Genomic DNA, 72,089 nt, shown 5'->3' on the forward strand with positions numbered 1-72,089 from the left:
AACTTGAGTTTCCAAGAAATAATGAGACTTGCCTCCTAGCAATTATTGACCGGTATTAGCAGGAAAGTGTAGAACAAAATGAGATTTGTGCTTACACTAATTGTCTTCCCAAATAGCAAAAATGACCATTGGAAGAACATATCTCAAGAAAATTTAGTCAATAACCCCAGGAATATGCAGTGAATATCCTTAGCCTGTCTTCTATGGGTTCTCATTTCTGCCTGCTGTCAGACTAAAACTAAATATGTGGAAAATTAGCAACACTACCATTTCAGGCTGTTTAGGATGAAGAAGAAATGATGCCCTAGAGTAGCTAGGACACAAATCTATTGCCTGTTGATTCTGCAGCAAAAGTGACAGATGAACAAAATGTTTGCAGCTGCAGGTTGGAAACAGGTCCTACATAAGTGTGATTTAGTGTCAAGATTCGTCAACAGACTTAGTCAGTTGGGCCAAACCTGGCAATTACAACAACAACAACAAAACCAAAAATTCTTGTTAATTGTAGGGGACATTTTGAAAACAACAGGTATCCATAGTCTTAATATGGCTTAGCTGGCAATACAGATATGTGGGAAAGAGTTCACAGGACTCCAAATAGCTGCAAGCTATTCAACAGCAGGACCTCAACAAAATGTCCAGAGACAGCACAAGATAGGAAGCATAATAGTACAAAGTAAGATATTTTGCTACTAAGCTGTAAGTTAGAGAGTTACTGTTTCATATTTTATATTAGTGTTAATTAATACTATCTAAATACCATTTCTGGACATAAACCATAAAAAATAGGTAGGAAATATTTTAAACTGTATTCCTAGATCCAGGAAATCCATACTCCTCATTGCTCCCCACACACAGCCTGAAATTAAATGAAATGTGGAAGAAATGGTAATTGTTAGAAACTGAATTTAGAAGGCCTGAAAGGAGATGTGGTTGTTTATAGCTAATGGTCCCTGATTAATGCCAGCTGGTGGCTTGCTGCCCTGGTTCAGAGCTGTGCAGTGCAGCGTACCGTGCGCTGCCGTGACTCACTGCCCACGGGCAGGGCCAGCCTGCTCCGTGCAGGGGAAGAGCTAGCAAGAGCACCAGGGCTCTGACAGGGCAGACAGGGCTGAGAGTGCCCACTGGATACAGCTGGAACACAGGGACAAGGTTTTTGTGTGCAGCCACAGGGAGAGAATAGCACAGGAAGTACACTCTGCTCCTTTTGCTGCCTTCCTGGCTTTATTTACTGTGTGTTCTGGTATATGGATTGTTATTTGGCATGTTCTTAGCCTTCCATGCTTGTTGCTTTTGAGATTTTCCACCTTTAGTTACCACTATCCCATACCCATGGGACACTAGGTTGGCACTGGATTCCCCAAAATGTAGAATTTACTGAACTGCCCTTTTGGATATAACACACTCATGTTTATTCATTCATACACTCAACAGCATAATTAATGACACATTTGAACTTGTTTTGTAAATCATCCTATCTAGATATTTTCTAGAAAGTAATTATTAAAATAATTTATCTGAGAATCCAAGAAAAGTTAATTTTTGATTTTCTTAATTGAAAATACTTCATCCTCTCGCATTATCTTCGTAATTAATAAAGACATGTGCCAGTAAAGAAAAAAATCTCTGATTATATTTTAAGCTTCAATTATTCTTTTACCTCAAGTGTAGTAGCAATAATGATGTACATTGCCAACTTACATGAAAATGCTTGTATTCCATTTACACACCTTTATATTCCAAGGAAAGAAGGGTATACTTTCATATTGCTGCTCCTCACAGAAGTGGGGAAACCTGAATATGGTAGTTGAAAGTTCTGTGTTTGGAAGAGATCACTGACTTTGCCTGTATTGTTATTATCATTCTTTTGGCTGTGTCTGTTCTCTGGTGAATCACCATGTCAATGAAGAGGCTAAATAACTTCGCTATCAGGCTTTTAAAAGTCAATAAAAACTCCTAGGAATTGTCATCTTTCTCTGACTACTTTGGAAGGAAAATATCTTCAGTATCACTACATACAACTGCCTTGTGCACCATAGATGACTAATTGAGACAAAACAATGTATTTTTTCCATGAATATGTTTGTTCTAAAATACCAAGGACCACATACAGAAAATTAATGACATATCTTTTCAGGGAGTCATAGTTTCTGATCATAGTAATGTCTTTTGGTCACCTCCATCTCATTTGCAGGAACCTTCCTTATATTCCCAATGCATTCTGTGACTATGAGAACGGTGGGGGGAAAAAAAAAAGACAATTATTTGTTTCTCAGTTTCTCAGCTCCAGAGGTTAAAAAACCACTAAAAACTGTCATTATTCATTTTTAGGACAGATAGTACTCTCACACTTTCCAAAACCCTGTTTTACTTTCCAAACCCTGTTACAGACACACCTTGTATGAAAAGATCAGTTTCTTATGTTCCCCCTTGAACATTGAACAGGTCTGATTATAGCTAATCACATGAAGTACAAATCATTTGAGGATAATTGTGAACAAAGGCACACTTTTCAGTAGTTCTATACACCAAAGTTTCATAGCTTGCTTTATTTTTCATACTTTGTATAATAGTAGAAATTGAGACTGAATAAAAACAGAAAAGAAAACAAAAATATTTTTAGCATTCCTGAGCAAACTTTGCACGTAGTCATTGAGAAGTATAGTTATTAATTCTTTAAGCATAAGCCAACAAAAGAAGGGACAAAGAACAAGAACAGCTACATGATTCTGCCCCTACAGCACAAGCCAGCAAAGATAATGGGGTATGGCTTTCCTCTCATCCCTTGTCTGAGACAGTGAAGGCTTCACTACCTAACAGGAATTATTGGAAGGCAAGTGCTTCCATTGCTTAGGTAATTGCAATGAAGGTATAAGTAAAAAGCTCTGAGTCGGTTGTTATATCCAGGCCTTCATGAGTCCTTGACACAGAGAGTGGTATTTTGATATATGAGTGTCACATACAGTAGCTGCTCTGAAACAAATTGTTCCAGAGGTTCATCCATACAGAGGAATCTGAAGAGTGATAATGGGAGTAAAATGAGCCTTGCATATTTGAACAAGGCTTACAACACTTCATATTTACTCTTCACATCTAAGGCAGTGTCGTGCTGGAATAGATTCAGTGTCTGGTTCGCTGCTTTTGAGGAATTGTATTTGTAAGAAAATGTCACAATAGCTCTTTGTTTTCTCTACATAACAGAATAGGACTGGAACATGGACAATGAGATAGACTTGGTCAGACTCCTGGGTTCAAAACAGTAACTCAGGGTGAAGATCAATTGGTCCCACTTGCTTATAATCCAGAGAATAAATAGGGTGAAAACAGGAAACAATGAAAGCTGGAGAGTATACATAACCCAGAGTAAACTCCTCTTCAGAGAAACAATTGTGAAAGGCGTGCTGTTGTGCTGGGCTGGTTAATAACCAATTGCCTTGTCATATGCTCTGGGCACAGGAGCTAAGTGAGATCATCATGCTTGGATGCTTCACAAATACTGTGCAGAAAATGTTAATTAACCTGAGAAAATATATATGTCATTTAGGAATGCAGTTAGATACTCTCAAAATAAGCAGTTTCCATATGTTCACCTGTGGCACAAGTTGCTTTAAAAAAATAAAACCAAACATTCCTGCATCACTGATGGAGTTTATTTGTGTCAGTGAAAAATAGCTAAAAAAAAAATTTGTACTCTTGGAGGAGAAAATTAAGCCTTTGCTGGACACAGATCTAAACATTAGACAAACACTGTCTTTTGACTTTGAATTTCAACCCTTCATGTCAAACCTACAAAACAGACAGATCGTGTAGACTAACTAAAGCAATTTTTACACTGCCAACTGACAGTCATGCTTTCCCAGCTTCCAGTTTTATTTTTCAGCTCTCTCAGGTTCAACATAAGAACTTCTCTTTCTCCAATATATCCAAAGACATTTCTGTAAAACCTATTTCAGGTGCTTCTCTCCACCTCTTTGCAATCCAGCTGGCTAGTCTTAAAGAAGCTTCTTAGAGAAGACAGTTTACCTATTTCTACCTCAGAGTTCAAGAGTCTTCCCTCTAGTCCTCCCTTCAGCAAAAATTACTGAAAGTGAAGTCTGTGCCAGCAAGCTTCATTCCACTTTCATGCTTTTCCTTCCTTACTGCCACAGACTTCAAAAGACAAATCCATTAGAGGAGCAACAGCTACTAATCCTCAGCTGGTATCCAGGCAAGCATGGTGCTTTGCCTTAGATCTGTCAGTTGTTCTTAGCCCTTATTCTTCCATTTTTCAGCTGTATCAGAATATCCAGGCACATGGGCCACCTGTAAGGAATAGGAAACATAAAAATTTACAAACAGGAAGAGTGTCAAGGGAATTACATAGAAATAAATCACCAAAAGTCCATATTCCTGGCAGAAACACATTCCAATTATTTTCAAGATAAGGTTAATAGAGCACATCAAAAGAAGGGTTGTCGAATATACGTTTTGTCTAGCATTTGTGAAAGGTGATATTTGTCTACTTCTCTTAATTTCTGACAAACTTATCTATACTCTTATATCCTCACATAGGTGGGAATTTGGGGATCCTTATAGTCACATAGAAGTTGGTGCTGACCTAAGCAGCCTTGATAAGTTGATAAGCAGCCTTGCATTAGGGGATGTGTTGCGAGCATAACAGCACCACTGGGCAGTCCTTTTCTGGAAAAAATTATAGCATCTTCTGCTGTCAGCTGTTGGAACTTGGAACAACACCAAAGCACTTACCAGTGATTCATTCAGGTGCCCTTCCAAATTGTACTAAGTCTAAGGTAATTGGCTTCCATAAGTTAAGGACAAAGGAAATACGTGTCTTAATTCAGATTCCATTTGTTTTAAACCAATTTGGTTCAATTTTATCAAAAGGAGTAGCACTAAGTCTATAAATTTCAGTATGGCCTATTGTTTAAAACTGGGTTATAAATTTCCGGTTTTACTTATGATAAAACCTTTATAGCACAATATAATATAAATGTATTCAAATGTCAGTATTATTCATGCTTATGTTTAAGTCACACTGTTTTAAACAATGGCAAGGTGTGTTTGCAACTGTGAGGCAAATGGAGAATATTAAAACCACCAAAACCATTGTGGAAAGGTGATGTGATGCAAGGAGCATTTTTGAGACAGGCTATTTATTTATTTATGTACCCCTATATTACTTGTGTTTTGAACAGCACTTAATCTATCCATGGCCCATTTAAGTTCCCCACTCCTAAAATTACCTGAAGTCATCAAAGCATTATGTTTGTAATTTCAACAGGTACAGTATCTTCTACAACATATTACTCCAGTAAGCAAACTTTACAATGGACAGATACATTGATTGAAAATTTATCTAGTTCCCTGTTTTGTTGCAAATGGTATTCAAACAGAACTCTAAAATTCCCTTAATGCATTTTGAATGCATGCAACTTTACTAATCTTATCTTGGAAACAGGCTTTAAGTATAATTTGTTGAATTTTGAATTACATCAATGATGAGTAAAGCACAGACATGACAACTAGGGCATGAGCTATAAGTTTCACATCAATTTTTACGTGAATTTTTCTGTTATGTTTGATGATGTAAAACTTTTGTTAACACCTGGCCCATGCAAATGAATTTTAGAGATTTTCCTACATCACAGCTTCTCTTGAAGCTCTTTGAGTTTTATAGATTTTTTTTTGTGAGTTATGTAAAAGGCTGATTGAAAAGAAAAAAAACCAAAAACCCAAAATGAAAGACTTCTTAACACTGTTGTCTCTTGGGAGATTGTCCTAATTTGTTCAGATAATGCTTTCATTTCTGTTTTACAGAGTAATTCAGTGTAATTAGTGCAAATCTCCAGTTAAGACCTGAAATCCCTACTTGTATAACCAAGCATATCAAATGCTTATCTCTTGAGGAAAAATGCTTTATCACATTCTTCCTTCCTGCTAATACCTCAGAAATGCCCTCACTTTCATTAAATTCAGTAGATTCCTTAGCTTTATAAAACTCACATCAAATTCTAATATTTACTTAGAAGCATTGACATGCTTACTATGGAAGTATTTAGTGTCTTCTAAATATGAAACTATAGTTGGGTTGTATTAGAAAATAATACATGAGGGAAAAACATATTTCTATTATAATTACACTTTTCATTAGTTTTATTCAGATGATTTGAATAATCACCTGAATAAAAGATACTTATCTAAGGGTTATATTTTAATTTATATTAGAAAAAAATCCACCTTTTCTACCAAGAGTGATATTTCTGATTTAAATTGGGCTATCAAAGGTAAAGATTCTCCAATATAATATTATTTTTTTAAAAAAATGCTCTGTGTTTCTCAAAGGCAGCTTTACTTACTAAAAAATAAGAAGGGTTCATTTTATGTGTGGAGATAGAAAATACTTGAAAACATTTATGTGAAACAACAGTAAACAAAAGAGGACTCCTTTATAAAATAGAACTGACTTAAAAAGAAATTACTTAATACTGGAAGTGCAATTTTTGATTTTTCAGTAGGAACTGAAGGTAGTGACTTCCTAAAAGGAAGGAAAGTCTCTGTGTGCTTACTCTCAAAATTTATCCAAAGACAACCTGACTTAAAAGTTTCTTCTTATTTTTTAATTAGAAACCTAAGCTTCACATGCCAAGATCTGCTGGAATTTGAGGTGACAAGGAATTGACTACCTGTGCTGAATCTACTTCTTTGAGGACAGAAAGTGAAAACCTCAGCATCACTCCTTGAAATGTGCCAATATGTAGTGCACTGATCCAGTTCCTGTGATTCATCCTTAACAGCCAAGTTCATTACCCTGCACATTATTGGAACTTGTGTGTCAGTGTCTACTTGTTTATTACTTACTTCTTTAGATTAAAAAAACCTATACCTGGAAAAATAATCCATGATGTAAGTGTGCTTGATGGAAAGTTTGATCTATATTGCATGCACTCTAACTGAGACCACACTTCCTTTGATGCCTGTCATACACTCTGGTTTTCGTTATACAACATTTCAAACTTACTACAAAACTAATATCATCCCTCAGTCTTGCACATCACAGGAGACAACACAATGTAGAAGAAAATATGGTAAAATAAGATTTCCTAAAGCAATAAGAAATCATTCATCTAGGTATAACTTTTTTTCACACATGTCAAAAATAATGCAATTTAAATTTTCTTAAAAAAAACTTTAACAGGCTTTCTTTATGACATAAGAATACTGACTACTTTTAGGAGACAGGCAATCAAGAATATAGATGCAATATAGTCAATAACTCACAAGAATACAGAGCTGGGAAATGAAGAATTGTGTAAGATTGTCCTTTCCTTCTCACTACACTGAGGCAAAAGCTAGGCTACCCAGAAAATCCTTAACAGATATTTGTCTATCATATTTCAAAAACAAGAATATATTTCCTCAGATCTGTAAGATACCTCACTCTAGCCTTTCATTAACTAGAATACCAGAAAAGCATCCTTAGCATACCATGTTTTCATAGGACTGGCCTTTTTTTTCTGAATCCTGTTGCTTGAAATTGTTTTCATTCCTCACTCACTTCATAGCCCATCCAAATTGTTTAGGGTTTTTAGTTTTCATGGGGTTTTTTTAAAATTCTTAAGTATTCCTTTCCCAAATAATCTTCCTCTGTATTATCCCTTCCTTTAAAGTTTAAAAAAAATTCTAGGTACACTTTACACCAATCTATGTTGGTTTTATTTTTTATTTCTGACTCAATGGCTGTGTGGATTAAAACATCATGATGATAAAAGAGAAAAAACTGCCCCAGAAAATTTTGCCAAAACCAACTATTTTTCAAAAATCTGGTGGTGGGGAAAGAAGTGTTTTGTTTGGTCCTGCACAACATCTAACTGAGCACACTGTTATTGATGGCTTGGAAGGCTATAATTTCATTACCTTAAATAGTCTGGGCTAGTAAAAACTCAGTGGTCTATTTTTGTTAAGTTTTTAAAAGGTTATAATGAGACAGTTCTATGTAAAGGTTCAGAATACTTATTCCAGTGGTTCCAAAATCTTTACTGGTTTTGGTGACTCCCAGGTCTCTTTATCCAATCTGACACAATTTTCTCTTTGGGCTTCTCTGCAAGGGAAAAGGCCACAAGAGATATGCATGGACTTGACTTACCCCATTACATCTCTAAAAAAAATAGCAAACACAGACTGATAAAATGTTGCTTTTATAGGACCAGCACTATCATACGATTAAATATTATTGAATTAAGTTCTGAAGTTTTATTCAATAATGTCCAAATCTCACTACATAATTATATAAAAGAAAAGTGCTGATTCCTCAGCTCTGTATATTGAGAGTGACCTAAATCTGATGTTCAATAAGATATTAAAAAACTTTTTAATTGCATGCAGATGGCAAAGATGAATAAAGTCAGCATTTCAAATGAAAAGGTTCTGTCCACTGCCTTGGATAGTATTTTCCAGCTGATGAAGACTTCTATACTGAGACTTATAAATGAACAAATGAATAAATTGACAAAATGGAAAGAATGTATTTAATAAACTGAAATTGTTCTGCAGAACTACATATTTATTACAGAAATAAGGGAATATAAGATTACACCTAACATTCACAAAAGAGGCAATCCTTTACTTGATTTGGTCTACATCCAAAACCATAATAAATCCTTTCTCTTTTTTTCTAACTCAATCTTTGTTATTACTACATCTTGGTGAGAGAAGTCCCATATGACAAAATGGGCATTTGTGTTACCTTGACATAAATTGGATGGACTAAATGACTGGATAATAGGCATACAGTTAGCATTGGGGTTAATCTATTTGTGAGGAAAAAAATTTCTTGGTCTTATTTTTAATTTGAATACATTTTTGTAGGTATACTTTCTGATGTGTTCATCTAAATCTACATTTTACTTGCAGCTATAGTCAGTATTAAGTTACATGACATTAGGGGACATTTATTGTATAAAACACATAATAGCTTTTAGGGAATCTTACCACTGTAAGAAAACTGTTTCTTGAACATATGATGTTTCTCAAGTGCTCATTCTTTTGACTGTTAGGATTAACAATAATACTCTTAATTCCTACTGAAGATAAAAGAGTTTTGCTACCTCTTTCTTGGATAAGCTGCTGCATGAATGGCTTTTGTTGTTGTTGTAACAATTTCTTACTCCAAAAGACTCTAAAAATCATGCAATGAAACTGCCTCTTTTTTCTGCTTCCTCACAACAATGCCCTCCTCTAACACCATGCACTCCAGACTATAGGAAGCTAACACAAGAGATGTGTCACCCTAAAGCTCTTTGACTGGCATCTAGCATACATCAGAGTCTTTTTATACCTCTTGCTCTATTCTATTTTCACATTTATTACTAGATTCCATTGAGCAATGAACAGATGTTCTTCCTACTGTTCTGTATGATAGTCTTAAGTCACATTTTTCGAACAGATGTTCTCCTGCATGCACTTCATTTTCTTTAGTTTTTATGAGTTACCATCTGACAGCTAATTCTTGCTTAAATTTAAGGACTACTGTTCACCAGGGAATCCCACCCAGGCCATTGGCCATCATTTCTAGAAATTAGTTAGCTCAGGGTACAACAGCACACCAGAATACAACAGCACACCAGAATACATTGATTGATAACAGCAACAAGAAAAAGAGTTATCTAAGGGGGATAGCAAGGGAAACCATTGAGTTCAAGCCATAGCAAGTCCACATTCAAAATTAATAGCCTGCAACCAGGCCAATTCACACTGGGAGTCAAATATCACATCAGAGTTCAGAAACAAGAATCAGAGCCAGGGAAGAAGCTGAAGTAGAGCAACAAACAGACAGATGCATAGGGGATAGAAAAGACACATAGGTTAGATTAAAAAATGTCAGCTAGATCTGCATCATGCATATAAGTCGAAATCCCATAAATGCAAACTGGTCATAATAGTCCAAAATATTTTTGGGGGAGTTAGCTCATCCATCAAGTAGTAGTCAAGGACAAAAAGAAGCCAAAGGAAAGCAATTGTTAATGGTCTGGTGGATGTTACCAAAAGCCTACAAATTTCCACTAAAGCATTTAACTTTTTCCCAGGAAAATGCTTAGAACTGGTTCACTTAGGAAGAAGCTGCTTTCCAGCTGTTGAAGTTTATGCCCAGTTGGAAATTAAGCACCACACAGTACTCACCCAACCCTCCTCTTCCACCACAACCCAGTGGAATGGGGAGGAGAATCGAAGCAAAACTCATGAGCTGAGACAGAAACAGTTTAATAGGGAAAGCAAAATCTGCGCACAATAGCAAAGCAAAACAATGAAGTTTTGAATGAAATGAAACGATGAAACAATTCCTTGCTTCCCATTGGTTCATCCACCTCCAGGAGAGCAGGATGCCATCATGTGCAGGGGTGACTCAGGAGGACAAACACCATCCCTCCAAATGTCCTCCACCTTCCTCCTTCTTCCCCCCATTTTATGTCCTGACCATGATGTCAGATGGTCTGGAATGTCCCTTTGGTCATCTGGGGTCCCGTCCTGGCTGTCTCCTCCCAGCCTGCTGTGCATCCCCTGCTGCCAGCGTGGCAACACAAACAGCAGGAAAGGCCTTGGCTCTGGTAAGCCCTGCTCAGCAATTACAAAACATCTTGCTAGACCTCACATACACAGCTCCAGATGTATGTATCTTACTTGGTGCTAAGAAAGTAAAAAAAATAAATCAAAGCAGGATAAGGAAACTGTATTATGTGACAAATTAAACACCTAAAGACTGAAAAATCCCCAAACTTTTAACAAATAGGGTAGTGTTTGACCAAGCCTAAGACTTTTTCACAAAGTCTCTTGTTTTGTTTTGTTTTGTTTTCCTGTTTTGTTCTGTTTTTGAGGGGGAGGGGGAACAGAATGAGAGGTTACATGTCTGAATTTATATTTTGAAGAATACCAATTCTTCAGGGGATTCATTTGCTCAATAAACCAACTATTGGTTGAGAGAGAAGTAGAGTTTTCCATGGACAATCTAGGATAACACAATAGTTTTGCAATTTTTCCTTACTCAGGGGTAAGCATACATAAATAAGATATATGAGCTGAAGATCTCCACATGAAAACTATCTGCATTAAAACTGAAGCTAAATTAGAGCCTGCTACTGAACACGGAGTAAGGCTCCTCAAATTACTAAGTCCATTTGGATTTCTACTTCATTTAGCTGACTCAAAATAGAGGTCAGTATCCCTATAGAATTTTGTGACATTTTCACTTTTTCTGTTTTCATATTTCACGTTTTTTATCACATTTTTATTTAGCTATGATTGCTAATGTAAACCAGCATGACTTGCTGCATCATCTACCACTAATATGTATTAGCCAGGCTACAAAAGAAGCAGTGTAATTTAAATCCTGCTCCTTCCCTGACTGACAATTCAAGGCCATTCAAATAACACTGACCTATGTTTTCTTTACTGTAATGTCTGCTTTTATGAATTTTCTTCATCTTTTTACTGTAAGAAGCCTTGTGGTCCAGTATGACAGAGACACTACTTACAGTCTTCATTAACTACCACAGTTCTTACCAAAATACATAATCTTACCATATTTTATTGTTCATTTCTCTACACATATTTTTATATGAAAATGATAGGAGGGAAGTTTTTAGTTTAATGGAAGAAAAAATTGTGTAAAAGCTTGTGATCATATCAAAAAGAACAAGACTTACCAATTTGTTACTATCTCCTGGAAGTAGCAAATGTCTTCTCCTTGTTAGTGTTAGACTGTTGACATTTTTAAATAGCTATATTTTCTGAATACATATTTCTGAAAACAAGACAATCTCTACTTTACATTTTTCCAATGTGTAAAACAGAAAGGCAGTCCCAACCTCAGACCATCAACCACATCAGTGCAAGTGAAAGATGGAAATAGAAGGTAAATGTGTATTCTCTGTGATTCCTATTATCAGATTTTCATAGGTATTCAATCAAAGAGAGCTAGATGGAAGATATCAACAGGTTATTTTCAAGGAAGTCCCAGTCTTACAGGAAATCATGGGCCAAAATATTGTAGAAAAGCGGAGAGTGTTTAAAATGCTGCCAGTGGTCATTGGGAATTGGAAATAGGTGTTGGCCTAACCTCAGCACCCTCAAGACCCACTCACAGCTCCTTTTAAGTACAGACAGAGCACAAACTGCTCATTTTGAGTCCTGTTCTTCATCCTGGAGCAAAGAGAGCAGGAGGCTGCTCTCCATGACACACAGGGCCTCATCCCTTGATGGCACAGGCACTGGGCAGACCACAGCAGCCTGAGCACCCGAGAGATGTCTTTGGTACTAATGTAAGCACAGACTACTTCCACAGAAAAATTCAAAGGTGGTTCACAAATATGTTTATTTTTACAAAAGGGTCTGTGAATCTCTCAGAGTAAAACTACCAGGGAGTCAAACACACAGTTTGCCATGGGACTGTGTCCTAAATGGAGGACTGTTTTGCCTCACTTCTTCACTTATGTCTTCTGGATTCCTGTTGGTATTTTCTGCCTCACTTTTTTCTCTGTATTTAATATTTAGCTTTGCACCTTACTTAATAATATCAACTCCTACCATCCAAACTCTTTCCCAGCTTCTTTATGGACAGCTTGATAAATAACTGTTTTCTTAAGAAATGTTATAATGTTGTTTTTTATATTACTGGACACGATAATTCTGAATACAAAAAAAAAGAAAAAAAGAAAAAAGTATATAAATTTTATTTCTTAAAAAAAGACAAAAAATAGACAACAAAAAGATAAATTTATCTTAGAAAAGAAAAAACCCCAAAACCTGAAATCTACCGTTACAATGCTTTGAGTTTTAAAAGCAGCATAAGTAAGATGGAAAAAACCTCTTATTCAACTCAGAGACCTTGTACTCAGAAACACTATAAATAAATAAAATATAAGGAAGGTTTTGACAAAAGAGTAGAGATGAGAAATATCCTCAATTAAAAACACTCCTTCTGAAAAAGATTGAAAACAGAAGAAAGAAAATCTCTCTTCTTCAACTCAGAGCTCAGAGCCAGAGGAAATAACACAAACAGAAAAAAAGCCTTTCACAGTGAAAACACTAGATTTTCCCTAATTTCAAAAAAATGTAAAAATTTTTAATATAAAATTTGTTTCCTAAGGGATAAATAGATGAAGAATATGGGGACCAGACAGCTCCTAAGAATTAAAAAGAGAAAATTCTTTGAAAAACCCCAAGAAAAATAGGACACCTACTTATGTCAGTCTCAGCTGTAAGATAAAAGAATGTGAATGGTTACAAAGGCTGCCAACGAGTGCCTCAACAGGCAGCTGCTGTGAGATGATAGAATTAGTTAATAAGATCTCGCAGTGCCAAGAGACCAGGAGGTTCTCGCTGTGGCACCAGTTATTTTTTATCACAGCTCGGTGCCACACTGCTATCAGACAGATGCTTTCAAAAAGACTGCACATGACGCTGGAGCTGAAGTTACCTGACTGTCTGTGGCTCTGAGCTCTGAAATGGGCTGCTCAATCTGCAGAAGCCAACATATTAACTGAATGGTCTGGCATACATTTCCTGCCAGTGCTGCTCTCTTCCGATGGAAGAGCCTACAGGCTACTATGGAACGCCGTTTATGCCTCTCATTCCCCAGATGACAATATATTACAGGTTTCTTACATACAGCTGTGCAATAAAAAAAATTTCTTTAACCAGCTGAAGCAATCTCATTCATCTTAAGGCATTTTAAAATCAATAGGGTGCTAATTCTCATTCATAATAATTATGTTAACCATTATATGTAGGGAACAGGGTCACACTCCAGTGGAAAAAAGAAATAATCATGGGTCTTCTTCCACTAAGATGACAATTCAAGAGTGAAATAAGGGACAACAGGTAGATGCAGTCTAGTCAGAAAGCACTAGCAGCAAGGAAATTATATATTTCAGTACAACAGATAGCAGACTCAACACATCCCAGCACAGGATGCTTTTCACAAGCACTGCAGCAGACCTAGACCTAACAAAAGATAATGAGGAATCAATACAGATGCTTGCAGGGAATACCTTCCAGGAATGATGAGTTATTTGCAAAAAAGAATGGAGATGACTCTGAAAAAGTAACACCTGGGGAAAAGTAGACTGATATGATGAAAAAGATTATGTGTAGGATGAAGCTTGTCTCAAAAATGTCTGAAGGGGATTAAAAGCATCTTATCTTCTGTGCAGCACAGCAGAGCACAGAATGCTTGCATTTGTCTTCCCCAGAGTAAAGGATCAAGGCAAAAGAAGCTGTGAACTTTGTCAAGTTTTATGTTTTGGCAAAGGGAAAGAAAAGGCGCTATTTCAGATATGGCGAACAAAATCAGAATGACCTAGCTATGTCAGGACGTAGGACCTGCAAAGGGTTTGAAGCCTAAATACCACTCAATATGCAAAGCTGATCAATTGGTGAGAGAGTAATTTTATTGTCTGTCATCATAAAAAATTATAGGGTTAGGTGTTGAAAATATTTAAAGTTTTACTTAAGGTAGCAGCTGGATAATTTTCAATGGGCAACAGACAGAGGAAGAAAATTGTCACCATGTTGCCATTTATCACTATCAGAATCTTGGGCTGGAATGAGGATCAGTGGAGAAATCTGAAGTCATAGAGGATTTAAGTTAATTCTGTGAAAATCCCATGGAAGCTGAAAAGATAAAAAGTGTTTCCACCTGAAATCCAAACATATTCCTTCTGTCCTGGACACTAGAACACACACTAGAACTGTGGGGAACTTTTTGGAACAGCTCCTAAATAGTGCAGCAGAGACAGCAGAACATGGGAGATTGGTGAGAGGTCTTTTGCCTGTTTGTGGTTCTCTTTGTAACGGAGCTGCCATGCAAATTAAAGTGTATTTTAACTCTGTGAAACTGGAGGAATTAACAGAGGTAATTCCTATTTTAACTGTGTAGCTGTAGTCATGGAGTTCGAATGCTGGCAAGCCACAAATTTGAACCCAGTGACTTGAAGAAAGAGGGATGTCCAGAATGACTGTCTCCCACTGTTGCAACAATTAGAGGAAGAGAAGGACAAACAAAGAAAACAAAACAAATAAATCATAACAACAATATGCCAGAAAAGACATGTCACAGGCAAATAGACATGGGTAAAATACAGGCTAATTCTCTTGTTTCCATATTGCAAATAATTTTCATGATTTGATCCTAGGAGGATCATAGATGATGAGCTATTTCTTGTCAGTTTTTAAAAATTTCCCAATTAAATGACATCTATGAAGATAGAAAACAAAGATATTTGTTTGGCTCATTTTAGTTATCATATAATATAAATCTTACATATGACAGCTTTAATAGATTATTTTTCCTCAGCAAAACACCCTATACTAGACGTTGCCAAATTCCCATTATATTCATTCATTAATAATTCCAAGATATGGGGAACTTCGTAACATTTTTTTTTAATTTGAAGAAAAGCAATATTTTTGGTATGTTTAGAAGTAACTGAGTTATAAATCTGTATAATCAATAAAAATATATCCAGAGAAAATAAGTTTTGCAAGTAACTTACCCTAAGTATTTAAATTTTTTAAAATTTTTAAAGAATTTTAAATTTTTAAAAATTTAAATTTTAAATAATTTAAATTTTTTTAAAAGTTGAATAAATGGTCAAACATAGCAATTTGAACTGTATAAAGACAAAATTGGTGGCATTTTGAGAACTATTTTAGCCTATGGTGTATGAAAACTTACGTTTTATATTAGAAACTCCTGTGGTGTAGTGGTAAAAGAAAAAAGACACGCAAACAAAGCACAGCTGTTTCACTTTAGAGATACAGCTTTTCTTTCTGTTGCAGCAGTGACGTTTTGGCAGCAGCTGCTATTCTGGGATCCCCCTGGTCTTGCTCTCTCTATTACCTTCAATCTCAGTGGGATTCACTTCTTCTAAGTGCTCTTCTTTAATCTCTTCCTTTGATTTTCTAACTTAATTTCTTGAAAGTTCAGCTATATCCCTGTTTGTGAATTGCTTTCTCTTTTATGCTTTTCTGAGAGTACAAATACACGAACACTCTTTTCAGTGTTTTGGTAACTCTGCTCAATCAGAGAAGCAGCAAAAGAGATTCTTTGTCTCTGGAGTTTAATTCCTAGCTAAAAATTGAACATATTTTTGTGTCAGGTAACAGATATAAGCAAGCATACTTCAAATTAGCTAACAGAATGGCATTTTCAAGTTATTTCAAATATCCTATATATATATCATTCAAATGACAAGCCAACATTTTAAACCACAAGACTATATCTGAGCTCATGACTCACAACAGAAAGCTGAAAGAAAATTCTACTGATGATGATCCAGTTTTGAATCTTTGGCAAACCCTGAGATTCAATGACTTAGAAAGTGCTGAATGAACATACAGTTCCATTTATAGTATTTAGTCAAAGTAACTTTTGTGTCACTGTAACTCTAATTATGAATGAAATATTCATTAGGGTTGGGTCTTAAAAATTCTGTGATCCTAATCCAAATGAAAGTAGATACTACAGTGTGGTTAACACAAAGTTTTGGAGACAATACAACTCTTAGTTTGAATGACAAATTGTCAGCCTAACTAGATGAGCATTGAATCATGTCAAGCATAGCAATCTTTATGGTGAAACACCTTAAAAGTAAAGGTCATTGTAGAAGCAGAAAGCCTTTGCAGATTATGACTGGAAATAAAGTTTTCATGCCTAAATTTTGCATGAAATATTTTGCTTGAAATATTTTTGGTTTTGTTAAGGAAACTTATCTATACTACTGAAAGTTTGAAAAAATAACTGCATGGATGCTAAAGATAATTATGGAAGTTTGAACTCTTAGGAACGGGCACTCTGAAAAACAGAAGAATAACCTTCCAAAAAATGCAAAGGCTAAATAATATCAAAAGGTCTATATTTTTGGCATCTAAAACTGATAGCTGAAATGGTGCATTTATGTACTGTACATCCAAGCCTCAAAAATTAAGGGGGAGACGAACATACTTTTAAAATCCTTCCATCCATTTTCCAGCTACAGACTAGATCTCAAATAAGTATTTAATTTGCATTTTAAAAGGTGTCTTGATTGGTTATTAATTAAATATTGGTAGTTCAAAAACATATTGAAATTTAGCAGGAATGCAAGAGATAAGTTAAGAGATAAGTTGCTAAATTATTTATATAAAACTACCACTGAAATTCACATATACTTACACTGTTATTCCATTAATGAACTCTCATTGTTGTTCAAAAGGATATTTAGTTTTTAATTGGTAGTAATAAAGCCAGCAGAAGCTTCTTAGTTCTTAATTAATATAAACTCTTCTGCTCTTGGATCCAAATTGCAGTTCATCTCCTACATCAAGGCAGACTGCAGAAAAAGAAGAAAACACTTTGCTTTGGCTCTGTTTCTCTTGCAGTTTGTCATTTCCCTTATGCTGAGGCCCTGCCCACCTTGATGCCTACCCCAGGACCTTAATATGCTTATCTCGCTCATACTTTCAACAAACGTCTTAGTCAAAATTATGCACTCATACTTCCTGTGAGGAGTAAGCCATATAAAATTGATGAAGATTTTCCCTGTTATAGTAGCTCCATTTTGGTTTACTCCCTCAAGTTCATGTTAATGTGAGTAATGCAGTCAGAAATTACTCATCCATTACAATAGGATGGAAAAAGGAATCTGAACTAAAGTCCAGTAAATTTACAGGCTATTATACTGCTGCTGTGGACATAAAATCCATGTCTTGGGTTAGACACTGATGCTATAAACACCTACCAAGAGCCAAATTTCTTGGGGAAATCAGTCTTTGAAATTAATGTCTGGAGAACATTTTACTAACATTTACAGGCAGAAAATGAGGGGATATTAAATCCAAACATAAAGTTTTGAAGATACAACTTCTTTAGGGGAAAAAAAAAAAACTCTCTAGTGGAACACACTTAAACCCTTTATTCTATCTCTTCTTTTTGGATGATGAAAAATATAGCAAGTAAAGAGAGAGAGAGTCTATATATTGCTTTACTTATTTTCATAATTTTTTTACACTAAGAACACAGTGACCTACTACAAGTACACAGAAAAAAATACCTTCTTTAATGAAATGAAAGATGAAATTATGGAAACAAGCTGCACTACTTTCTTCAGAGGTGCTGTATTTCTAGTGGTTACTTGGCCTAAGATGATGGTTTGTGACAGCTGTATGTTAGATTCTTTCAAATGCAATCCAAATAATTTCCTCCAACTGAGCTGCAATGGCTAGTTCCTCATGCCTCCTGTCCTTTCTCATATACTTACAGCCTTGGGGCTGTGGCCATGCCAGAAAAAGATAAATTATCAGGATTATAGTGGAGACAAAAATGATGTCTGGTATATGCTCTGATGGTTTTAGCTGTTGGACAGTAGACTCCAGTGGATCTTTAACTGCAGGACTACTAAATCAGGAAGTTTCTATAGAGCCAGCAAATGAAATGAGGGAAGGAAAAGTCAGAGTAATTAGTAACTTAAGCTTAAGTTTTCAGAAGCTTATCCTATCAAATATACACATACAACCAGCAGATTATCTCTAATCTCTAGTCTCCATTTGAAGTAGCTGAATGAATTAGATTTATATTTAATTGAGTTTTATTTCATGCCTTCTTTTATTAAGATGTTGATACATTTGAAATGAAAATTTATTTTCTTTCCAGCTGTGCAGAACATGTAAAGATAGTGCTCACAAATTCAGTTTATAAACTGATATAAATTTATGAGGCAGCTGATGAAGCCCAGACAGACCAAATGTCTGTCTGTATTAGTGTGGAGGGTGCAAGGGCCAGACCATGCTGACAAACCCTTGTCAGCAAGGGTTTGGACCTTGAATGAAGAAGGCAGCCCACAGCACAGGTCTCTGCAAACAACTTCATGTTGTTTTGTAGGCTGAGGCCACAAGTGACTCTGGCAAAAGGTCTGGCTTAATTCTTGGGCTTGTCTGATTTAATTGCTGGCAAGACCCACACAGAAACAAACACTGTTCTAGTCCCAAGTCACAGAACTTGTCCTTTATCCCAGTTGAAGAAGTAGGGCAAAGGCAAACCTTCCTAGGCATAGGCTCAATTGCAAGAGTTCAGAAACCAAATGAGCCTGAGCTAGAAACTTCACTTAAAACAAGGTATTAAAGTATTTAAGGCACTATTTATCTTCAAGTTTTATCTCTTTTTAAAGGAAATTCACTATCCTATCCACATCATGAAAGCAAAGAATGAGAAGAAATATCAGGAGAGTTAAAATAAAAAATATATAACTTAATTAATTCACAGCTGTGCAAAACATGATTAAGTAATTGAAATGATAGAATCAAGGAGAGAGGAGATTATTTTAGGCAGTCAGAAGTGTGTAATTATGAGTAATGGGCTAAATCTGAGCAAAAGAAAAACTTTAAAGATAAAGCCCAGAAACAAATTCTCACTAGTCAGCTCGACACATGCACAAAATAGCTTTTGCTGGTGTAACCACAAATATAAGTTGGGTAAATGTATGCTGGGGCATTCAGATATCATAAGCAAGAGAGAGTTATGCCAGCTCAAGAAGAAACTTGAAGCAGGGTACCTGATGCTCAGGTGAGAGAATGTTCAGATTTCACTTCTGTTCTGTTAATATCTGAGGCATCAACTCTTCAGTTTTCCCATTTTCTGACATTTTTTCAACAGATAATCTATCACGTTGGTGCTGGGGGTTTGAGTTTCTGCTGATGAGAAACTGGAGCATGGCCAAAGAGAGCAGGACTCAGGTGTAAGAGGTATCACTTCCTTCTTTCTCCCAATATTCCACAATTCCAGGGGAGCATTCAGTTACTGACACTAAATAAATCCAGGGATCAGCCAGATATAGCAATGTTCTGGCTTTAACATTTCTTCTTTGCAGTGTAGCGATTTAAAACTATTCAAGGATTGCAGTGGTCCAGAGGCACCATTCCTTTTCTTTGGCTTTAACAGGTTACATATGTGACTCTTTTGTCCTATCCATGTCACTAACTGGACATTCAGTTCCCATGGCTGCTTCACTCATAGTCCAAGCCTCCATGAAAAATTCTTCCTGTTAAGGAAAGCATACCACAGTTTTTTCACACTATTCTCCAAAAGGCTGGAGGGAACTCATACAGTTAATGAATTTGTAACAGGAGTACTAGCTAAACTCCTTTATAAGGTCTGATACAGAAACTGCACTCTGAAGGGCTCCTACCAAATCTTCACAAATACCTGATTTATCTGGTTACTTACGAGACAGCAAAGATTTACAGGGGAGAGAAAGCATATAAATGTACAGTGGAAAAGATGCTGTGCTATATTTTGAATGGTCACTGCATTCATAAGTCTCTCTGAATTTCGGACATTTCAAGTGGTTTTAGCATAAGATGCCTTTTAGAACCCACATGTACAAAATGGCAGCAAAACAAAATGTCCAAGGTCTACTCTGGTTGTCCCCCTGCCTTCTCTTCCACACATGTTTAATATCTCTCTTAACCTCTGGACACCTCAGGCCTTAGCTGAAGAAGGGTTTGCCAGAAATTCTTCATTAGATATCCTCACAGTCTTCACAGATTTTTTAATCACTCTCTTTCTTCATTTTTTAAGGAAAAAGCGGCAAAATGGTGCTCTGTGCAAAAGGCTACTTCTCCCCCACACTTCTCCTGCCATCTTCAGAATGCAGTATCTCTTTCAACTGCTAAGAATTTAAAAATATAGTTTGAGCTGATTAAAAAATACTCTTATTCTCTGATAACTAGCCAATAGTTGTTGTGAGAACAAATCATGCAGCCACCAAGCAAGCACACAGTAATTCATAGTTTCAGTTCTGATTATCAGATGAAGTCATTCAAGCTAGCTATTCAAAAGCTTTCACTAGCAATATTGTGCCAAGGGGACTGCTTAAACTGGGATTTACTGTCCATCTTCTACATTTTGGTAATCACATTTCAGCTTAAACCTTGCCATGACCCCAGATTCAAGGGAATGTAATGGTCTGGACACATGATAATCCTGCTGGGTTATGTAAGGAAATGATTAAGGGTTTCACCATGTCCTGTCAGCTCTGAGCACTAATTCCAAAAGCACATTCCGCTTTCTTTGACAGATTTTAGGAGTGTCCATATCCTAAATGGCAGTTGGTTTTCATAATAATCTGAGCCATTACACTCAATACTTTTATATAACACTGCCAATAGTGGTTGTTTAAATATCATTCTTTTAAGTGTTTTATATTATCAATTTGTGGCTTTATTCACAGCTTTAATGTTTGGAATTTCTGCTCCTCCCCCATTTAGGCAAACATTCGGTGTGACATGTTCAACTTTCAATATTTAGTAACTCTATTAGATTCTAAATTCAGAAGCTCTCTTTTATAATATCCAAAGACTTACACAGGTATGAATTTAGAGGTATAATGTCTAAATATTAACTGATATGGCAAACATATATGATTCCAGCACATCTAATCTTTGAATTCCTGTAATAATCAAATCTTAATCTCCTGGAAATAGGTCGCAAAAGCAAACACACTGTTTTAGTTTACAGCCCCTTGAGAGTTTTTGTTCCTCCAGTTATTCTCATTCTTTCAAATGTGCAGAATTTTTCAAATCCCATCTTTAGCTTTCCGCATTTTGACATACTAAACATCTGCATGCAAAAGTGGGAATACCTGCCACTTGGATTTGTTTCCTTTCTGAACTCTCATTTTCATGTTCTTAATTTTCATTTGGTTTTTTGTGATGTTTCTTTTTGAGGGGATTTTTGTTTTGTTGGTTATTTGTTTGATCTTTTATGGTTTTTATAAAAATATACTGAGTACTGGATTCCACTGAGTTTGTAATTACAGGCTAACACAAAAAATTGAAGATAGTGTTCAAAATATGGCAGTACAGCAATTAAGAATGGACCTTTTGACTTTACCATTTACAGTCCCAAGAGACAAGTAAAAATTGAGTATCTAGACTAAGTACCTAAGGATTAGAACCCTTTTTTTAGGTCTGGCATGCATGATCCCTATACTCTACCTATGAATGCTCACAAGTGAAGTAGCTTTATCCACAAGTATGCTTTTAAAGCACACCCAATTACTTGGTGGTACTCTGAATAAAGTGGGGCTGGAACCAGCATGAAACACAACTTTGAAATGTGGAATCATACTTAGCATTTTGGGATTCCTTCATTTTCTCCTCTGTGCTATAAATGCCAATCCATGCTGTGCTTATTCCACTAAAGCTTATCTGACAGCAGCCCAAAGCTAAACCTTTGAGGGATTCTGGCAATTTGAGCCATGCTGAAATGTGTACTTTTCTGCCTGAAACTGAACTGGGGAACTTGTCACAGACTGTCATGGAAGCCCAAATTAAAATATGGATCAGTGTAAGACTAAACCAAATCACAGAGCATGGCTTTCTGCCTCATCATGAAATATTTGGAAGCAGAGGTTATATCAATAGAATAAGTGAGAGAATAACTTGCTCTTGCTATTAGCTTAAATTTTGAATACTACATCAGAAAGATGTTCTTCTCAGTATTGAAATAAAATTGCCCTCTTGAGGAAGAATTTTTTTTTACCATTGAAGAGTGTCTTTGAATGAGTTGCACACATTCACTTATTTTGTCCTGTAACACGACTAAGTTCACATGACTCTCAGTTTTGAAACAAGAACTTAAGAGTCAACAGGGAAATTTGATTTAAAATAATCTTCTCTTCTTGCCTTGATTTTTGTAGCCATCTCACCTGTTTCTCTCCAAAAATCTATCAAAGAGAAAAATTTTGTTGAATTTCCCCCCTTCTCACAATGTGAAACATTTTCTAGATTTAAGAGACTTGAAAGTTCCTGAAGACCTCAGAAGAATTTGGGGTTTGTTCGTTTTGTTTTGGGGTGGGTTTTTGTGGTGTTGGTGTTGTTGTTGTTGTTGTTATTGTGGTTGTTGTGGTTGTTGTGGTTGTTGTGGTTGTTGTGGTTGTTGTGGTTGTTGCTGTTGTTACTTCATACTGGAGTTTTTTGTGAAAAAATTACATTATCTATTTTAATGTTTTATCTGATAAGTAACAAACACACAGTAATATATCTTTAAAGTTCTTAGATTTTGTTTTTTTAAAAGAGGCTGAAATGTTTTTTACCCCTACATCCCTTTTCTTATAGAATTATGTGAACATGTTTTTGAAGAATGGTGACTTGTCTGATCTATTAAAAGCACAATTTAGCAAATTGTTTTATTTAGATATTCCTATTGGCATTAATATTTTCTACCTTATATATAAATATAGCTGTACTGTGACAGCAATTCCTTTGAGATGCAGTTGTGTCTGTTAGTACCATCTGATTTTGCAACTGGCTCAGTAATAACAGAAGGTTTACAAAACGTTGATATTAAGACTAAACTATTTTATTACAGAAAAGTCAGGATTAAATTTTTTTCCAAAGTACTTATTAGATTAGTCTGTTTTAGCAATATTCCATTTTCATAATAAAAATAATACAACTCTAGAACCAAATATAGAAGTTCTGTAAGTCAGTCTTTCCTCATATATATCCACTGATAAACACTTTACTCCTATGAATATATATTTTTATTCTGCAAATAGTAAGCAAGACAAACACTACCACATTCTATCTAGATCCACTCTGACAATATTAATGTGTTTTTAAAAAATTTACCTATATCCTAACAATATTTTTAATACAAGATTTAAAAAGGAAAATGCAAAATACTGAGTTACAGGAGTAAAAGAGTATTGATACTGACATATGCTGATCTGTTAATAAAACTAAAAAATAAAATCAATAAACTAAATCAACTAAATCAGTGAAATAAAACTAAAGGCAAAGTATAGGTACATTTGTGTTTGAGTCAGAAGTAAAGTTATCACTCTATATCACAACAAAAGAAGATGAAATAAAGTTTCAAATTAAGAAAATGTGTTGAACTGTGAACAGTCATTAAGAATATAAATAGAACCCATAGCCATTAGAGAACAGCTTATGCAGTTTTGTAGCTTTCTTTGAAGGAATATGATAAGGGCACCACAGCTTTTTTTTGTTTCTTCCATCTGGGAATAACAGAATGTTGTAATCTCACATGCTTTTCTTCATCATGTGTGGCTTGATTTCTCTATTTATACAGAGGATATGTCCAAATATCATTGTACACCACTGCAAAGCCAAGTAAACAGCCAGTTAAAAAATTAGCAGCAAACTAGACAATCAGTGAGAATTTCAGGTGCACTCCAGTTCTGGAAATGAAAGGCCTCACACAGACACTCTTATTTAAAATTCATTTGTTTCTGAAAAATTACAAATGGAGAATGTAATTTCTAACCTTAAGAAACAATAAAGACCTTATTTGAGTATTTCTATTTTCTATTAATTATATCTGTTATAATGGAGGTATTTACAGTCTATATATATTTATCATACTGTTACACAGATACCAGTGTGAGAGGCTCTCTGGCAACTTCCTGAAAGCAAATAAGTAATACATAAAATTATCTACAGTGTCACACTCCTAAAGTGTACCTCAGATAATCTTTGAATTTACATCATATCATCAACTTTGAAATCCCAAAGGAGATGCCACAGACAGACCAAAGCCCATCAAAGTGCTGTGCACTGCTCAGCTGTATACGCACACTAGGAATGCAGAACACACGCTTTTCTTTCCCAGTTGCCTTTGATAGCTCTTGAGGTACTTCAGGTGTTCCACTGTTAAGTGGTGAAAAATTTATGGTCAATCCAAAAATTGTGGCTATCTAACACACACTAAAATTTTTCCCTGGACAGGTCTGGAACACGCTGAATATTTTAAGACTTCATTTTTCAAGGTATCTATTCCACAGAACAAAATGAGACTTATAAAGCATGATCTTCCAGTGGAAATGGCACACTGCTAGGGTATATTTAGTGATAAGACTTCCCTTGTCTTGATGGGTGAAAATTATAACACCACAAAATTATTTTGGTGTTTGGTTTTTTGTTATTTTTTAAAAACACCTTCAATTGCAGTTTAAAATAATAAAAATTCTCAAGTGCCACTATATTCATAGCATTACCACAAAAAAATTATCATGTAAACATAAAGTAGCATATGTTACAGAAAGAGAAACAAAAAGCTGTAAAACCTAAAACTACTAACTACTTTCTAAAGACTTTTCCTGGTCATTTCACGGTCTTTTCACATTTCTCTATATGGTGTGAAATATGGATGATCATTCCAAAGTATAGGTCATTATGCCAACACAATCAAGAATTCTTCAGCACAGAGTGATTTCCCCCTAATTAGTTATCTCAGTCTAGCAAAAGAGGAAAGCAAGGGCTGGGTTTTCAATAACCACGTAAACAGAACTGATCAGTAATTTCTGCTCTAGGTTTTTACTGGTCAAATGTTCCAACTATTCAAAATTTCACACAGGAAAACAAAAACTTGCCAACATTTTTAGAGACTCAGTCAAGAGAAATGAAGTGCTATTTTTTCTTTGGTGAGTCAGCTCATACTAAGACTCCCTAATGTCTCGGGATGAAATTTGTTATTTCTGTGTACCCTATCCACTGCAATTGCATTTTGAACAGGCAGATTAAAGACCTGTTATGTGGGACACAAGACTTCCTAGCAAGCTCTAGATGAGTTATTCCAGAAAATAAAAGTTAATACAGTTTTCACAGTCTTCTGTTATATAGGTACTATTTTTGTTCTGTGTACCAGTAGGCACCAAAAAAAAAAATTAATCAGATTTTTTGAAGACTCCCATTGCCTATATAGTTCACTGACTATATAGTGTCTGCATATTATTATAATAGGTGGATTATGGGACAATATCAGAAATATACAGGCATATAAGTGGAATAATCTCTTTTATTGAATATTCATCTCAATTCAATATTTGTATCATACTTAGGTGACTGCCAGTATACTAGCCAAGATGTCCATGCCTTCACATATTTAATCTGGGCTTCTTTTAGATTGGGGGGAATTAGAAATATTTGTGGATTTTCCCAGCATAATGATTTTTTTCAAACATGTTTGATTTTTTCCCCAGGAATTTGAACTGTCAAAAGCAATGTTCATCCATAAAACTAAAAGAAACTGCTGAGGTCTTTATTTGTCTATTAGCCCAAGCTTTTGAGGGTCTCAGGGGGTAATACTCAGTTAGCAACACTCAAGGAAGATTACCAACAATTTTTTTTTTAAAAAAGGTGACAGATTGGAAGAATCTTGATCAAAAAGAGTACATAGGCTGATAAAATCACAAAGGCACTGTCAATTCTTACTTTTAAGAAAGTAAGAATTGATAGTGCCTTTGTGATTTTTAAATTTAAAATGCTTGTTCTGAAATGATGAGATAAATATTTAATGTTCCTAATCCATAACTATAATGGAGGAATAATTTGTCAGAGGAAAGGCTACTTCCTGTGTCATATTTATTTCCAGTTATATAAACTTGACACTTGAATTCCTCAGAAAAAATATCTGTATGAGTCATCAGCTTCCTTCACAGTTTGCTTTGCTGGGCTAAAAAATGTTACCTGGTCATTAACTAGGAAAAAACAAAGAAAATTAAATACAATGAAAAGCATCTAAAGCTTGAGATTCTTTCTACTTATGTTTAGCAAAACTAAACAAAAATTTATTCACAAACCACTCAACTCCCTAAGGTCATAGAAGCAGTCAACAGAATAACTATGAGCACCAAGACATGTCATCTGGCAATCAGGCTCAAAATAATAAAAATTCAAGAGTGTTTCACACAGAAGCCATGAAATTTGAAGTAAAAAATAATTATGTGTGCCAAAGTTGAGAAATTTTATATGCTCTTGGAAATATACCTTGCATTTGATTATCAAAGAGACAGAACTTACATTTAGAGGAGAAAATCTACTGAGCTGAAAGCAGAGGAGATCTGGAATGTATTGCACACAGTTCCTGAGCTGCATTTATGACTTCTCCTTGTAGCCACTGGTTAAATCAGCTACCTTAATCTCGGGTTAGGTGCAGTTTTGCTGTTTTTATGGTTTTCCATTTAGCTGCTAGGAAATAAACATGAAATGTTGCTCTTTTGGGACTATTTGTTCTGTGCTTTCAATTTGGCCAGATTTTTACTGGAATGAATGAGAAGACATTGATTTTTTGAAAATTTTAATTGTATGTTTGTTTATGCCCTCTTCAGAACAGGAATTCAGTATACTAAGAAATAAATTACAATATCTTGTATACTAAGAAATAAATTACAATATCTTGTCTTTGTCAAATGCAGTGGGGTTTCTGATATTCTCTGAAAATCAGAAATTATACCACTAAGTAGACCACAATTTTAAATCTAGCTTCTAGTCCTGGGAAAGGTTGCATCTATTCCTACAAATATTAGCAAAAAACCCAAAACAAAATAAAAACAAAATAAAAACAAAACAAAAACCCCAAACAAACAAAAAAAAACCCCACAAACCAAAACAAAACCTCCCAAATTTATACAAATATGCAAACTTTTCATAGTTTTTTAAAAATTTAATGAAGAAACTAATTTCAAGGTAGAGAACCATTACTTTGTGTATGTGCAGTTAATTAAAACTGAAAATTATTATCTGAGGACTTGCATGAATTTTTCTAGGTCAGCATACAAAGCCATTAACCAGGAAAGAAAATTTATAAATTGCAGGCACAGATCACTGTGCAATGTTTTCCTTAGGTCTTGGTCTATTAAAAACAAAACAAAACAAAACAAAACAAAACAAAACAAAACAAAACAAAACAAAACAAAACAAAACAAAACAAAACAAAACAAAACAAAACCAAACCCCAACAAACAAAAACCCTAACAAACAAACAAATAAAACAGCAAAGCAACCTCAAAAAGAAACCATCTCAATTTTAACAAGAGTTCAGACTATTCAAGACCTTGTTAACTAGTTCACTAATAGAAAAGATGTCACATCCTTCTTACCTTGCACCATATTCTGCCATTCTTGCAGTTCCCCACCTCAGTCACTGGGAGTGCAGGAGCATGGGGAAACCCAGAGGGGTCAGAGCACCATCATCCCTTGTCACCATATTTGGTGTTGGGGGTTTGGATAAGAAAAAATTAAAATTTTGACTCTCAGTCCAAGAATCTTTCTTTTAGGAATTCTAAAACTGAAGAATATAATTTTTAACTACTTATAAAAAACAGTTTACTGGTCTTGCTTAGAAAAGAATCACAGTACTGCAATTACCCCAATGGGGGTGTCAGTGAAGTGTGTTCTCCATTGAATTCATACTTAAAATCTTCTATCTTGATATTTGATTTTTATCTGTTGTAGTTCCACAAGAAGTCTGAAACATAATTTAATGTTTGTTTTAAGAGTCTTCCAGAGAAATAGCTAAGAGGGGGGAAAAAGGAAAAGTTTCTCCTTTTTTTTGGTAAATTTGAACTATTTAGAGCCTTGTCAGCAATCATGAAAAAGAACGGTGACACAAATAGAATGACTAATATTATTTGGAGGTCACATATATGAGAACAGTAAAGTGTTTTTACAGTTATGTGCCTCAGCACTGTATCAAAAAAAAAGTATTTTTAATTTTTCCTTAGAAGAATTAGAATCTCAGACCTTGTCACAAAAGCAATATCAGTTTTGTGGTCTTCCAGACACATTTTTAAGTGTAATTCTATTATTGCAATTGGATCATGAACATAAGCAACTGAAATTAATTTCTGTAGGGTACACTGTGGGCACAATTACAAAAAGTGTTTGCCTTCTCCATTTTGAGACAACCTTAAGCAAGACAGCTTTAATTTTCAGGTTTTGTCAAGAAAATAATTTTGGCACAATATTCTATTTTTTTTTTTCTATACATACATTTAGTTCTTAATAGAAACAAAGAAAAGGAGACCAGCCACACTTGCCAATGTTTTCAACACTGCACAACAATTCTTCTAAGAAAAGGGGAAATAAATGCTGCCAAAGGGGTATGGTGTTTTAAAATAATTTAATAGCAGCTCTTAAGCTCAAGGGCACTGTTTTATTCATCATTGACAAGAATAGCAAGTGGTGAGTCATGAGTATTTTCTGAAATTCATTCACTCACTTTACGTGCCTCTCTTTTTAGCTGCCAAACTTGCAATACCATCTGCTTTCAGCCTTCAGTAACTCTAGCTGCCTCCAGCTAAGACAAAAGCCATGAATATTTAACACCTGCAAACAGAAGCAGTAGATGGCTCACGACCTAGGATCAGTGGAAATTTGGAATCCTCCATTCCTAGATGCAGCCAAGGGCCCACAAATTCAGTAAACACAGTAGGAGATTGTGGTGACTTCTCCAGTCTCAAATCTTGGAGTGAGGGTCCATGTCCAGCAGCACTCCTGCCTTGGGATGCACTTACCTTTCCTGCCTGGTGTCTCCTCCTGTACAATCCTTTTTGGGACCCTGATGGTCAGGCAGCTTTAGGGGTAACAGAGATCCAGACAGAAAAGGGGGAAAGAGAAAAAAAGAAAAAAGAAAGAAAAGAAAAGAAAAGAAAAGAAAAGAAAAGAAAAGAAAAGAAAAGAAAAGAAAAGAAAAGAAAAGAAAAGAAAAGAAAAGAAAAGAAAAGAAAAGAAAAGAAAAGAAAAGAAAAGAAAAGAAAAGAAAAGAAAAGAAAAGAAAAGGAGTGTTTCCATCCCATCAATTTCCTAGCCTCCAATGCAGAAAGGGACTACAGAGAGCAGTACCAGGGAGCCAGAAATCACAAGTGAGAAATAGCAATACTTAAGCCAGGCTCTTTCACCAGACCATTTCTCAATCCAGCTTAATCACATACAGCATTTGAGTACAGACTGAGAGAAAAGGCCTGAAAAAAACAGACCAGAGTGATAACTGGTCTGGATAATTTAAAAATACTTGAACAATTTCTGTCTTTGACATTTTATGTAAAATTATAATTTCTTTTATTTACTTATTTATTGATGAACTGGTATACTAAATCTGTTAAACTTATTCACAATTATTTAATGTGAGTGTAAGTAAAATAAAATGCCAAAGGATTGGCCAAAGATTAAATATGATAGAGTTAAATGGATTCTTTCCCAATAAAAATGTGCCCAAAACCTGAGCTCTCTCAAAAACATTTTCCTTTTCCCACAACACCACTTGAAAAATTGCAAGGAAGAAAAAAAGTGAAATAACCATATCTGCTCATATCTGTTCAATTTCTGGCCTCTTTTCACTACTGAAAGGAGAAATTTCTGTTCCATAAATTTGATTCTTTTTCATTTGGTTTCTATGGAGATTATAGATACTTTTTTGAATAGTCTTGTAGAAATTTTTTAAATATTTTTCTAAAGCACCAGGAATGTTAACTGTGGAAAAAGAATAGGAAATAAATTCTGTGAACGGTTCTCTTATACCTAAAAGTGCATAAATCAATTTAGCACAAGCTTCATGGTGATGCATGATGAGACAATTCCGATGGAATAAGTTATGCAAACGACCTTTAGTGATATTTTGGAAAGTAATTTGCAAAACATAGTCCATACACTGTACCTCTTCTCTTTTTCTCATTTGCTTCTGTTATTGAAGTGCAGCCAAGTGTTTTCTTAACCATTCTTAACTGCAGCAGTTAAGAAATAGTTTCCTAGACTTCTCTGGAAAGGCAGGAATTTGGGCAGTATTTATGAAGAAGAAAATCAAAACCTTTTTAACTCAAAATATAGTCCTCTCTTACTAAAACTGTACATCAGAGTTGCAAGCATTCTTCTGTGGTGGGTTATTTAGAAACAACAGCAAAAAGACTTCCATATAGCACTCTTCAGACACATAAGTGAAACAAAAGTCATGTATTTTAATGCTCAGCAGAAACTGGTTATCTGGAATTTTAAATGCCTCAGCAGTTGATAATAATTTTGCTGCACCAGGAAACAAGATAAGTCGACCTCCGAAGTAACTAGTACAAAGATGAGGAAAAGGATCACTCCTCCACAGAAATTTTAAATTTATGGCATGTGAAATTCAGTCAATTTTGTAAAATTAGAAATTTCATGCATCTATGACACCTGACATAAATGTTGGTCTAATTGCTTAATTTTAATGCTTTTTTTAAATTTATTTACCCATGTGTGATAAGAAATTATGTAATGTGTTAGGGCTTATATTAAAACATTGCTCATTTATTGTCATGACCTTTACTCTTGCTATTTCTAACAGTTAATTTCTGTTCAACAATTTGTTAATTACCATTTAGAATTTTGCCAGTCTTTACTATCAGGGGCTAAAACCTCCATGCTTATTTGCTGGTTCTTTATGCTGGTACATGAAACCATTCTTTAATCAGTTACATCAGCCCTTTCCCCCTGCTCCCCCCACACCTCTCTAGAGGTTCCATAATGATCTGGAACTCAGAAAGAAGGAGTTTTCATTTCCTTGCTGGTCCTCATATGGTTTCAGATTCCTAACATCTGCTTTATCCTAATCCTCATGTGCTAGGCTTTTAGTAAAGGTGGCTACGAAGGCTAAAACCACATTTGTCAGAATGAGTGTAAAATTTCTTAACACTGATAAAAATAAATAATTTACAGGCTACTACATTGGTCTACAAATGGCCACTGTAAAGAACAGAGGAAAAAAAGAAACTGAATGAAAAGAACCTTGCACGTATTTTCTGGTTTTATTTTGAAACCAAGCTTGTTCACTTATTTTTCTTGTTAGAAGGGAAATTCATTTCACTTACTACTCTCACTGCCAAAATCCTAAGTCTCTGCCATCATTTTCACAAGGGTATTTTCTTCATCAAACGTAAAGGATTACATGGTGATTGTCCTTACCAGGTATAATGAAACATTTGCACTACTGTTTTTGAGGGTAAAAATTGGTCAGTTGGTTGTTTTGGTGCAATACATAAAAAAAGAAAAACCACTTATTTAATTTTCAGTTTTCTGATTTTTTCCCCTTCCAGGATGTAACAGGCTCTTCATTGAAGAAATTGTGATGATACAACATAAATGGAAACTACAATGTCAGAATGGATTTTTTTTTTCTTTCTAAAATTAATTTTAACTCTGCCTATTCAACATCCCTTTCAAGATTGTTTTCACATTAGCTCTTACTGTGGAGGTTGAATTTTATAGAGATATTCCAAGAGCATCCAAATTTAACTGCATTTCCTTAGTACTCAGAGTGCTCCTTGCATTGGTTCCTACTAGTCAGAATGCTGTTTTCTGACAGTAGTGTATTTTAATTATCCTGTCTGATTTTTTTTTTCCAGTATTTTCAATAGGCTGAATAAGTCTTGAGTCAAGGTGTCTTTCCAGAGTGAGACTTTACTTTTTTTAATGCATTTCTAAGACATCACTAGCATCTCAACATGCTCAGTCCCTGAAAAAAAAAATTCCTTCTGACTGTACGTGCCATCTGCATTCTTTGAGGGCTTGCAAGAGCTTCAATGTCATACTAATAAAAGGAAATTTTAGCACAGCTGTGACAGCAACAAAATCACCTGTAAGACATTTATCACCAAGTGGTCCCCTAGTATTACTCTCCAGGTGTCACTGAAACTATCCAACCAGAGAATTTTGCCCAGGCTACAGCTGCCAAATCAGTCTTTTTTTTTTTTTTCCAAATTCCTTCTTACTTTCAGTACTTGATTTAGAAAAAGAAACAGTCAGAAAATGTGGAACAATTAAAAATTATCTACAAACAACAATTGAGATCTGTTTTCAGATCACAACAAAAACACCTAAGGAGAAGAAATGGCTGCTTGCCTTTTGTTTCCATTTTGGAAGTTCCATTTTCCATTTTTTGTTTCAGCCTCCTCTAGAGTCCATCTGCATACATCAAAATTAGATGCACCTGCACACAATTTACTGCCTGGAGATTTTTTCTGGGCAATATATGCAAAAGGCATGTAATACATGTCCGGTACACTTACCATTTTAAAATAAACAGCAAGTTTAAGGGTTTCTTTTCACATTGTTTTGATTATTCAGTTTAAGGTGCAAAATAATGCCCTTCTTTCAAAGTCTGACCACAATAAAGGTCACAATTTTAATATCAAAATGGGGGGGTTTCATAGTTGTCTCAGCGTGATGGAATACTAAATATTTTTGGAGGTAAGACATGGAAAAATTACATCAATGTAAGATTTGCTTCTATATTATCATTCTAGCATTGTCTGGAAAAATTTGTGTTCTATTTACAGACACAACTACTGCACTGATTGTGGATATTTTTGCTGCTTGTAAAACTACAGTGTAGTTTTCATTTCTTCTCCTGATCTATTTAAAATTAAGTAATGTTCAGGGGTTTTGGTTTTTTTAATGGAAAAGACACCAGAAGATTATTAGATCAAATAATGTATGGCAAAAAAAATAAAATAGAATACTTAGTGTTACATATGGAATGCCTAGGTCATCAGCTTCAAAATTTGCCACTAACCTAAAACATGCATATGTTCCACCTACATAGGGTACCTATCTACATTTTCAGAAATAATAATCCACCACAAAGCACATGAGACAAAGTACAAAGTAGGTTATATGATCCATTAATGAAAGATATTTTTTGGATTTATTGTGTTCTTTTCAGCTCACAGACCATGACTACCACCAAAGAATTTCTGCCAGAGAATCACTGTGAAGGCTGTTTGTATGGAAGTGTTTATATGGAATGCTATCTACTTTGTGTGCAAATTGCTAATATAACACTTAGGTAAATTTAATAAGGTGAAGCATACACATAAAGACTACACAAATGGTGAAGGTATCATAACTGACTCATTTAACTGGCATTATTATTCTATATGTGTTTTGTGTTCATGGGTCTTCAAATGCCTTTTTTTATCCCTTCCTATAAGCACAGTGTGAACACAGACTACTTGCATTTTTGTTTTAAATTTACTGTAAGCCCCAAAAAAGGACCATGGATAATGGTAATACCTGGGTCTAAAAGTGATAAAATGTATAATTTTATTTACTTCTAACCACTTCATCATCTCTGTGGCATTCCTATTGTTTGCATGATAGAAAGAAGCAAAATTGTCAATATTAGCTTATATGCCAGATAAAGAGTAAAGTAAGAAATTACTACTTGTTGCAGTACCAGGACTTATCCTTAAAAGGCAGATAGTTAGGAAGAGAACTTTAAACAAAATGATCCAGCATGCCAGAGAATAATGGAGTATTTTTAAAAACTGAAGTACAAGTAAAACATGCAGAAACTAGAGATAAAAAAGTGGCACTTGACAATGAGACCAAATTATTGTTTAACTGCAAGTTTAACATATTTTCAATATTTTCTTATAAATTGTGTGTCTAAGCTATTAAAGTTATTATGACAATATAAATTTTATTTAAAAGTCAGTATTTATCTTAATTTTTAATTTTATTTTAATGTTACTTTATGGCTTGCAATTAGCTCTTTCATAATTCTGTATTTGTCCTAACCATGGTGCGCTCATTCAACAACACAAGTGGTTTTACATCTGCAGTAACAAGATTTTCTTGGGGCTTGTGCCTGCCTCTGGGAACCAAGCTGCTCCAACTGCAAGAGCACATTCATCAATTTGTGAACATCATCAATAGTGGGGAGACAGATACATTTCTGAAGATCACCTCTGCTGGCCTTATCACACACTCTCTTCTAGACAATTTATTACATTACTCAGTGGAAGACCTTTTAGTTTTTTCCTCTGTTCTGAGGAACACCCAGTTTTCTTGATTTGGATTAATCAGTCAGATTAACCTGCTCTTCACATCTATCCTCTGAGCTTGTTTTGAGGAGTTCTCTTTAGCTATCAGGTTTCCTTGAAAAAACTTCTAAAAGATTAGCAATGAAACATATTTTACAGCTGTGGCCAGAAGCATCACAGAGCAACAGAACAAGGTTGTTGGACATGGTATTAATATATTAATACTGAAGTATTCGTATGACTGTTTCCTAAAGATAATAGGATTTGTACTTTAACTGTGATATGGTATGTTTGAAAAGACTTCTACACAAAAGAATGGGCACCTTTTTGGTGCAGAGGAGTACATGAATATCATCTGCCTGAAGAGTATGACTTTCATAACTTAGCTCTGTCATTGCCCAGGGATTTGATGGAGACGACTCCCAGGAAAGCACCAGAACTCCAGCAGTTATTTGGTGAGTGTTTCCTAATGCTTTCAAAACTGTGTAAACTCTGAGTATAGTTCAGACAGGAGTGAGAGAGACTGGAGGTAACTATCAGTGCCTTTATAATATTACATATTATAAAAAAGAAAATCTGAATTTGCTTCAGCAGCTGAAGCAAAAAGTCTTGACTGGGACATGGTGAATGGGAGACATGCAGTAGAAATCTAGATCTGTGACTCAGATTAATATACAGTGTGGGATTAAAGAGACAGGAAAAAAGCTGTCAGCTAGGTAACAAAACAGAATAGCCCAATAGCTATTAATGAATATATGCAAGATGGTCTGTTTAAGTGTATTTCCTTGTTTATGATGAATACTGTTTAATACCAACTACTTTATTTAAAAGCTGAAACCATGGTATCTGAAACAGAGACTCTACTCTTTCTAATTTACTTTTTGTAGTGTTGAAAATACCTAACCAAGATTCTGTTTTGCAGACGTAATTACCTGGAATAATTTCGAAACTTTTGTTATGGAGTATGGCTACAGAACTCATTGGTTACACTAAACTTACAAGGAAAATGAATTGTGAAATGAGACATTAAACAGAGGAATGTAGAAAAACAAAATAAATAATGGTTTACAACAATAATTGTTAAGTTACAGTTATTTTACTTTGTAACTTTCCTTTTACATTGTAAATTCCTGGAAAAAAATACCAAAGTAAATGCACAAAACCTAATTTGATGCAAGAAGAAACACAATTTAACAGATAGTTTAAGTTAGACAATGAATTTAAATTTCAGTTGATAGGAAAAAAAAGGCATAACATAAGCCATGAAAAACAATGATTCTGTAACCATTTCCCTTGTATGTCCCATATTTTTTTAATATATTATTTTTCTACATCTGAGGACTACCTTGAGATTATTAAATGCTACAGAAAATAAGAATGCTATGTACAATATACCAGGTATTATGATCCCTAACTATCACTACTATTTGTCAGTCATATGAGTATAAAAGTGTTTGGAGAGATAAACAAATTTATTTTTATTTAGAAAAAAATCCAAGAGACATGTCCACATAGAATTTCTTGCATTTGATTCTCATTCTTTGGAAAAGCATCTACAGAATTTAGTTAACCATGCTTCTGTGTCAAGAACTTTCATTTTTAACATTTGCCTTCAAAATGTTGCAACTGTGTCCACATTGCATCATCTATGAAAATTTGATAAAACTATAATTGTAATTCAATCATCATGTTTTCCAAAGGAACTATGTCCATACTTGAAATTTCCCAACCAAAATTCAAATAAGACTTATCTGTTCCCTAAAACATTTTTTTTTCACATTGCATCTCCAGGCCAAACTTTGTTTTGCCTTATATTTTCAAAACTAGTCTTTCTATTTATTTGTTAAGCCTCCTGCCTTGGTGTCGAGGTTTAGGGCAAATTTGGAGGAGAATTTCCAAATTAGGGCTCCTCCACTTAGCAAACCCACACAGCCCCTCCCCCCAGCCGGTTCGGGAAGGATTTCTCGGAGAGGAGTGGAAAGAACCTGTTTATGTAATAGGCACAGCACACCCAGCACACAAAATGAACAATACCGGATGACACCACTCTGAAACAAGATGACAAATTCAGAAAGTCTCTCTCTGGGGGTGGTCACTCTGGTCTCAGTCCCTCCGGCGCTGGGGCTGCTGCTGCAGGCCAGAAGGTGCAGGATCTTGGTGTTTCTCAGGTCCCAGTCCGGAGCAGGTTCGAAGTGATCAGAAAAAGGAAAGGAGAAACCGTCCAGGAAGAAATTGGACAGTTTAGCTGAATTAGCTAAAGAGCAAAAGCAAGCAGAAGCAAAGCGAGCAAGAGCGAGAGAGCAAAAGCAAAAAGCAAAAGCCGCAAAAGCCAAAGCTGCAGTCTCTGTGTCCCGCCAGGCTGATAAGAAAACCAAAACAAAACTTTCCCGCTTCAGAGCCGGTCTTAAAGGTACAGAACATAATATCCAACCTTAACAGAACACATGAATGGGGATACAAGCATCATAACGTCACCCTAGGACATTCCACCCCTTATCCCCATATCATCAACATACTACCACACATCATGCATTTATTTCTCACCCCACAATCAGATCTCCCTGAGGTACACATTGTGTTGTTCCATCTCTTTGCATTATCCACCATGTGCAACCTGGTCCCTGAGCAAAGACAACCCCACAAATGGGTTTGTCTGTACTCAAGGCAGAATTGACCCACACATTCTTCCCTAACAAACCTCTGACACGTACCACTGGGACTTTATCTCCATCTATTACATTCAGGGAGTCAGACTGGGCAGGACCTGCTCGGTTGGTGGAACCTCGGGTGTTAACTAACCAGGTGGCCTTTGCTAAATGCTGCTCCCAATTTTTGAAAGATCCCCCACCCAAAGCTTTTAGCTGGGTTTTTAGTAGTCCATTGTACCTCTCCACTTTGCCTGCAGCTGGTGCATGGTAGGGGATATGGTACACCCACTCAATGCCATGTTCGCTAGCCCAGGTGCTGATAAGGCTGTTCTTGAAATGAGTCCCATTGTCTGACTCAATCCTCTCAGGGGTACCATGTCTCCACAGGATTTGGTTTTCCAGGCCCAGGATGGTGTTCCGGGCAGTAGCATGAGACACAGGGTAGGTTTCCAACCATCCAGTGGTGGCTTCCACCATGGTCAGCACGTAGCGCTTGCCCTGGCGTGTCTGGGGCAGTGTGATGTAGTCTATCTGCCAGGCCTCCCCATACTTGTACTTGGACCATCGCCCACCGTACCACAGGGGCTTCACTCGCTTGGCCTGCTTGATGGCAGCACACGTCTCACAGTCATGGATAACCTGTGAAATACTGTCCATGGTTAAATCCACCCCTCGGTCTCTTGCCCACTTATAGGTGGCATCTCTGCCCTGATGGCCTGAGGCATCATGGGCCCATCGAGCTAGGAATAACTCTCCCTTGTGTTCCCAATCTAGGTCTATCTTTGACACCCCTATCTTTGCTGCCTGGTCTACCTGCTCATTGTTTTGGTGCTCCTCATTGGCTCTACTCTTGGGGACATGGGCGTCTACATGGCGGACTTTCACAGGTAGCCTCCCTACCCTGGTAGCAATATCTTTCCACTCATCAGCAGCCCAAATTGGTTTTCCTCTACGCTGCCAGTTAGCCTTTTTCCACCTCTCCAGCCATCCCCACAGAGCATTGGCTACCATCCATGAATCAGTGTAGAGGTAGAGCTTTGGCCATTTCTCTCTTTCTGCAATGTCCAGGGCCAGTTGAACGGCTTTGAGTTCTGCAAGTTGACTTGATCCACCTTCTCCTTCAGTAGCTTGTGCAACCTGTCGTGTGGGGGCTCCATACGGCTGCTTTCCACTTCCGGTTCATCCCTAAGATGCAACAGGAACCGTCAGTGAAAAGAGCATAGCGTGTTTCCTCTGGGGGCAGTTGGTTATATGGAGGAGCCTCTTCAGCCCGTGTCACTGGTTCTTGTTCTTCATCTGTGACACCAAAATTCTCACCTTCGGGCCAATTCGTAATTACCTCCAAAATCCCAGGGCGATTTAGTTTACCTATATGGGCGCGCTGAGTGATAAGAGCAATCCACTTGCTCCATGTGGCACTGGTGGCATGGTGAGTGGAAGGAACCTTGCCTTTGAACATCCACCCCAGCACTGGTAGTCGGGGTGCCAGGAGGAGTTGCGCTTCTGTACCAATCACCTCTGAGGCGGCTTGGACTCCTTCATAGGCAGCCATGATTTCCTTCTCTGTGGGAGTGTAGTTGGCCTCAGAGCCTCTGTAGCCTCGACTCCAAAATCCCAGTGGTCGACCCCGAGTCTCCCCAGGCACCTTCTGCCAAAGGCTCCAGGACAAGCCATGGTTCCCGGCTGCAGAGTAGAGCATGTTCTTCACATCTGGTCCTGTCCTAACTGGGCCAAGAGCTACTGCATGAGCTATCTCCTGCTTGATCTGGACAAAGGCCTGTTGCTGCTCAGGGCCCCAGTGGAAAGTGTTCTTCTTGCGGGTGACCAGGTAAAGAGGGCTCACGATCTGACTATACTCAGGAATGTGCATCCTCCAAAAGCCTATGGCACCTAGGAAAGCCTGTGTCTCTTTCTTATTGGTGGGTGGAGACATTGCTGTGATCTTGTTGATGACGTCTGTAGGAATCTGACGCCGTCCATCTTGCCACTTCACTCCCAGGAACTGAATCTCACGAGCTGGTCCCTTTACTTTGCTCTTTTTAATGGCGAAACCAGCTCCCAGGAGGATTTGGATGATTTCCTTTCCTTTCTCAAACACTTCCGCAGCTGTGTTCCCCCACACAATGATGTCATCAATATATTGCAGATGTTCTGGAGCCTCACCCCTTTCTAGTGCAGTCTGGATCAGTCCATGGCAGATGGTAGGACTGTGCTTCCACCCCTGGGGCAGTCGGTTCCAGGTATACTGCACTCCCCTCCACGTGAAAGCAAACTGAGGCCTGCATTCTGCTGCCAGAGGAATGGAGAAAAATGCATTGGCAATATCTATAGTGGCGTACCACCTCGCTGCCTTGGACTCAAGCTCGTACTGGAGCTCTAATATGTCTGGCACAGCAGCACTCAGTGGTGGAGTCACCTCATTCAATGCACGGTAGTCCACAGTCAATCTCCATTCTCCTTCAGATTTTCGCACAGGCCAAATGGGGCTGTTGAAGGGTGAGTGGGTCTTGCTGACCACCCCTTGGCTCTCCAGCTCTCGGATCATCTTATGGATGGGGATCACAGCATCTCGAGTAGTTCTATACTGTCGTCGATGCACTATGGAGGTGGCAATTGGCACTCGTTGATCTTCTCCCATCAGACATCCTACTGCAGATGGATTCTCAGACAGCCCAGGCAAGGTGTTCAATTGCTGGATGCCCTCTGTCTCTACAGCAGCTATCCCAAATGCCCACTTGAGTCCTTTTGGGTCTTTGAAATACCCACTTCGAAGGTAGTCTATGCCCAAAATACATGGGGCCTCTGGGCCAGTCACAATAGGATGTTTCTTCCACTCATTCCCAGTCAGGCTCACATCAGCTTCCACCAAAGTGAAATCCTGGGATCCCCCTGTCACACCAGCAATAGAAACAGACTCTGTCCCCACATGTCTCGACGGAATTAATGTACATTGTGCGCCAGTATCAACCAAAGCTTTATACTCTTGTGGTTCCGATGTGCCAGGCCAACGAATCCACACAGACCAGAAAACACGATTTTCCCTGGCCTCTACCTGGCTAGAGGCAGGGCCCCTCTAAGCCTGGTTATCCTTCTTTCCCTGGGCATATGTCTTAGATGTTCCTTCAAGGGGATCAGACGTGGCATCATCAGCATCATACCTGGCGGTTCGGCTACGGGCAACTGGAGCTGCTTTCTTCCTGGTGGCTTCCTTCAATTCACGCACCCGTCGTGCCAGAACAGCAGTAGGTTTTCCATCCCACCTCCTCATATTTTCTCCACAGTCACGCAGGTAGAACCACAGCTCTGTTCGTGGGTGTACCTTCTCTGGCCATCTGGGGAACGTCTGCCTTGGATACCAGAACCTCTGATCTGTACTGCTGAGATTTGGAGAAGGTCTTCTTTAATCTCCTCTCTGAGCTTCTTATGATTCTCCTCTATCTTATCCTCTAAGTTCTGCAGACGTGTTTCTACCGCTGCAATTCTGGCATGTGTTGGGCCATGCACAGCATCTGCATATGCTCGGAGCTTCCTTGCCATATCCAGCACAGTCTCGTCCCTCTCATCCTGCTTCATTATGGCTAGGGCAGAAGCATATTCGTGTGGCCCAAGTCGCACAAGTTTCCGCCACATCACAGACGTGCATGGCACCAAGTCTGGGTTCCTAGTTGTCACATCATCTGAGAAGATAATCTCTGCCACTGCCATCTCTCTCAGGCGTTGGATCCCTTGCTCTATGGTCTTCCACTGTGTCTGTTGCATATAAAGATCATCTGCACACAGGTATCTTTGTGCAACACTTTCCAAGACCCGTGCCCAGAGGCTCTGAGGGTTTGCCCCCCTCATCATTCCTTGGTCAATGACAGGATCATGTGACAGGGATCCCAAATGCCTCGCTTCTGTGCCATCCAGAATTGTAGCCTCGCCTGCAGCATCCCAGAGACGGACTAACCAACTAATTATGGATTCATCAGGTCGTCGGGTGTAATCCTTCCGTAAGCCACGAAGGTCCTTCAGGGAAAAGGACTCAATATTTGCATCTGGTCTTGCACCTGCTGCTTTGACTCCTGATTTTATGTCAGGAGGCATTGAGGTTCCTTCTGCTGCATCATCATCATCATCATCATCCACTGGTCGATTGGTCTTGTCTGTGCATTTCCCACTTCTGGTACTGGTAGCAACAGCCATTGGTTTAGCTGCTGGCTTAGGCTCACTATCTGGTTTGGCTGCTGGCTTTGAGCCTGTGGTGTTGGCTGCAGCCTGAGTGACTGGGATAGCTGATTTATCTCCCTGCCCCCCTGCCTCCGTCTGCTGTCCTACAGTCTCCAACAGAGTGCGATAAGCATATGCCAGGGCCCAGCTCACTGCAATGACCTTTCTCTCCTTAGGCTCATCCTGGTATTTCTCTTTCAGATATTTCCCCACCTCAGCTGGGTTCTGAATTTGTTTATGGGGAAAATCCCAGACTATAGGATCGGAGAATTCCTTCAGGATGTGGCCCATTTCCTCCCATTTCCCACACCACTCAGGATGTTTCACCCCTGGGTCTACTCCTAAGTCAGGGGTCTCATCAGCCCGTCTAGAAATCTCAGCCCTCATTCTGGAGAGACAGCAGACTGTATAGAGGAAGGTTACCAGATTGAATACAAGAAAGATGGTTTCTCTAACATTCAGGGGAAACTGAACATCCTTTACTACTGATGCAACCGATTCATAGGAGAAGAAGGAAAGCAAAGGCTGAAAAGCCTCATTCCCTGCTGCTCCTCCTCTAACAAACTGGACGAATAACCATAGCCAAGAACCATTCATACCTGGAGCAGACCCCAACATGTTTATAAACTTCTTGCACATCATTGCCATCAAGCCCAGCAGGATAGCTATTCTGGTCACTGCCCCTCTGCTGTAAAAACTACGTATGAGGGACAATACTAGAACTATTTCAGGATAGGAAAATAAACCTAGGGACCACAGAGGTATTAAAATCTCGAAAAACCCTAGGGACCAGAAGCACATGCAAGCCTTCACCCCAACACTCATCATCAATTCAAAAAGCATGGCTATTAACTGCTTCAAACAGAGAGTAATGGCAACCAAAATACCCACAAAACAGGGTTTTTCCACTCACTCTCTCGAGCCCCACGTTGGGCGCCAAGATTTTGTCGAGGTTTAGGGCAAATTTGGAGGAGAATTTCCAAATTAGGGCTCCTCCACTTAGCAAACCCACACAGCCCCTCCCCCCAGCCGGTTCGGGAAGGATTTCTCGGAGAGGAGTGGAAAGAACCTGTTTATGTAATAGGCACAGCACACCCAGCACACAAAATGAACAATACCGGATGACACCACTCTGAAACAAGATGACAAATTCAGAAAGTCTCTCTCTGGGGGTGGTCACTCTGGTCTCAGTCCCTCCGGCGCTGGGGCTGCTGCTGCAGGCCAGAAGGTGCAGGATCTTGGTGTTTCTCAGGTCCCAGTCCGGAGCAGGTTCGAAGTGATCAGAAAAAGGAAAGGAGAAACCGTCCAGGAAGAAATTGGACAGTTTAGCTGAATTAGCTAAAGAGCAAAAGCAAGCAGAAGCAAAGCGAGCAAGAGCGAGAGAGCAAAAGCAAAAAGCAAAAGCCGCAAAAGCCAAAGCTGCAGTCTCTGTGTCCCGCCAGGCTGATAAGAAAACCAAAACAAAACTTTCCCGCTTCAGAGCCGGTCTTAAAGGTACAGAACATAATATCCAACCTTAACAGAACACATGAATGGGGATACAAGCATCATAACGTCACCCTAGGACACTTGGCAAAGAAGGGTTTGAGGGAATCCATTTATGACAACACATCTGTGGGGGGTTTTGTTGTTGTTTGTTTGTTTGTTTGGGTTTTGTGTGTTTTCTTGTTGGTTTTTTTTTGTTGTTGTTGTTTTGGGATTTATTTTTTTGTTGTTGTTTTAGGGGTGTTTTGTTTGTTTTGGTTTTGGGGGTTTTTTTGCTAAAAATTTCTGGATATCCAAGAACTGATTCTTCAGTAGTTCATATCAGTCTTTTCAGTTGCTTCTGGACTTGTAAATTCTGAGGAAGTGCCTCTTTCTTATTCCAGTAACATAACAGGAATTTCACCACAGGCCTCTGGGGGACCACCTTTGACTTCTCTACAAGTTCATAAACCTAAAATCCCCTGCCCTAAACAGCACCACCTCTGTCTTTATCATTATCTCAATATACTTAAATATTTTTCATTTTTGTAAAGCATTTTAAAGCAACGTATCTATTTTTCTTGTGTTTTTGAATCAATAAGAATTTGCTCTTCTTTGCTTTTAGTCACCTAAATTTCCTCTGACTTCCTTTTACTTCTTCTTACAGCAAATTCTTGGGTTTTTTACTTCTCCATAAATGTTATTTATATTAAAATTTACTTCCTTATAAATCTAATTATGACTTTGTGCTTTTATACATGTATATATGTACCATTCCTTAAACTCATCTATAAACCTATGTGTTTCCATTGTTGGTGTTATTTTTGAGATTCAGTTTCAGAAAGATGTCCTGAGGCATTCACAAATGTCTCTTTATGTTTCTAATATACGTTTAAAAACAGAATTTGTGTTGGGTACTTGACTTAATTTTCTGCAGCATATTATTCTCCCAACAGCCTTATGCTTTGACTTCTTTTTCACGAGATTCTACTCATCAGATCATTATTCTTGAATCTTTAATCCTTATAAATCTTTAATCCTTATTCTACAGTTCTCAAAATTTGTTTTTTTGGTGAAAACAGAAGGATATTACCTGTTCAATCATAATTTCCATTTTTAGATTTTTCTGAGGTTTGTTTTTCCTCTCATTAGTAAAGATTTTCTTCAAGAAATTTTCTCCTGATAGGTTTCATGCCTTATACATTTTAAAATATTAATCATCAACTTAGTTATTTTCCAGCAGATATTTGTGGAACAAGAGCACCTCCTGTAACTTTGAAGTCCTGGTTTTCTATACTTTTCTAAAAAAACTGCAAATCCCTAGTTTTGTTACCAGTACCAAATCACGGTCTTGACATTATTCCTACTGTTTTCTTCTTTACCTGCAGAAATTCAGAAAAACTGCCTCTCACTCTTCCCTGAACATGCAGAGGAAAAACAAAGCGTCTACAGACCAAACTAAATAATATTACCTATATTTTGAAAGTAGAACCAAGTTTGACAGTGTGAACTTTGTCATAAAATTCATTAACAGGAGTAATTTGATCCAAAAGTTGTAAATTTGATCCAAATTGAGTAATTTGATCCAAAAGTTGTAAAACCACATCTCAAGTTGAGAGGTTACAGTTATCAAAAAGGTGTGATCAGCAGCAGACTCCTTGAAACAACATAACAATACCAAGGCCAGTGAAAGCATGGAGGACCAGGACTACAAAGCATTTTTCTGCTAAGTGGTGTTATCAAAACTTTCTTTGACAGAAAAAATCAATGTAACCTTTACAACAAATTAGAATAAATGTGCTTAGCATGTTTGTTTTGAGGAGGAAATGTTGCCACTGTGTCTAGACTTCATCCATTTCAGGAAAATTGGTTCAAAATTACTGTTATATCATCATGAAAAAATATTTTCAAGTCAATATGCAGTAGCAGAAGCACAAGTTTATCATTGCAAGACCATTTTTTAATCTAGAATATTTTCATCTGGTTTACAATGTACCTCCAGAAGCAGTGAAAGAAAAATGGAACAGCTTATGAATAGAGCAACAAAGATATCCAGATCTCAGAAATATACAGGGTGTATGTGGTTATGCTAAACCACTAATTTTTCATATCATTATCTCTGCTTGTCCTGTTGATGCAGGGGGAGAGATGAAGTGACTTGGTGTCTACTTGGTGACTAGCCAAGCTCAACCCAACACACTGAATTAAATTCTTTTGTAGATAGAATACCAACACTAATTTTCTCAGCAGGTATTGCAGGATTAATTTCAGGTTAAACCTCTGAACATCCTTTTACTTTTGAGACATCCTGAAGACCAGGACCTTTCTCTCTCATCCCTTGGTTTTCGTTCCTTGGATAGGTTTTCTCATTATGTGAAGGAGCCAGAGAAATGTGCGCTGAGGGTGAACAATAGAATTGACACTAAAAGGTTCCCACGGGACAATGATGTTCCTGTGTAACTGGTATATAGGGCCCATTGCAAACAGAACCACCTCCTAAGTTCATAAGTCACAATCTCACACTAGTGGGGAAGTACCACCACGTTGTAAATTACTGCAGTTACCATTGGTAAATGTTGGTTATATGACAGTAAAATAGTATGCATCTGTTTTATAAGAATATGATGCTACTACACAGAAGTTACATTTTTCACATTCCAAAAACTGTGGTCTGTTAGAAAACCAACATTTCAGAAAACTAAAGAGGTCTGAATCATGAGCAATGTATTGGAAACATTGAAACAGCCTATATGCTTGCAACAAGGGGAAAATATAAAAATAAATATTTTTATTTACCATAAAATATGGTAAATAAGAAGTATACTGCACAGTAAATAAAAATATGGTTAACGGGCATTTATTGTCAAATAATTCCTTCCAGAGTAACTCAGCCTTCATCATACTGATTCAAGAATAGAGAATAGAGAGGAGAAAGGAATGCTAGTGATAGTAGACATAATATACCACATAATACTGAAATCAGTAAATCTCTTAAGGCTGTTGAAAAACAGAGGCACTAATACAGAACATAAGGTGTACTGTAATTTCTAAGAATAAACATGTGTGGAATAAAAGCATTTAGTTAGCACTGAGAAAAAGGCAGAGAGGCAAAGAAAAAAATGGCACTGCTGAGGGAAAAAAGAAGTGTACACAAGTCAAAGAAATGCCCAAGCATCCTTACCAATCTTCAAAGAATAAAAGGATATGATTATTCAGAATACCTAAGGTCAGTGAAAATTAAGGAGGATCAGAAGTTAAATTCCAGCATGTAAAAATAAATTCTAGCATGTCAAAATAGCACCTAGTGCTACACAGGAAAGTCATCTGAAACTACTCTGAGCAAAATTGTTTCATAGATGCAGCACAAAGCCCAGCTCTTAGCATTAAAGGGATGAAAAATCATTAGAGTCAAGTTTGCATTTTTTTCATTTTCTGTTCAGAAATACCCAGCAATGCAAGAGAATCTTACAGAGATGAGACAGAGATGATCAAACACACAGTAAGTGTAACTAAGGTTCCTCGTTTCTTGTCTTTCTTAAAAAGAGAGGTTTGGTGCTAGCTGCTCTCACAGCTGTCTCCTATTGATACCACTAACACTTCCTTGGGCCTGAGAGTTCTGTGAGTTGCATTAGCCCTTTCAACTGCAGCTGAAACATTCAAGGAGGCTGCCTTGGAGGAGTGACAATGTAGGTCTGCTGCAGAACCCTGTCAGCATCTCTAGGAATGTATTTATGATTAAATGAAATAAACCATTACTGTCATATTAAATCCTGACACACTCATACAATCCAATTTTCAGCAGCAGTTCTGATTTCAGGTTCTCCCTAGACATCTTAATTCTCTGAAGTGTGTGTATTTTTGATAGGACAGGCACTGATCTGAGGCAAACACCTAAAACCAGGGTTTTTTTAAGAATGTATTTGATTAAACTCTAGTCTAGCAAAACATTAGCAAGTGAGTAGGTATAATGGCTTCAGACTGCCCATCCATTCAGAAGCTTTGCTGTAACAGACTCTGAGTGCTCAAATGGAAATAGTTAGAGACAAAGGGAAATAGATTATAGGGCAGTTTGTAAAGAAGGTATCATTCTCAACCACTAATGAAAGAAAGTGCAGTACGCATGTTGAATATTTTGTCTGATGTGTATCAGGACAGGAGTAGATTTACAACTTTTTCAAGATTATCAGAATGAAAAGGAGCATGTCTTCATAGAGTTAAGGCTGAGCATTTTGTTTCTAACCATGAGTTCCCATTTATATTTTTCTTGTACACACTTTCTAATATTTGTATAAATCCTGAAAGCATCTGAAAGCTTACAATATTAGATACAAAAAGCTCATAATGGATTGAAAGATTTAATATCTGCTATCAGAATTGAGCTTATTGAACTCTAGCTGTGGACTCCTTAAAAATGCTAATAAGTGTCTCAAAAATACATTGCAACAGGCAAGCGCAACAGGAGTACTTGGTGTTGTTGAGTTCATTGTTGATGTTTAAGTTTAGCTGAGAAAAAAAATAATATTACTGTATAAGACATATGCCAATTATGCAAGTTAATGTATCACTGTATTAAAAAAATATTCAGAATATTCGGACAAATGTCTGTATATATGAACCAAAGCAAAAATATTTTTTAAAAAAATTTATTAATTTATATCCTTTTCCTTTGTGGCATCGGTTTATCAAATACTGTAACATGAAGAATAAAAGTATCACGGTGTACCCAGTGGTGAGTATTAACTCTCTGTTAACTTTTGGTAGTGCCAAGCAAATCACTCTTGCCTTTCTTTTTTATAAGCTTTTATTTTTTATAAGATTTATGGTTAAATAAATGTTGATTAGTTCTTTCATTACTTTGTATTGACATACTGAAATCTCTTTGTAAATCTGACATTTGTAAATTCACATTTCTATTGGCAACAGATGAAAATTTTCTTCTAGACTAATTATATCACCACTAATACTGACAAAGAAGGCAGAGAAGCAACTCATTTTGAAACCCCGGTATTCCTGAGTTAATGTAAAGCCATCTACTTTCTGCAGGTGTTAAGAATGATAAAGGGGTTATAGTTCTTCTATATGCAGTGCTTTTATTCCCATTTATGTGTTCAGTTATAGCTGTCAATCAATTTCAGTCAAAAATCTCTAATACTATACCATAAAAATAGGCTGTATAAATCTGAGCAGAGATTTCTACATGCTTATCTACATACCATTATTTTAAAAAAATTAAAACATGAATGTGTAAATTACATTTTAATTGGGTGAATTCCTTAGCAAAGTCTACATCTACTGAGCTGCACTAAGCTGAATTCTTCAAATACTGATTGCCTTTGTTCCTAACGCATTTACTTTTAATAAATTAATTCTATTTTTTAAACTTCCGCTAATAAAATGTTTCGATATATAAAACTGTTTCTTGAATATACATTCTATGCAAAGTCATTTGTGACTGTGAAGAGGAATTTAGCTACTGAATTTCAGCATACTGGATACATTTCACAAATTACAGAAAGACACCTCCTGCTGTTCTTAAGAGTAGCATAATAACAGTGGCAGCCACAATACAGATTACAGGACTGTAGCTGAAAAGCTACTTCCTATTTCATTACTATGGGATGTTTATAAAAGTCAGGGGAGAAAAACAGAAAGGAAAATACATGTGTTCACATTCCTGGGGTGTTAAAATCTGGAGGAATGATATTGGTTGCAACACAGGCAGTGCCACAAGCTGATTTAAACATGACATACTTCATATGTTATTCCCCATTTGCATATATTTCATTAATATATGCAGTGAAGGGATTAGTGAGAAATGCATACAGGAAAGTTTCTCAGACTGGGTACCTTGATATTGCATTCTGGACGTTTCTGGCATACAAGGGAGAGGTGACAAAGTATCCTGATGTAGCATGGTGTTGTTTATACGGGTTTTATTGTAAAGTTGGTTATTTTTTATAAGTTAAGATTTGGTTTGACCCTCAGTTCCCCCCATGTTTTCCCTCATAATGGTTCATTCCTTCCACCAGTTACCTGTCCATCATTGTAACCAACCCCCTTTCATTTCTAGAACTTTCTATGTCAATCTTCCCTTACCTAACATATGATTTGTCCCCTGAGCCTTTTCCCTCCCCTGGGCCATTCCTATTGGTTCAGTTGTGTCCCTCGCTCCTCCCCTGGGCTTCGTTCATTGGTCCCTCGTGGCTCCTCGTGTCACGCCCGTCCCCTTTTTCAGTGCCTTCCTAAGGGTTTTTCCCTGACACCGTCACTGGTCCTGCCTGGATCAATAAAGTGCCTTGGCACCTGCACGTGTGTCCACTCCTTCCTTTGCTCAGTGCTCCGCAGTCCTGCTCTCGTCTGCGTCACCACGCCACAGAGGGAGCCACTGCCTGGGGGTTCTCTCAGAGCAGCTGGGAGTGGCAGGATTCATAGTCTCCACTGCTCACTCCGGGAGCGGCTGGCCAGCACCCGTCAGCTCCAGAGGCCACGGGACGAGACTGGATCCTACCTGTATTTAAAAAGATCAGGGGGAAGAGATATGAATGGATTAAATTCAAGACCAAGTTAGCAAAAAGAATAAGATTTAGAAATAAGTAACTTGCATTCATTCCTTCCATCAACATAATGGGGGTTTTTTGGGGTTTGGTGGTTTGTTTTTTTTTTGGTCTTTCATGACACACCCAGTCCCGTGGTACTAGTAGACAACACCCACAAGCTGACAAAGTGAGCAATCTTCACAGTCCCCCAGTGGGAAGGACACCAGGTAGGATTCCTGCCAAGCCAACTGGTTTCTAGGAGAAGGGATGGCAGCTGAGGTCCTTCTCCTGTCATGCCATGCTAGGTTTGGTGGCAAGGAGTCGATACACTGGGAGATGCTTGGGGGCTCTAGAAAGAGATGGCTGGCCCCAGAACTACATGCTGCAGTATGAATATTTTAAAAACATTAAAGTATTTGTCCATGGAGTTATTACTGTGAAGTAACACAGATAGAAACAGATGTCTATGCTAAAAATTGAAATCTGAAATATGCACCAGAATTACAAGACATAAACAGCAGATTTTAAGCATGATGGGTAAAAGTTAGAAAGACCTCTCAACCACCATTGATTTACTACCCATGCATAAAAACCACAAAGGCAGCAATAGTAAATGGCATACCTTATTAACTGATATATGTTACAGGAATCCTAATCACACAGATTAAATTCCAGAATGCATTGTTTGGGATGTTTCGATTTTTATTCAATGTAGTTTGAGACTTTATCACAGTCTTAATCAGTTCTAGAAGTATTCTCTCTCTATTGTAAATGATTTATTCTCAAATTGGAGGTAAAACTGGGATGATATGGGGTCAAAACCTCATGCTATCTTCAGAATCATAACTCTGCTATCTTGAGAGACTTTCTTTCTCAGCACAAACATTGCACATTAATATATATTGGCACATTACTTTCCCCAGGTTTATTTTTTAGCCCATTTTCTTTTTTCCCTCCTCCTTCTTCTTTTGTGCTTCTTATTTCTCTTGCTCTCTAAACAGATGGGCACTGTAACTCTCTGTGTGCTCCAGTGGGCTGAGAAAGGTGAACTCCTGGAAAAGTGTTTAAACTCCCTTAATCTAACAGGTGTTGAACTGAAGAGTTCCATTAGCCACAACCTCTGGCTCCTTTGAGAACTAAAGGGTGTTGCTTCTCTAAAAACCTTCTTGCCTCTCTGCCTGCACAGTCCATGCAGCCATATTCCAGCCCAGGTGGGTACCTACAAAAGCCTGGTAGATTAGCCAGTATCGCAGCAATTCACTGCTGCAAAGGATTTTGTTTAATTTTTTCACATTCATTTCTCAGCTAGGGCGTCCTACAGACACTTCACTGGACATTCAAAACTAAATTAATGTCATCACAGCAAAGTTCCTTCTGTTTTCAAAGTTCTAGACTGTAGATAAAATGAATGCAGTCGGCACATAGCTCTTCTTTGCAAGTATTTGACTTCTTAATGCAAGAGAACAAAGAGACTGTTAAATCTTGTCAATAGGGAGAAAATAAATGGAGCTTACACAAAAAGTGCATTGCTTTAAGTTCAATCACCCTCTTCTTTATAAGAAAACTGAAAAGGACAGCAACAAGAAATAATATTTTTAACTACAGAATCTTTTTCTTTTAAAAATTAATGTGGATGGGAAAGGACAAATGAACCAAAAGGAATACCTTGTTTCAACTTCTTTTTTTTTTTTTTATTCTTTTACTAACAAAGACATAACTTTCTGTAAGTTTTAAAAATAAATCTCAGGAAGGTGTCCCATACTTCTTTCTCTCTGAGGCAAAGGGCCAATTTAGCTTTCATCCAACAGTAAAATCTCTCCCAAAGGACTTATATGTGACAAAATCCTCATTATCTTTACTGGGAAAACAAGAGAGGTGTGTTTACATTCCTTCAAGCTAGTGACAGATCAGGACCAAATATTTTACTTCCCATTATCTCCCCCTAGAAAGCCCATTATAAGGCTTTATCCATTCAAAATTATAACTTTCAGAGAGAATTTCAAATCTCTCTAGCTATGCATAATTTTTTCTACAGCTGTGCTTATTCTACAGTCAAATAAAAGGGCTGGTATTCTACAGTTGCTCCTTGGAGACTTAATCCTACTTAATCAAATAAATATCATCACATCACAAAATTCTTTTCCTTGGCCCCACCTTAGACACTGTTTCATATTCTAGTTTGTAGTAAATGAATATTCATTAAATATTAATGAATTTCATATTCATATTCCAGCTTGATTTAAGGAGAGTGTATTTTGACTGTTGTCACGTAGTTACAAGAACATCTTTATATCCTACTATATACTATACCCTACTATAGGGTATAGTATATAGTAGGATATATATATATATATGTTACTTTATGTCCTACTACATTTTCATGAATGCTGAACTTTTTCTCAACTACCTGTTTTTCAGAATAGGTAGTTATTTAGATACAAGATATGTTTATAAAAGCTTACATGTCTTAATATAATTTCTTTTCCTCCCTCTGCAATTTATTAGAGCTCACAGGTATTTTTAGTTAGACTAGGAGACATCAGCATCTAGGATTTTCCTTTTGGCTTCTTCCAAGGCCCAGTTCACTGTACAGTCTGTAAATTGCTTGCCATCACAGTTCCTTATATATAAGGCATAGCAGTGAAATATTGAAATATCCTTCTGTACAGTTAGATGGCCTGGAGTCCTCACTGGTAATTAGATAGGAATTCAACACCTACAGTATCTAGGTTCAGCTATACCATTCGATGCTGCAAACACATTATAGGAAACACCTCTTACTGTGAATGGATATGGCTGGAGTTTAGGTTTGGGGTTTTCTTCTTCCCATTCAACAGTATATAATCACTTTAACCATATGTCACAATTTTGCTAGACCAGACAACAGCAATCTTCTCTGAAATGAATGTAGTTTTCAACTGCTTCTAGTCTGCTTCTCACTATGATTGCAGCCAGCATTGATTTTAGTGCTTGATTCCCATGAGAACAATTCAGGAGCAAATGACTCTCTGTAGAATATCAAGCTTTTTGTTCTAATGTCTAAGACCAGAAAAATTGCATATGCACAACATGGCTCCAAGTGCTTTGAAATATGAAGACATATATATGATACGTAGAGATGGATGGCTACATTGATAGATAGACAGACAGATAGATAAACACACACAATGCTTTTATAATCAGAGAAATACTTGGCAATTACAAAATTATTTTTGTACCTAAACAGTGACTAGACGCTGCTATACCAAAAAGTCCAGAAAAATCTCAGCACAGGTGGAAGATCTGTAGTATTTAATGGGATTACAGCTCTGCCTATAGTCCTGACACTGTAGAAAGTTTCTGAGCAGCTCACACTCTTGCCAGATCCTAATTGCTTCACCTTGGCTTGAGATCACTGAATGTTGTAAATCTAAAAGTGAAGTATACAATGTAAGATGATCATGTAAATGACAGTAAATGGAAGTAAAAACAGAAGCTCCAGTAGGCAATTAATCTGTTTCTCCTAGGTGTCTCCTGGATGTCCAGTTTAGGATAAATGGAATTTTTCTTTGGAGATTCTACTTTCTTTTTAATATCTACCAAGAAACTCTAAATCACAAGTTCAGGATTTTTTTAAGGTCAATGAAGATAGGTGACATAAATCACAGCTAACATATAGAGCTGTATTTAATTCCTGAGGTCTGCTCTCTTTTTTCCTTAATTCTCTCAAATCCCATTCGTGCTGCAGATCAGTAATTCTGAGAGGTTAATTTGGTTGAAATGGTCAGATATTTTGGACAGCTAGGTAGTCTAGCAATAGCAGCATCCTCTCCCCTCCCCCAACTCCTTTTCATATTACTTCTTTCAGTCATTTCCTGTTTCTAATCTAAAGTTTAACCTCAGTAGTGCAAAAAGACTCCTGAGTAGTAGTTAAACTTCTTTTCTATTGTAACTATAAATTTAAATATCTAACTTTGAATATCCTCAAGGACAGATCTTCCTTTTTTTAGATATTTATAGCAGAACAGGCACCATGATTCTTCCCTTTGAGAATAGAAAGTTATTCATATATTATACATATATAGTTAAACATGAACAGGTGTTTAAATACACACTTAAGGAAGACTAATTATTTAAGCAATTTTGTATGATAGGAACTCATAAACAACTAAATTAAATTATAACTTTAATTTTAAAAATATTTTATGCATAAATATGGTTGAATAGATAGTCGGCTGGGTTTTATGCTTAACAACTAAACATAACTGGGGATGTTAATATATAATGAGGAAAGACATCCTCACACCAAAGTGAAATGCCAGAAGGCATACGTATCTTTTGGCAAGCAGATAATCTGATGGAAAGATCTGTTTCTGTTTTGTGATGACTGCAACCCAGCTAGGCAGTCTACCACAAAGGCCATGACAGATGGTGGGAAGTACAGCTTGAAGGCAGGGCTCTTGGCAGGTGTTTTGGCAGAATAGAAAACTGTCAGGTAAAAACCCACAAAGAGAATTGTTACTCTCCTGTGAAGTTTCTGCACAATTCCAATGACATTTTTGGAGGAATTATATTTTTTCCAAACCACACTCAATCTCAAGTCCATAGCAAATACAACATAGAGAGAAGAACTGCAGAGACTAGTCCAGCTATGTGCTATGTCATATTTAAATATTCTCCAGCAAAAGTATAAATCTGGGGTTATAGTGCTGCTACTCAAGCCTGACCTTGACTTCATCTCTTGAGGCCTCACTCTGCATTGAGTAGCCATATCTTCAGTAGCAATATCTTCTTCCTTTCTTCACACAGTACTTTGCTGCAATCATCATGAATATCATCATCATCATCATCATCGTCATCATCACTAATATCATCATCATCATCATCATCATATGAAATGTATGTTCTGCATTGGTGTGAATTTTTCTAATAGTGAATTTATTTTTGCCACTGTTGTGATTACAAAAAAATGCAATGAAACATTAAGTGTATGTATTTTTTCCTTATTCTGAACACCTTTCCACATTAATTAACCTCCCCACAAAATCTGAAAAAAGTTGATGAGCTTAGAAGTAGATTTGGAAATCAAGCCCATATGTCTCTCTCTGAAATATAATGTACCACCAGCAGCCCCAAAGAAGACTCTAATAATTTGAATACGTAAATAAATATGTCTTACAGAAGCTGTGGAATTCAGAGACTACTGAATCATTTGTATAATATTTCTGTATGCACTACAGAGAAACTCAATTAAAAATGAAACCATTGGCTGCTTCACCTTCAACACACCGACACTGGCTGCCTTTGAGGAAATAATTTCTGCACAGAAGGACATCTGAAGAAAAAACACATTTTATGGGTTTATGCCCATTACTTTACCAAAGAATTCATTTGGTTCTCTGACACTTGGAAAGAGAGAGAATGTACTTGAAAAGTAGAAAAACATAGTCCTCCCTTGAACACATAACTTCAAAAACGTTGTGTATGTTATTTGGCAAATCTGAATGCCCCAGTTTGCTTACTAAAGACCCTGTTGTCAGGGGTGTTGACCTGAAGTTCCTACTGAAGTCAAAAATCGATCCAAACTACAACACTTGTAAAAGTCAGAACTACATGTTAGAACTTGAGTTATCATTAAATAAAAACAATTCAAAAGAATATACTGAAATCCAGCCTGGTTCTTTCTGGCAAGCCAGCTTGAAAAACCATAAGAAGAAACAGTCCAAGAAATTTTACTGTGAAGTATTTATGACTGAACTGTGCTTTACAAGAGGTAACCTATTTGAGGGTGTTACCATCCCTGAATTTACCACAAGAGGTTTCTTTTGGGGTTGGGCAGTGGTATCATCAGTGTGTTTCTTTGGCCAGGTAGATAACAGGGCTTCTACTGCACTGTAGAGATTTGTTTGTAATACTTGCAGCAGTGAAAATTACATGTACAAGCCTGAAGAGTGGACACATGGATCACATCTGCTGCCCACATCACTGCTAGCTGAGCTTCAAATTAGTCATGCTGTGTAAGTAAGTTTACTCTCTCCAAAAATCTGTTACTGCTGCTTTCCAGCTTCATGTGCTGTCATTTGACAGGCTAATGTTGTTCCTTGAACACAGTTTAATTCAGGCAGTTTTGAAAGTCAGCAATGTGGAGAGTGAAGCAAGCTAGAAAACACCAAATAACTCACAAAAAGATATTTTAGTACATTATTTAAATATATTCAGCATCCATTAAAATGTCACATTATTCCATGTATTCCAGTATTCCATTACTACAGTAATGTGAAAGAGAAAGAGAAAAATACCATTATTTTAACAATACATGCAATTAATTAAAATATTATGAGGATAAACTTCAGGAAATGAGCCCTGAAAATTATACTTTTAAAAGGGCAATATGATCCCATATTTTCTTTTTTTTGCCTAACACCTTTGATCTTATAAAATAAGAAATAGCACTAGCAATGGAAGGAGAGGGTTAAATATTTTTTTGTAAAGTAACCTCTATACTTACAGGGAAAGAAATACTTATCACTGCATGCAATGTCAGCCAATATCTTACAGAGGTCCCCTCTAATGGATTGTGCTGCTTCTAAAAGATAAAGCTTTCTGAGTGCACTTTATCTGCTAATAAATGACTTATAAATATATACCATCTGAAAACTTCAGCAGGAAAATACATACTTTTGTTAACAGTCTTTTCAAGTATCCATCCACTTTAAAGCAAAATAGAAGCGTGTACTGCCATTTTTGCTCTCTTTGCTTCTTTGATTCCTAGCTCTAAATATCAGGGGGGTTTTTTTAGTAACCTAAGATCAGTAAACAGAAAGAAACCTTATGTTGGTAATGTTGCAATAGATGTACAATAAAGAAGTAAACAAATGTTTGAATGAGTAATAAATATATAAAAATTATTTAATGTATACTACTTAATGCATTTACAGATGGGACAGTTTGATCTAAGCCATATTTATTTAACTATTTCGCATTGAAAAATTCAGGGGTAAATAAAAAGAACAATGCATTTATGAATTTCTACCACTCTATCAAAACATCTCTTTAAATACCAATGCTGTTAGAATCTACATGTTCCACTGAAGAGGTTCGTAACCTCAGCTTCATTTCCCTTTATATGATGTCAGTCATTTGAAACACTCAATGGAGACTCTTTCTCTACTTTTGAAACTAAAAAATCAATTCAAGAAAAAAATTTTCCTCTAAGTTGTTCCCCTCAAGCATATTTTTTTACTTCAACATACCTAGATAAATTAAGAAAATTCCCATTGTTCTTATCTTTATATAGTCTACGATGTATTTTTCCTCTAGTTAAAACTTTGCTCTAGAACCTTTTGCTTAGCAGAAGAGAATATTAATTCAGTAGAAAGAATAGTACTTTAATTCAAAATCTTCAGGATCAAGGATCTTAACTTCCATTTCACATAACAGAAGGAGGGTCTTTTTTGATTTTTAGATTTGATTTTACAGATCTAGTGCATGATTTTACTTCTGACAGAAAGTCAAGAACCTTGTAAATTTTGACTTCTTACTTTGAACTTGAGTTATTCTTCAAAACAGGGATGCTTTCCTCATTCAAGGCAATACTATAAGCTGGGATACTTGAATTGAAAGAAAATGGCTTAGGCACCTTGGTGGAATCTGGATGTACAAACTCAAAGTCACAGAACTAAGTGGCATGTTATCTCAATTTAAATAGCCTTCGGTCCTGACCAGTATAACTATATTAAATCAAATAACATTCTATCCACTTAGCTTAATGGATTTAGGTCAGAATTAATATAAATGAAGATGTATCTATCAATATGGTCAACATAATGACTCAAAGACATAGAAGTAGTTAATACAAATATTTATAAAATTGAGAGTAACTATTTCTGTAGATGCAGAGATCAGTATCAAAACCATGACCTTGTTATTATCAGCATGCCCTCATGATTTTGCACCATAAAACCAGTTTGAGTCCAAACTCAAAATAGCCTGTCATTTTCTCTGGCATTGTTTTACACACATAAATTCTCATTTCCCTTAATAGCTCTTCAGTAAGTTTCTCCTGTTGCATTCCTGCCTGCAAACTGTCTGCCCACAGAATGCCATCAAACCACATTACTTTGGTATTAATCTACCTGAGACTTGATGGAATTTCCTAATGGAGAGTGTGATCACTATCTTTCTGTGAATCCAGAAGGGATCTGGTCATGCCATATCAGAAATGGAGAGTGGAAATTAAGCTGGCAGCTAGCATGGGAGGATAAAACTGGACCTTTTATTGTTAAGTAGACTTGGCCAAGGGTGATCATATTAAAGACAGATGCTCTTGTGCATTTAGGTAGAAAATATTTTTTTTCTTTCTAAACTACAAGAACTTTTAAAATGCTTTACTTCTGAACAACTTGTTATAATTTTTAGTGTTAGGGAAAAGCTTAAAATGACAATGGGAACATACTTTTCTTGGGGCAGGAAACTCTCACCCATTCCGTCTTCCTTGAACAGAATACCTGGAGTCTGTACAGAGGAGATAAAACATATGCTACTGGGTCACCTAAGCTTATTACATGCTAGGGAGGATCTAAATTATCTTGGGAGACTATCATCTGGTAGATAACAAAATCTGTAGTTTCTTTCCAGTTTGCTGCTTATTCTAATGTATTCATGGAGAATCATGCCCTCAGTTAAATGAAAAGTGAAAGCACTCTTGCAACTGTGAGTGTGTAGCTGTTGGAACTCTGCTGAGGAAAGATAGGTTCAGCATCATGAAAAAAGAAATCTTGTTAGTGAATATGCCCCTCTGGTTCATCCTCATTTTCATATACCTGAGTTACTTGGAAGTGAGAGAAAGGATGTTTTTAAATGCTTTAAATCTGTCATGAAAATATCGCATGTTTCATCAGACAAACACTAACCTGAGATAAAAGTTCAAGCACTCTAAACAGTTGAACATCTGTCACATGCTGAGCTTTGCACCTTTAATTAGATCATTTGCTTGAAAAGCTGAAGCTATGCCTAGCATGTCAACAGTGTGATTCTACAATTTTGTAGAACAATCTAGTACTTCTCTTCCCTTGTGAAGTAAATGGTTGCTCAAAAATTCAGGAGAAAAGAAAAATCCTCTGTAAAATTTTCTGCAAAAGACCTATAGGTCCTGACATTCAAATAGTGAAACTCTGGTTCTAAAGTTTGTGTGACCTCTATATTTCAAAAATCTATCTAGCCTACATTTCCTCAGTTGATGCTTTTCAAAACTGTGCAATGGGACACACACCATCTTCTGACTATGACTTATTATCATTTTGCTGATAATGTTTCCCTTTTTTCGTATCATAAAAAGGAGGAAAAACAAAGGAAACAGAATGCTCCTGCCACCTACATGCAGGAAGTTTGTTCTTAATTATCAGGGTCATCTGGGTTCATTGCCTCTATCTTCATTTTGAATCCACATCTTTAGAAAATGCTTTTTCTTTCACAGGAAGATACCTCAGCCATTAAACAACAAACAATATGACATGGAAGCTGTGTCCAAACTGCACGAACATTCCTCAGGAAATTCTCTGTCTTGCTGAAATTTTTTCCCCTCTGTGTCAGTTCCTTTCAGCTTAATCCAGGCAACTGCCTCAGGAGGTGTGTCTTTGGAAGTTTTATCTGATTATGGTCTTGGGAAATATCCTGCAGTTCTTCATACTGTTCCCAAGTATTACACAATTTCCTCTAAGAGACATTCTGTCTCAAAACAAAAACATGTAACAAGTATCAGTTTTCTATGAAAATCAAAACAAAAGCTTTCATAGATGGGGCGAACTTGCAGAAATTATTTACTTGTGCAATACTGAAGAATTATAATACTAACATTTCAATTAACTTATCTTGATACTCCTTTTCAAAATTTTACAGTACTTCCTTGACATCAGGAAACACTAATGCATTAATACTCTGATTAGGTGCATCAGAAATCTTAATTTCCGAATAACCTGCTTACTGAATTAATTTATCAAAAAATCTTCAGAGTGAGATTCTTACGGAAAATATCTGGTCAACATGCCACAGGAAGAACTCTTACACTTATCTCTGCAGTGTCTGAGCCAATAAACATGAATCAATAAGTAACTGTCAAAATCCTTGGATAACCAGTTCAGATGCTGAAGAAAAATACTAAATTCAGAAAATACATGATTGAAGACATGCTGCACCATCCTTACAATGTTGGAGTGCTTGCTTATTTCTTGATGCCAAGACAATTATCACTCACAAGTAGCAAAAAATTTCAAGGAACAGACATGAAAATAGTAGATTAGGCTCCCTAGGTTATTTACTTCATTGAAGACAGGGAAGGTAATTTATGGGCTAGTTTCATCAGGTACCAAAATGTTCGTTTGCTCAATGATTTTGCAACCATATTCCATGGGGCAGAATATCAGCACAGGCTTCTTTTCACAAGTTGCTGTATCAAGTCTACGTACAAATCAAAAGCATGAAAAAACTCAGTCTAGCACCTATTGCATTTAAGTCTGCAATTTAACTTAAATGCAAACTCACTGGAAAATTGAACTTATGCAAAAAAATCTGGCCATTATCTTTTATTTCAAGCACAATCATGTGCATTTCCTCTCATTCAACAGTGTGCCTGTTCCTGAAGAGGGCAGATGCTCTGTTCTGCTCTGCCTGAGCACTTTACTCAGTCCATCACTTTCTCCTCTATATCCTCATTTTCATTTGATATCTTCATAAATTCTTAGCAGGTCCTAAGAAAGTTTGAAAGAACTGAAGTTAGCTGTCTTGAGCTTCCAGTAGATATAGAAGAATTTAGGCTTCTTCAGCTATTTGTGATGAATCCTGCCTAACCCAACAAACACTGTGGTAGTCATAGCAGCTATGTGGTGTGAGGCTTCAAGTTAGATGTCATCCTCAACCTGTGCAGTATGAAGCCCCTGCTCCTAAGAACCCTTGCTACTCCTGTGAAATAACCTGAAGAATAGTATTTCATTATTAAGTCAGACTAAGTAGCCAGAAATGTAAGAACCATCAGTCCTTCTTCTAGAGGGAAGATGAAATTTGGCAATAGGAGAGAGTAGAAGAAGGAATCTGGTTTCTGGTCCTATTATTTTTGGGTAATGACAATCTATTGTACCTTCTTCTGTGCTCATGTGGCTGTGTATCACCATGTGTCTATGTATCAGCACCACCACCCATTCCTTTAAGAACCTAGGAATAGACTATCTACCCTCTAGCATTTTCAGATACCTGACAATAGTTATCTTGTTTTCCCATAAACATAAACAGCATCTCAGTAAGCTTGGATTGATTTGGGGTTTTTTAATAGGCAGCTTTGCGCATGTGGAAGCAACTAAAGTGTTAAATAGAGGGATGATCAAATTAATCTCACTTTTTCTGTACCTATGGGTGTATGTTGACCCCATGGTTTTGACTTTGATCCCTCTTTTTGATCCCTCTTGAATCTCCTCACAGCTTTAGCAATTATACAGTGCTGACATTTTCTGGCTCACTTCCAATTATTACAATTTTCACACAAGATATTTTAAACAGAACTCGTTAACTTTCTGGTTTAATTCTTGCCGTTCATCATTTCACTTCAGTATTGTACCTAAGTAATGTTCTACAGCAGTTCCTGCTGTTTAAAACACCAGAGTCCTTTTGATAATACACAATTAAGCTACTTGAAGAATGTCAAGCATTTTTGTTTTCATTCAGATTTCTGTGCTTGTTAAGTACTCTATTCCTCTTGGGTATTTGGAGGGGCTTTGGGGAGGATTTTTTGTTTATTTGTTTTGTTTCTTTCTTTTTTGTTCCTCTGAATAAAATCCAACCCATTCAACCCAAAATATTAACCTTAGCACAATATTTCTCAGAAACAAAAGAGAAATTCAAGGATTGAAGAGCATTAAAGCATACTTTTTGCTTCATAATTTTGTTATTTGTCAATCCATTAGCAATATCCTAACTTAACAAAACCAAGTGATTTGCACTTTGAAAAATATGCTTTTTTTTTTTTTTATGAAAGCAAAGTTGTTAGAAGCATATTTAAAATCTCATGTTGGAATCAGATTACAGACCTAGTAATACATAACCTCTGCAGTCTGAAGAGGGTCAAAGGTAGAGATTGAAATATGGTTTAGACAATAAATGATCACCTATCAATTGGATTCTTAATTGTGACATAATTTAATTTAAAATTTTTTTTTAAAACCCAAAACACACACCCTATTGGGATTACTAATCACAGGTGTTGTTTAAAATCAACTAAAATACATACAGTTTTAAACTTAGGCTTTGATCCCATTTACACTGCTGAGAAGAAATATGTGGTTAATTTTATTTGCAGCAAATTTCTTAAATTAAAAAAAATCTTGTTTCATTATGATTTTTGTTGATGTTTCAGTAAGAACCTCAATATAGTTCACAAGAATTAAGTTCTTAAGTGTTCACCATATTGCAATACTAAATCAGTATTTCCATCAAGATTCAAGTAAAGGCAACCAGACTTCTAATTTACTCCAATAACAGATATAGAGTCTAGCTAGGATTTGCTACCATTATTACTTTTTAAACTTAAAAATATCAAAGACAAAGGCATTTAAGAATAGACACATTATTATTTTTTGAGGAAGCCTGGAGAAAACTGAAGAATTAGGTAAGGTAAAGCACAGGGTAAGGCAATTACCTTAATTAATTAAGTCTCCAAAAATCATTTTCATGCATACTACCCTGATGTCAGAAATTGCACAGAGTCAAATTAAAAAGTACTTCTGTTTTCTGAGGAAAGAGGAAGACATTGACAAGAAGGCCACTAGGAAATTTTTGTTAACTTCAACTGAATCATTGCTGCCTTCAATGACTGTGGACAGTCGTTATTTTCCATGCACAATGACTTTGCACAGAAAAGCACAAATCTTAATTTTATGTTTTTCAAAATGGATTTTTCCTTCGTAACTCAACCTTTGATTGTTGCAGGAGTAATCCTGTTTTGTTAAGTGATGCCTCTGAAGACATTGTATGAAAAGAAATTAAATGTACTTCTTTGTACCCATGAGAAACATCACCACCAGTGAAATTCCTAACACTCCCAGGAATAAGTGAATAGGTACACAGTAAGGCTGTGCAGTTCTCTGGGGAGAGATTTTTCTGGACTTGGTTAGGCTTTTCTAGTTTTGGCCGACATACTGGGGCTAGGAAATATCGCTGGAAGTTGGACCAAACCCAGCTCTAACTGAAAGTTTAGTCCTTTTTGACAGCAAGACCTCTTCTAATCTGTCCTACCTCGTTACAGTGGTCATCCTACTTCCCCTCTGCTTTGTCTTACCCTCAGCCTCAGCCACTGTAATTTGTTCAATTTTGACCACTCCGTTGGTCAAAAGCTGAACATCATCACTGGGTAACACCTTGGACTTGTACAGCTACAGCACCAGATGGTTTGAAATGTTTGAAAGACCTAGCCATAGCAATGTCATACCAAAACGTGAAGGGCATAGAGGAAAAGTACTTGTGAAATGTAGTCTGAAAACCAAACAACCTATTAGCTGTTGGGAAGATGACACTTCTTCACTTGGAAGAAATTCAGGACCCTCAACTGCAATTTCCTCTAAGGAAGAGAAATTTTGTATACAGATAATTTTACAGATACATCTTCTTTCAGTCAGTCTCATGTGGCTATTTGTTATCTGCACTAAAACACACAGACACAGCAAGGGAGGATTTCAGAGGCGAACACAAAAGTGCTCTTACAAAATATTTGATCCTCCTTCCCCCCAAAATTGCTGCCTTAGATCTGATAAAAAGCTTTTCTGTAGTAGAAACCCAAATTAAAATTTTATTGACAACCTTTCATTTAGAAAATAAACTGCTATTTGAAATAAAAGTAAAATTGCCCAGCGCAGCATGGAAATGAGGGTTTGGAAACTAGGAGATTCATATTTAACACAAGAATTCTATGTGGATATTTGCTAGACTTCTTCCAGTACATGAGATTTAAAGGGTGGCTATCTTTAAAAACATTGATAGAAAAATGATGAAAAGCAAAAGGAAAACTTCTGAGAACTACATCTCACTGAAATCTAACTCCACTCTTTTGGTATGACTGCTTAGATACTCCATGGTACTCAAAATAAGTTGGCCACTACAAATGAAATGAATCTCCTACACTCCCACACAATTTTACTCTCCTGATAAGGAAATTGTGTGCATGGTGGGGGATTTAGCAGGCTAGGAGGTTACTCCGAGGCCATGCACCATCTGTTTGATCAAATGCACATATACCATCACTCTTTCAAAGCTTCGTTTTTTTAATCCCTCTGGGGTTTTTGTTTGGTTGGTTTGTGGGGGGGTGGTTAGTAGCAAATGCACTTTTATAGATCATTTTGCTTAAATCTTCATCTTTGCAAAAGTACCAGGAAGGAAAAATTCCAAGTGTCTTTTGATTGAAAAAATAAATAATGAAGTAGAAACCCAGAAAAGAAACTGCAAAAACATTTTTTTGAGCATCAAGTTCTGTAAATTATAAATAGTATTGCAAGATATTAAGGGGAATTACTCCTTCCAATGGCCAGTGTAATAAAAGCTCAAATCTTGTTCAATCTATTCTCCTCCTATACCAGGTCATATTGTAGGTGATGTCACTAAACAAAAGGGAACCAAAACAAAACAAAAAACAAGCAACAGCAACAACCTCCCCCCACTGGCAAAAAAAAACCCAACAAAACAAAATCAAAAAATCACATACACAAAAAAAACCACAGGACAAACCATAATGAAACAAAAAAAAAACCACCTTAAAACAAAACAAAACAAAACAAACCACCAAAGAAACAAAACATCTTCCCCCTCCCCCCCCCCCTTAAAAAAAAGGCCAAAGGCCAACACCAACAACAAAAACAATTGGAGTCTTGGAGTTATTAGGAGATTAGAGAGGCTATCCAGAACTGTTTCACTTTGTTTTTCAACCTTCTAAGAAAATTTATTTGGAAAGGAAACCTCATACTGTACTTCAGCCTGAGAAAGTAAGTGAGAAATAGTGTCAAAGAAACACAGCAATATAGACTTTTAGTAAGAGAAGACTTGGAGGTAATATCATATGGTGAGAACAGATGACATAGCTGGGCATGAGGGAGATTTCACTGGTACAGTCTTAAAAGGATATCTAATGTGCTTTACAAATAGCATGTCAAAATTTCTGCGTAAGAACAAAAACAGAGAGATGCTTCAGTGACACTGAGAAAATGGGTCCAACTCTGGGATATGGCTTGTTTCTTGAGTCTGACAGTTCTTACAAGATGAAACCAAATAAAAATTAATATTATTGTTTAACTGCAAATTATGCAAGTTAAAGGATTGATAGCAGAATCCCCTCTTACTGATGTAGTTAGTAAACATACCCAGGGATATGTGGGGTAAAAGGTGTTACTTGGATATAAAAACAATAAAACTGAGAGGGGAATCAGGTGAATCTGTGAAGCGAGGAGATTTAATATAATTTCTAATTTTGAAAGGGAGTTCTCTATGAGGCTGTGCTCCTATATAAATTTGAAGCTCTTATGCTCCAAATTTATAATGTTTCTTTTTCATGTGAATTTGACAAAACCACAAGTGCTACTGCATTTTTTCTTTGGAATGGGCAAATACAAAAACTCCATTCTGCCTGTCTATGTAATTTCATAAAATATGTAGAGACTCCAAGAAACTCAGAGAGTCAAACTTTTTTCTGTGCTCGGGTCAAAATAATCTTATGCAATGAGAGAAAAGGAATTCTGTGCTGTACAAAAGCCTGGGCTTCATCTTTCTATATTTATTTGTGCTTTCCTGGTAAATTTGTTTGCCTTTTGCTAGATTTTCATCTTGACTGAGTTTACTGTTCTGTTGCCACACTCTACGGGGGCCAATCTGAAATTCAGTTTAGGAACAAGCCCTGATTCCTCATAAAGTTGTGCAATGTAATTGACTAGAAAAGCTTTCAACAGCTTTTAATCATCTCAAATGCTATGCAAAAGGCACTTCTCTTATCACTAGATTCTGCCTCTTCCTTCCCTCCAGAGAGCTTTCAAATTGTGATTGAAACACTGATTTATAAAAAAAATAAATTATAACATAAGCTTCACCTTAGAATGCTTTCATTTAGTAGGCTGGTCTGTGTATGTCTGTATTCTTAAATAGGAAAAGTGCTTGTGCTTATTTTGACCTCTGCTGCTCACAAAGCTAAAAGTCTAGTTTTACCTGTTCTTAGGTTCTAAGTTCACTGAAGAGACCTGAAGTTTTGGAGCAATCTGTGTTTTCCACACTAAAGATGCATGATTATTACTCAGGAAAATGGGACTCAGGAATTTAGAGCTGAGGTGCCATGGCAATATTATAAGCTACAGCATCCATAGTAACAGGAAAAAAACCCCAATTCATCAGGCACACAAAAATGGTGCATTCATTAATTATTGTTTGGTTTCATAACTGAAATGTGATAATAGTTTTGGCATCCAGAAACTCTCAACGAACAGTTGAGAGCTGAGTAAATTGCTACCTATACTCTTGTCTTTTGTCTTCAAATTGGACATTTGCACTGAGAAATATGTTTAGGTTGCACAAGAAATAGAACCACTTCAGCCAAAACTACAGTGTGGCAATCACTGAGGAGTATTGGTATCAATTTCTGTGTGTGAACAATTTAAAATGATCTCTACTTTTGCTTTTCATGTGATATTAGGTGATACTAAATACACCATATTTCAACTGATGAAGAGAATCTAAACAGATGTGTTCCTTTCTTTATCACTTTGGTTATTGTTTACTATGAAAGATGTGTTGAAAATTTTGAGAACTAATCTTTCTATTGGACTCCTGTCCTGGTTCAAACAACAAAATACATAACAGTTTGGTGGCCTTTAAATCTCAAAGTGTTTTCTAGGCATGTGTTTTAACACTGTAATTTATCATTTGCCATTTTGCAATTCTTTAAACAAAAGTTTCAAGATGTTGACTTAAGTCAAGAAAACAAAACTCAGGACTAGTCTGGAATGTAGCTAGAGAATTCATCATCCAGTTAAGACAGATATAATTTTTTTTTTCCATGTAATTGAGAGAAGGATGTGAAAGATTACTGCATCAAGTTCTGATTCTTGATTCTGAAGTGGTCATAGGGAAAGGAGGTAGTGGACTTTCATGTGGAATTGATGGTGAAGTACATTACAGACACTGAACTGCATCTAATTATATTAATTCAATAAATGGAATAAAAAAAGTGCCTTCAAAATCGCAAGGGAACCACAGTAGAAATAATTGCTGTGGTGTGATAGTGATGTAGTACTTTTTGTGAGTAACTGTGAGAGTCTGTCTGAAATATCCCTCATCTACCTCACGATCCTCGTTGGGGGACCAGTGAAGAAAAGACCCCCCGTCTAGCCCTGTAGGAGAAAGTCACATGCCAAGCGGGGCCCGGAGACCTGAGAGCATTGCTAAGTTTTTGTTTTCACGGGTGTATTTGCTGTATGCTACACTGAGCTCAACAAGAAGAAAGAAGGACATTCTGACCTTTTTGCAACAATTGCTCTGGGATTTTTCCCCACCTCTCGGCCTGGCTGGACTTCTCCTGAGTTTCAGGGCTGTCCCCCAAAGAAGACCCCTCTTGCTTGTTTGCAATCACCATGACAGACAAACTGAGATGTAAGAAGCCTCTTCACCAGAGAAAAACTGAGACATGAAATCCCTATGTGAGAAGGCCCCCTCTCATACTTTCCAAGGACTGGGACTGAAACCCCCAACCCAGGGGAGGTGTGCGGGGTGAGGCAAGTTGACCAAAGCAAGATGGGTGTTGCAGGTGCAAGCAGTGGACCAAGAAGACAATGGCTCTCATCCACTGATGAGAATATGGACTGTGTGTACCCTTTCTAAACACTATTCTTTGCCCTGAAGATACAATAGACTACCTTTGATTTGGTTTCAAAATTTATCCCCCTCCCCCATCAAAAAGGAGTATAATTGGAGACCAGATGAACTGCACCCCTGAGATCTGCCCAGACATGACCTGGTGAACTCCATCAGCTGGACATCGAAGGACTTTGCCATTCTACTTTTGGTAGCTATATACCCTTTTCTTTTTCCTCCCTCTTTTCCTTATTTTTCCCTTTTTCCCCAATTCCTCCCCAACACATTTTGCTGTGGTTATTTCAATAAGGTGCATTTGTTTTGATTATCACTGCAAACCCCCTTGTACAGTGTCAGTTCTTTTGCACTCTGAGATCACAAACCATCACGAAACCCGTCCGTGAGGACAGCTCGTGACAGTAACTGATTATAGCAAATGTATTTTCTGAAGCAGCAGAAAATGTTAAATTTTAAAATTGAAGGTTACTATCAGTAAAGTAAAAGGTCTCTAAATGTTGAAGATTAAAGCATTTTCTATCAAGTGAAACTGTTCAAAATTAAAAGATTCCAAAAACCCAAATTCTTTTACATTCCGTTAAAGAGTTTCAACACCTAGTAAATGACTCACTCAACTGATTCAAAGGAACATCTTTTTTCCTTTTTTCCATGCCAGGTCTCCTCCTTTACACTTGTCATATGATACTGTAAAAGTCCTGCAAATTATGAATAGAGCATTTTTTTCCTAGCTTCGTGCTCTAACCAAATGAAGGTCTTATCCCTAATGAAAATAAACTATTTTGTGTGGTTGTTTCAGCAGTATAAAAAGAGTTTCAAGTCCTCTACTTAAAAGTCAAAATCATTGACAAATGAGAACAGTTCACCCATACTTCAGCAAGATCCTGCCCAAGTGGCAGGATTTGTCTTGAGTACATATTCGCCCACTTGTAACTCTGATGTTAGCCTTCAACCATAATTGCACACACATCAGTTTTCCCTGTTTTAAGTTTGCACACTTATCACTTAACTGCTGCATGACTCACTATGTGCCTTTGAATGCAAGTACCCATTTTTTTCCAAAAATAAAATATCTCCATGAATGAAAGAGTATGTTAAGTACATGAAAGCAAGCATTGCCTTTTGAATGCTTCTCCATGAGCAGCTGACAATAAATCAAAAAGACCCTGATGTTCTTTCTGCACATATTCATAACATACACTTTTCTTCTCTGGTAAATGGGCATTTCTATAAACAGGAGAAGAATTAAGGACACTAAAGTGTATGCATGCACAAGTGACCAAATAATAACATAAAATCAAGGACATGGAAGCCCTTATTTTAATTTATTTTATTAAAAGCAATTTTTAGCAGTGTAGAGTTTTCCTTGCTCCTACCATTAATGATTTGTCAACCCCAAAATATTTTTTATTGACTTTAGGAGGCTAATGAGAGTAACCTTTCCTAGGAAGAAAAGATTTCCTTAATACATGGAAAGAAATAAATAGAAAGAATTTCAGTCTTTCTATATGAGGCTCATGGCAATATATTTATAAAATATGGATTGTCAACAGCTAAATGGTTTCCTTGTAAAAGTAAATAAGACATATGGAAACCATTCTAAAAAACTTATTAGCATAGTCACACTTCAGCAGTCATCCAAACTGTACAAAGTTACACGAAGGCACATAGCATCACATAAAATATATTACATTTTGCTACATTTTGCATCACATAAAATATATTACATTTTACACAGTCAGCTATTTCAGCACACAGCTTTAATACAGGATTCAGCTGTATAAACAAAATATAAACTGCCATCTAATGCAATAATAGGGAAAACAGATCTAAGGTACATCAACATCTTTGAAGTCTTAATTTAAAAATAAGTTTGCTGCTTCTATTTCAGCCCACCTTGGCCAACTTAATGATCCTGCAAAGCAAAAAAATTCAGTAAAATATGTACTGATACCAGCACTGTAGTATTTGGCATCATTTGGGCTGGTAAGAACCACAGCAGACAGCAAAATTTGCAACAAAGACAAAATTTCCATCTGGATCCCAGGAGATGCATTCCCCTGATGGACCATTGGTGCTGATAGTAGCAAGGTGCTGTTCAGGAGTCTTTCCCTAGAGATGAGTCTTAACAAGGGAAAATATAAAATTCTGTCTTGGTCCCAATCAAGGCATTTTTTTAAAAAAAAAGTTTTTTATACAGCTGGATAAATATTCAAAATTTTTAGCAATATTTCAAGAATCATAAAATTTGGAAAAAGAGTACTATAAAATCTACTGACCTTGCATTACTCTTTAGGTTTTCATCCTAATTCTGAATAATGTGGGAATTTATGTTCTCATTCCATTCCATAGTGCAGGATGGAATGAAATGAGAACATAAATTCTTAAATGCACAATATGAATGTCCTTACTTCACAGTTTTATGATCACTGCTTAGATCTATTTAACTACATTGTTTTCATTCCAGAATTGTGCTGGGAACTGACAATCAAGCAATTGCCTTGATTTTCGTGTCACATTTTACTTGTCTAACTTTATGATCAGCACCAGCCATAAACTGGGGCAGTTAGGGTGAGGTGTAGCTCTGTATACCACAATCAGACTACTAAAGATTAGTTTCTAAGAGCTAAATCCTATTCTTTATGTAATCCATCAAATCATACCATTGCAACAAGTCATACAACAAAAAAAGGTGATTTTTCTTCCTCAAATATTTTTCAGATCACTGAGCTGAAAAAAATGCATGAATGAGGAGTGTATAATTTCACAAAGGGTTTAGGGCTTGTTGCTGCAAAGTGAAAGAATTTCTTTGATTTTTAAAGTGAAAATATTTAGTATTAAACTTATTAACCAAGAATAAATTGAAAACATAAATTCATAAAATTTATAGACACAGGTGACAAATATCCCTTACTGAGAGCAAATTTCTACAAAGTGAAAGCTAATCTATCGAGTATAGCTCAAAAGAATAAGTATTCTCATTAAAAGTTTGCAATTTCATTTAGCATTTTGTGTATTTATTAATTTAAGAAATTACCCCAGCCAAAAGAAGTTGGTTTATGCAATAAGCATTGCTCTGACTGGTCTCTGAAACAGGGATTTTGACACTCATTGCTTTTGCTCAATGCAGTAATGATCTGTAGGGAAAAAAAGAAAAACAACTCTGCAGGCTTAGTCTTTATTGTAGAATTAAAACTGTATATCAAATCTTTTTAATAATCGCCAGATCTGCAACATAATCCTTATTTACATTTAACACTGCCGAAGCAGGTAAAAAGGTCAGGAGCAGCCCAAACCTACGCTATATGCAGCTCTCAAAACCAACAGCATTATTAAGTTCAAGAGAAATGACAGCTTGCTTTGTCAAACTGCACTATATTCCTCAGATCATCTAAGCTCAGAGTGCAAATATGTCATTCACAAACTCAGCACCTGGAGAGCACCAAGGAGTGCACAGCTTGAGCAGGACACCAACTGGGCCCAAGTTCAGTGCTGGAAAAATATCAAGATTGTGGCGCATCTACATATCCTTTCTGTGTGATTAAAGGTAACTACTAGGCAATACACCTTTTTATTTTCCAGACAGTTTCTCTTAGTTCCTGTAATCACTAAGCACCAGGGTTTCAGTAAAGCATCATAAGCCCTCTCCCTCTTTGGGGACCAGTTAGCTAACCTTTGCTAAGAAGGCACTACTCAGTGTAAAATTGTTGTGCAAAAGTTGAATAAATGCTGAATAACAAACAGCCAATGGCTAGAAATGGCTGTGAATTTAATCATGTGGTATCTAAGGATTTTTCCTTAAAAAGTCAGATGCATTTCAGATGTGACAGTTCACACCTTTCACTGTACCAACCTTCCTTAAAGACCCTCTACTGTCTGCACTGGAACCTTTCTTCTGTTCCCACTTTTACTGCTTTCTATACAGCACCTGCAAAGGAAGAGAGAAACCTCAAACTGGTAACTCTTCCATGGGTTGCTTGATAATATATTGCAAATAATGGCATGGTATTAGGGGCATTTTCTTTATTTAGCACTAACCTTCCAAAGATTTAAACATGAATTTGCTTTAGTATGCATGGGTCGATACAATTCCTCTGAGCCGCATTGCAGAATGAGGCAGCTTGTGCACCCCTGCAGGATAAGAAGGAGATAGTAGCAGGAACAAATTAGAAACTCCTTATTCCACTATTACTCTCAAAAGGAATGTTCATGAAGTGATTGTATAGCAAAATCTGGGCTTTTTAAAAAGTGTCTGAAAACAATTGGTAATATAAACAAATCATATAAAAATTCAAACATTGGCAGTGATTAACAGAAGGGTAAGCAGTTGGCAATGACCTGAGCTGTTTATAAAAAATACAGTTACAAACACAAAACCACGTGAAATTTTCTTCTTGGGATGGGTGGAGGAATTTTTGAGCCTCAGTAAACAAATAAACTATTTTTTTACCAAATAAATTATTCCAGTACAAACTAGAAAACACATATACAAAGGCTTGTAGAGCAGCTATAGTGGTGAAAAGATTCTCTTGCTGCAAAGAACAAAAATCCTGCTGAATTTTCAGTTTTTTAGGCATGCAGAGACTAAGGTGGAAGTGTGACACTCAGAGGTGGGATTAGTAGTACTTGAAGAAAAAAAGAGACTTGTTCTCTTTTTTCCCAGTGTGGGGAAACGCCATTGGATTTTTAGACAAATGTGAGGAGAAAAGCACCCTGGAATGACCGTTTCCTCTAAGGAGAAAGGGCTT

The 72,089-nt window shown here is 36.7% G+C and overlaps 1 protein-coding gene and 2 long non-coding RNA genes across 4 annotated transcripts; all 3 read right to left on the reverse strand.

The window, feature by feature from the left end:
• Positions 1 to 2,633: 2,633 nt before the first annotated feature.
• LOC129133069 (uncharacterized) lies at positions 2,634 to 20,050 on the reverse strand. Its single transcript, XR_008535913.2, has 3 exons — positions 19,581 to 20,050; positions 17,207 to 17,363; positions 2,634 to 4,302 (listed from the first exon to the last, which is right to left on the reverse strand). It is a non-coding gene; the product is annotated as an uncharacterized LOC129133069 (long non-coding RNA).
• A 3,323-nt stretch (positions 20,051 to 23,373) lies between these two features.
• On the reverse strand, positions 23,374 to 29,229 carry LOC129133068 (uncharacterized). The gene is made up of 5 exons (XR_008535912.2): positions 29,057 to 29,229; positions 27,936 to 28,031; positions 26,857 to 27,024; positions 24,520 to 24,705; positions 23,374 to 24,156 (listed from the first exon to the last, which is right to left on the reverse strand). It is a non-coding gene; the product is annotated as an uncharacterized LOC129133068 (long non-coding RNA).
• Positions 29,230 to 36,029: 6,800 nt separating this feature from the next.
• Positions 36,030 to 43,044, reverse strand: LOC129119828 (uncharacterized). Of its 2 annotated transcripts, none has more exons than XR_008534155.2 (2): positions 42,604 to 43,044; positions 36,030 to 36,987 (listed from the first exon to the last, which is right to left on the reverse strand). XR_008534155.2 is itself a non-coding variant. In XM_077171649.1 (2 exons), the coding sequence occupies exon 2, from the start codon at positions 42,131 to 42,133 to the stop codon at positions 40,541 to 40,543; it is 1,593 nt and encodes a 530-aa protein (XP_077027764.1). In that variant the 5' UTR covers positions 42,134 to 42,173; positions 42,604 to 43,017. The 2 variants fall into 2 exon arrangements, 1 of the variants encoding a protein (XP_077027764.1); XM_077171649.1 differs by lacking the exon at positions 36,030 to 36,987 and adding an exon at positions 40,541 to 42,173 and having other exon boundaries at positions 42,604 to 43,017.
• Positions 43,045 to 72,089: the final 29,045 nt, after the last annotated feature.

Source organism: Agelaius phoeniceus, chromosome Z, assembly GCF_051311805.1.
Source record: "Agelaius phoeniceus isolate bAgePho1 chromosome Z, bAgePho1.hap1, whole genome shotgun sequence".
In the NCBI taxonomy this organism is placed as follows: domain Eukaryota; kingdom Metazoa; phylum Chordata; class Aves; order Passeriformes; family Icteridae; genus Agelaius; species Agelaius phoeniceus.

Coding starts and splice junctions, on each gene's coding strand:
- LOC129119828 (XM_077171649.1), bottom strand. CDS start 42,133: ATGGCAATGATGTGCAAGAAGTTTATAAACATGTTGGGGTCTGCTCCA.